Here is a 72,089-nt window from a genome sequence, read left to right as displayed (position 1 = left end):
CAAAATCTCTCAGCATTTGCTTGTCTGTAAAGTATTTTATTTCTCCTTCACTTATGAAGCTTAGTTTGGCAGGATATGAAATTCTGGGTTGAAAATTCTTTTCTTTAAGAATGTTGAATATTGGCCCCCACTCTCTTCTGGCTTGTAGGGTTTCTGCCGAGAGATCCGCTGTTAGTCTGATGGGCTTCCTTTTGATGGTAACCTGACCTTTCTCTCTGGCTGCCCTTAACATTTTTTCCTTCATTTCAACTTTGGTGAATCTGACAATTATGTGTCTTGGAGTTGCTCTTCTCGAGGAGTATCTTTGTGGCATTCTCTGTATTTCCTGAATCTGAATGTTGGCCTGCCTTGCTAGATTGGGGAAGTTCTCCTGGATAATATCCTGCAGAGTGTTTTCCAACTTGGTTCCATTCTCCCCGTCACTTTCAGGTACACCAATCAGACGTAGATTTGGTCTTTTCACATAGTCCCACATTTCTTGGAGGCTTTGCTCGTTTCTTTTTATTCTTTTTTCTCTAAACTTCCCTTCTCGCTTCATTTCATTCATTTCATCTTCCAGGGCTGATACCCTTTCTTCCATTTGATCGCATCGGCTCCTGAGGCCTCTGCATTCTTCACGTAGTTCTCGAGCCTTGGTTTTCAGCTCCATCAGCTCCTTTAAGCACTTCTCTGTATTGGTTATTCTGGTTATACATTCTTCTAAATTTTTTTCAAAGTTTTCAACTTCTTTGCCTTTCGTTTGAATATCCTCCCGTAGCTTGGAGTAATTTGATCGTCTGAAGCCTTCTTCTCTCAGCTCGTCAAAGTCATTCTCCATCCAGCTTTGTTCCGTTGCTGGTGAGGAACTGCGTTCCTTTGGAGGAGGAGAGGTACTCTGGTTTTTAGAGTTTCCAGTTTTTCTGCTCTGTTTTTTCCCCATCTTTGTGGTTTTATCTACTTTTGGTCTTTGATGATGGTGATGTACAGATGGGTTTTTGGTGTGTATGTCCTTTCTGTTAGTTTTCCTTCTAACAGACAGAACCCTCAGCTGCAGGTCTGTTGGAGCACCTGGCCGGCCGTGTGAGGTGTCAGTCTGCCCCTGCTGGGGGGTGCCTCCCAGTTAGGCTGCTCGGGGGTCAGGGGTCAGGGACCCACTTGAGGAGGCAGTCAGCCCGTTCTCAGATCTCCAGCTGCGTGCTGGGAGAACCACTGCTCTCCTCAAAGCTGTCAGACAGGGACATTTAAGTCTGCAGAGGTTACTGCTGTCTTTTTGTTTGTCTGTGCCCTGCCCCCAGAGGTGGAGCCTACAGAGGCAGTCAGGCCTCCTTGAGCTGTGGTGGGCTCCACCCAGTTCAAGCTTCCTGGCTGCTTTGTTTACCTAATCGAGCCTGGGCAATGGCGGGCGCCCCTCCCCCAGCCTCGCTGCGGACTTGCTGTTTGATCTCAGACTGCTGTGCTAGCAATCAGCGAGGCTCCGTGGGCGTAGGACCCTCTGAGCCAGGTGCGGGCTATACTCTCCTGGGGCACCGTTTCCTAAGCCCATCGGAAAAGCACAGTATTCGGGTGGGAGTGGCACCCCTGGAAAGGGTACTCCCTGACCCCTTGCGCTTCCCGAGTGAGGCAATGCCTCGCCCCTGCTTCGGCTGGCGCACGGTGCGCTCACCCACTGACCTGCACCCACTGTCTGGCACTCCCTAGTGAGATGAACCCGGTACCTCAGATGGAAATGCAGAAATCACCCGTCTTCTGCGTCGCTCGCGCTGGGAGCTGTAGACCGGAGCTGTTCCTATTCGGCCATCTTGGCTCCTCCCCCGAATGTTTCACATTTTTATAAATTAATGCAAAATAACTCACTAATTGTTTGTTAACATTAAGTAGGAGATATTACCAGCATATGATGGACCTTTTAAAATCTGTTGTAAATCTCCTTTTGAAACTCTCGTTAGTTTTGTTGAAATTATGTGCATTTAAATATGAAGTCCTAAATATTGCAAGGAAACACAACAATGTAGATGCAAAAAATAAAACTGGCAGCCAGGCACAGTGTCTCATGCCTGTAATCATATCACTTTGGGAGGCCAGCCTGGCCAACATGGTGAAACCCCATCTCTTTTAAAAACACAAAAATTAGCTGGGAGTGGTGGCGGGTGTCTGTAATCTCAGCTACTTGGGAGGCTGAGGCAGAAGAATTGCTTGAACTGAGGAGGCAGAGGCTGCAGTGAGCTGAGATCGCACCATTGCACTCCAGCCTGGGTGACGGATCAAGACTCAGTCTCAAAAAAAAAAAAAAAAAAAAAAAAGAACTGGCTTCTAAAGCATGGAGACCTTGGTTTGAATCTAACTCATATTTGCTAATAATATAACTGAATGATATGTTTTAGGTATGCAAACTAGTCTTTACCTACTTCATTGAAAAGTAAATCATAGGAGAAATACCTAATGTAAATGACGAGTTGATGGGTGCAGCACACCAACATGGCACATGTATACCTATGTAACAAACCTGCATGTTGTGCACATGTACCCTAGAACTTAAAGTATAGTAAAAAAGAAAAGCAAATAATATATATTATGATATTATAACATTTTTCATTTTACTTACTCTGTAAGATATTTTGCATTTTCTAAAAGCACAAAAAAGAGACAAAATAAGTAGTCTGCAATTGAAATAGTACTGCTAGTAAGCAGTAATGCGACTTACATCTGGGCAGACTGTCTCCAGAACTCACCCTACGTCACAGGGCCTTGATCACTCTGCCATAGCACTCATGCAAAAGGAAGATTGGACGCCACGGACTTTAATGGACACATCCCTGTGCTGAAATAACATTGGGACTGCTATTTACAAATTAGTTTTCTGTATTCTAAAACCTCATTAAGTGAATACCTCTCTGTCAATGGAATGCTCATACCACTATGTGGTGACGAGAAATTGGTTTCCTCATATGCTGTTGGTAGAAGTATGAATCGTTGTAATATTTCTAAGTGCAATGTGATAAGAGGCATTAGAGTCTTAAAAATATGGATACTTTCATCGGGCTAAATTTCTCAAGAATTTATCTCCAGGTAATAATTAAGCATAGCTGGGAAATTTCTGCATTAGTGATGTCCAGGAAGCAATGTTCCTAATAGCAAAAACGTCTATGGAATCTGAATGTGCATAATGGAAGACCCATTGTAGTCCACAGTAGTAATTCTTTTTAATATCCATGAAATAGAATATTATGTAGCTATTAAAATGATAATGTAGTCATGTATTATTCTGGCATCGAATGGGTTTATATTTTCATTGTAAACATATGTTGTAAATTAGTCACTAGACTATAATCACTTTAAAAAATAAATAAATATTCATTTATACATACATATATATGTAATGTTACCAGCATATTACTGACTGTTAAAAGTCTGTTTTAAATATTCTTTATCCTATATGAGTGATCTGGAATATATTACATCAAAATGTTCTTTGTGAATGAAACATGTATTTTTAAATTTTAAATGTGTTACATTTTATTTTTATTAATGAACGATTTGTATAAGAATAATTGTATACAAATTAAAGAAAAAATATAGTGAATTATGATCTTATTGAATAAAAGTTTCATCTAATTTTTCAGGAAGCTTGACCACAATACATCTGATTGTTTGAACTGAAGGATACTTACCTTAGACTGTGTAAAAGCAAAAGCAAAAAAAAGTAACAATGATAATAAACAAAATCTGTTTGGGCAGAATTCCCAAACTCAGGTCTCTACTGGGACCTTGTTGTTTGTTTAAATAGGAAAAAGAAAAAAAAACTCAAAAGGCTGAGTTGAAGTTTGTAAGCATTCACTATGTGACCAGAGAATATGGTGAGCACTGCTAACTAAAGTAATCACTGTCATTCAACTGCAGCTAAGTGTTGCCCGGTTAAAATTAGGGTCTATTACCACCAGCATTTCTGATTTTTTTTCAAGAGAAGCCTCATTTTAACATGTTTATGTGAAATCTTCCAACTTTTGAATGTTAGTGGCACTATTTTTAACACTGTAAAATCAAACTAAACATGTCTGTAGAAAAGATATGTTTCTTGGACTGACAGTTACATCCATTTTATTAAGAATCTAACCCAAAAACATATGCCATAAAGTGTCAATAAACAAGCAAATGCCTCTTACAGCCACCGGAGAAGAATCTATTGAACTAGCACTGAAGTGATTCTGCTTTATTTCATAGTATTTGTGTTTTTATAACTGGAGAAAATTTGCTTCAAAGAAAATTATAGATTAGTATTTATTTATAAATATTCAAAATATAAAATGTAACTCATATAATTTACATGTAGAAGAACTAAGTGTGTGAAATTATAGAAATAAATCATAGTACAATTAGAGCAAAGTAATACAGGAAAAAAAAAATATAAAATGACCGTATTGTTCAATGGAATCATACTCTGAGATAGGCTTCTATTTCACTCCAATGAAACTTAATTTGTAGTACAATGTTTCATTATAAATATTTCATTGTCACTTTTGTATATTTTTGTAGATATTAGAAGAATAGCAAGAATAGTGTGTTCAAAGAATATCACTTCTATAAAGGATAAAAAGGCATAGCTTCTCAATATGACCTCTGAAAGAAAACAATTATCAGAGAACTATATAAGATGACGAAAATGTTTCTCAGTATAATGAAGGAAAAACCAAATGTTAGATAATGCCAAACTGCACGAATAAAAAAAAAACACACACACACACACAAATGCTTTAGGGGAAATCATTGTGTTTGGGCAAAGAATGGGCTTATTCATCTAAATTAGATTTCTCACTTTGCTGTTTGTGATTCTTCAATAAACAGGCTTTTGATCTATTTACACTTTGTGTAAATGGAGAAAAACAAAATTACCATGGGGAGGGAGAAAAGGAAATCCTGAGCAGATTTGTGCTAGCAAATGTTTTAGTACTCTACAACTAGAATTCTCCTCTCCCATCTCACGGCGCCAGATGCCGCCTTGTCTGTGATGCCACAGGCTGCAGTGGATCCCCACGGCACTATAAACAAAATCAAAAGCTGGCAGTGTTATAACAGTTATAGAAACACCTATGCTAAATAGCTGCATGTTGTGAAACTGGGAAAACTATATGCAGAACCTTCACTATGTTCTTTTATTTTAAAAACCTCTGATTAAATCACCCATTCAAGAATGAGCAGTAATAACATGATGAAAGGAACCAGCCTCAAAGCAATAGAGTATACCACGAACACATTCCACACATAGTCTATTTATTGCATTCTCTTGATAGAAGGGACATGATCAAATCAGCTTTTAAAACTATATGTATACATATGGCCAGGCACGGTGGGTCACACCTGTAATCCCAGCACTTTGGGAGGCTAAGGTGGGTGGATCACTTGGGGTCAGGAGTTTGAGACCAGCCTGGCCAACATGGTGAAATCCCATCTTTACTAAAAATACGAAAATTAGCCAGGCATGGTGGCATGCGCCTGTAATCCCAGCTACTCGGGAGGCTGAGGCAGGAGAATTGCTTGAACCCGGAAGGTGGAGGTTGCAGTGAGTTGAGATTGCACCACTTCACTCCAGCCTGGGCAACAGAGCGAGACTCTGTCTCAAAAACAAAACAAAACAAACAAACAAAAACCATATTTATGCATATATATATATTTGTACATGCATGTGTTGTGTATATAAATTTAAGTGAAATATGAACTTTATTGTTGATTCATGCTTAAAATAGTCTATACTTTCCCCAGAAGAACTTGTATGTAAACAGCAAAAAATTATTATTCTACTGTTAGTTACTTTTCATAATGTATTGTCTATAAATATTTTGTCTAAATTGAGCATTTACATATATTACCTGTATTGAATATTGATGTATATTTTTCATTATATTAAGATGAATATATACTTTCTGAGTTGTTAGTAAAGGTTTGAATACATGCAGTTATTACATAATCAGTTTCTTTGGAAGACGATTGTCATATATGTAAGGCATATAGATTATTGTGTAAGATTAAGGAAGAATATTTAATAAAATGCTGTCATGACTTTATCTCCAACTTAAGGGGCAGGTAATATCAGAGTGTATTTCAAATTTAACTCGATTTGCATTCCTCTTTCTTTTTTTTCCTCTGCAGTCCATTGGCATTGCCTTTTGCCTTGCAAGGTATTTACTATCTTCGGTGATCAAGGTACATTTAGATAACTAAGGCTGGCCTTGTTCATTTTTCCCCTAGTTCTATGGAGAAATTACAGCATGATTTGTTTGTTTGACATTTACATGATATTATATGATGCAGGATAAAGGGAAAGTCATGAATGAATGTAAAAAAAAACATCATTTGAAACAAGATTCTGGGAATGCTTGGTTTAGTCCATCTGGGGATTTTAGTAGTGGCAAATTATTGCTTCTATAAATTCAAAGATGCAACTGCTCACTAGAGTAATTACGATCTTTAAGGAAAATAACTCTGAAGACTTTCTCAACTTAATTTAATGCTCACTGCTTCTGTTCTTCCTTGTAGCCAATATTGATGATGTTCCACCCAGATTTTTTTTTTAACCAGGCTACTACTCTCACCATTAGCTGCTGCAGGTGTTAGAAACTAGCAACTCATACTTGCATTCTTCATCAAAAATTGCCCATAGTCAATAGGAATCTTCTTGGGTAATGCCTGGGATGCCATATCCTCCTCTAGTTCTTAGGGCAGCTTCTAGACAATTACTGAGCTCAGTTCCCTAACATTTGGGAAAAATTTGGTATTGGAGTTTATGCTCCAGAGCTACTCATGTGCTCATATGAGACTACCCTTCACCTGAGCCTTAGCTTAGCATCTTTCCCTTCCCTGTTTATGTATCTCTCACTGCCCTGTAGGTTTCCCCTGCCAGTACCCCCTGAAGATCACTTATGTAAGTATCTTTCCCACAGAGTCTGCTTCTGAGGAGACTGCCTTTTAGACATACCTGTTTGTATGGCAGCTGAAGGATGAAAGTTGTTAAAGTAATTTCATGAGACTAAATCAGGAAATGGTTATAAGCACAAACAATCATAAACTGGATCAAGCTTAAACAATATAATTACTGCTAAGCAAAAGTCTTCGATATTTACTTCAAGTGGAACATGTAAGTGAAAGACTTTTCTTAAGGTTCTGAAACCCAACCAGCCAATTTTGATTTTCCTGGCACCCAGGAAAGTAACAATCACTCGAATTTATAAAAAGGCACAACTTAGCTGTTATTTTAAAATAATTTTTAAGACCAGGCGTGGTGGCTCACACCTGTAATCCCAGAACTTTGGGAGGCCGAGGTGGGCGGATCACATGAGGTCTGGAGTTCGAGACCAGCCTGCCCAACATGGCAAAACCCCGTCTCTCTACTAAAATACAAAAAAATTAGCCAGGCATGGTGGTGGGTGTCTGTAATCCCAGCTACTCAGGAGGCTGAGGCAGGAGAATTGCTTGAACCCGGGAGGCAGAGGTTGCAGTGAGCTGAGATCGCACCGCTGCACTCCAGCCTCGGCAACAAGAGCGAAACTCCATCTCAAAAAAAAGCCATAAATAAAATAATTTTTAAAGGCATTATGAAGGAGATAGGATGTGCCGCCTACGCTAAATATCAGTTACATCAACTTATTGTACAGAGTTTCTAAAAAGATTGAAGTTTAGCATTCATATCGTTTGAACTTTGCTGATACTCAATACCATTCTCAAGTCTAGAACAAGCTTGTCCATCCCCATTGCCCATGGACCGCATGTGGCCCAACACAAATTCATAAACTTTCTTAAAACTTTATGCGGTTTTTTTGGTAATTTTTTTTAGGTCATTAGCGGTCGTTAGTGTTAGTGTATTTAATGTGCGGCCCAAAACAATTCTTCCTCTTCCAATGTGCTCCAGAGAAGCCAAAAGACTGGACACCCCTGCTAGCATCTAGTCTATGTAAGAAATGGGATTTAGGCAAAACGGAGAGATTTGGAAACATTAAGGTTTTAATCATCTTTGCTTCATTCTCCTTAAGAATTCCATTTGGCAAAAAGTTAAATTTTAATTCCTACTTCATCTATTCTTCCTTCATTGCTTTTTTTTTTTTTTTGTCCTACCTTTTCTTGTTGCCTTCTAAATAGAATAGCAGCAGCTACCCTTATTTATAGATTCTAATTCAGCCTTCATCCAGTTACTCTTCCTTCCATTATGCTGTGTGATGATTCTGCAGTCCCTATAAGTTAACCTTCATGATATAAACATCCTCCATCAAACACAGAAAAGTCTGCTTTCAAAACCAGAAGCACAGTTGTTTCCGAAAGCAGTCATGACAGCCTAACAGAGTCTAGCCTGGAAGGAGAATATCTATTCACTTTGGAAAATTGATGGTGGGATTTGTGGAAATGAGAAGAGAAAGCTATGACCTGGGAAGAGACGCTGCTGCAAATCTAAAAATTCCAAAGATACATTCACAGAGAAGAATGATATGGTTTGGCTGTGACCCCACCAAAAATCTCATTTTGAAATATAATCTCAGTAATCCTCATGTATCAAGGGCAGGACCAGGTGGAGGTAATTAGAGCATGAGGGCAGTTTCTCCCACGCTGTTCTCTTGATACTGAGTCTCATCAGATCTTACGGTTTTGTAACTGTCTGGCATTTCCTCTGCTTGCACTCACTCTGTGTCCGAAATTGGTGGGTTCTTGGGCTCACTGACTTCAAGAATGAAGCCGTGGACCCTCGCGGTGAGTGTTACAGCTCTTAAGGCAGTGCATCTGGAGTTTGTTCCTTCTGATGTTCAGATGTGTTCAGAGTTTCTTCCTTCTGGTGGGTTCATGACCTCGCTGGCTCAGGAGTGAAGCTACAGACCTTCGCGGTGAGTGTTACAGCTCATAAAGGCAGTGTGGACCCAAAGAGTGAGCAGCAGCAAGATTTATTGCAAAGAGCGAAAGAACAATGCTTCCACACCGTGGAAGAGGACCCCAGCGGGTTGCCACCGGGAGCTCCGGCCGCCTGCTTTTATTCCCTTATCTGGCCCCACCCACATCCTGCTGATTGGTAGAGCCCAGTGGTCTGTTTTGACAGGGCGCTGATTGGTGCGTTTACCATCCCTGAGCTAGACACAAAGGTTCTCCACTTCCCCACTAGATTAGCTAGATACAGAATGTCGATTGGTGCATTCACAAACGCCGAGCTAGACACAGGGTGCTGATTGGTGTGTTTACAAACCTTGAGCTAGATACAGAGTGCCTATTGGTGTATTTGCAATCCCTTAGCTAGACGTAAAGGTTCTCCACGTCCCCACCAGACTCAGAAGCCCTGCTGGCTTCACCCAGTGGATCCTGCAGGGGGGCTACAGGTGGAGTTGCCTGCCAGTCCCGCCCTGTGCGCCCGCACTCCTCAGCCCTTGGGTGGTCGATGGGACTGGGTGCCCTGGAGCAGGGGGCAGTGCTTGTCAGGGAGGCTCGGGCCGCACAGGAGCCCAGGGGCAGGGGGCAGGCTCAGGCATGGCGCGCTGCAGGTCCCGAGCCCTGCCCAGCGGGAAGGCAGCTAAGGCCCAGTGAGAAATTGAGCACAGCAGCTGCTGGCCCAGGTGCTAAGCCCCTCACTGCCCAGGGCCGGTGGGGCGGGCGGCTACTCCGAGTGCGGGGTCTGCCGAGCCCACGCCCACCCGGAGCTCGCGCTGGCCCTCAAGCACCTTGCAGCCCCGGTTCCCGCCTGTGCCTCTCCCTCCACACCTCCCCGCAAGCTGAGGGAGTCGGCTCTGGCCTTGGCCAGCCCAGAAGGGGGCTCCCACAGTGCAGTGGTGGGCTGAAGGGCTCCTCAAGTGCTGCCAAAGTGGGAGCCCAGGCAGAGGAGGTGCCGAGAGCCAAGTGAGGGCTGTGAGGACTGCCAGCACACTGTCACCTCTCAACTCCATCCTGCCACCCTGTGAAGAAAGTGCCTGCTTCTCCTTTGCCTTTCGCAATGATTGTAAGTTTTCTGAGGGCTCCCCAGCCATGCAAAACAGTGAGTCAATTAAACACCTTTCCTTTAGAAATTACCCAGTCTCGGACAGTTCTCTATAGCAGTGTGAGAATGGACTAATACAGTAAATTAGTACTGAGGTAGTGGAGCTCTGCTGTAAAAATACCCAAAAAATGGGGAAGTTACTTTGGAACTAGGTAACAGGCGGAAGTTGGAACAGTTTGGAGGGCTCAGAAGAAAATAGGAAGATGTGGAAAAGTTTGGAACTTCCTAGAGACTTGAAAGGTTTTGACTAAAATGCTGATAGTGATATGGGCAATGAAGTCTGGGCTGAAGTGGTCTCAGAAATGAGGAACTTGTTGGGAACTGGAGCAAAGATGATTCTTGCTATGCTTTAGCAAAGAGTCTGGCAGCATTTTGCCCCTGCTCTAGAGATTTGTGGAACTTTGAACTTGACAGAGACGATTTATGGTACCTGGTAAAAGAAAATGTTAAGCAGCAAAGTGTTCAAGAAGAAGCAGAGCATAAAAACTTAGAAAATTTGCAGCCTGATAATGTGACAGAAAAGAAAACCCCATTTCATTTTCTGGGGGAGAAATTCAAGCCAGCCACAAAAATTTGCATATGTAACAAGAAACCGAACATTAATCACCAAGACAGTGGGAAAAATGTCTCCAAGGCATGTCAAAGACCTTCATGGGAGCCCCTCCCATCACAAGCCCAGAGGCCTAGGAGATAAAAATGGTTTCATGGGCCTGGCCTAGGGCCTCCCTGCTGTATGCAGCCTGGGGACATGGTGCCCTGCATCCCAGCTGCTTCAGCTCCATCCGTGGCTAAAAGGGGACAGCATACAGCTTGGGCTGTTGCTTCAGAGGTTGCAAGCCTCAAGCCTTGGCAGCTTCCACATGGTGTTGAGCCTGCAGGTGCAGAGGAGTCAAGAATTGAGGTTTGAGAACCTCTGCCTAGATTTAAGAGGACCTATGGAAATGCCTGGGTGTCCAGGTAGAAGTTTGCTGCAGGGGCAGAGGCCCCATGGAGAACCTCTGCCAGGGCAGTGTGGAAGAGAAATCTGGAGTCAGAGCCTCCACACAGAGTCCCCACTGCGGTCTAGGGGAGCTATGAGAAGAGGGCCACCATCCTCCAGACCCCAGAATGGTAGATCCACCGATGGCTTGCACTGTGCACCTGGAAGAGCCACAGGCACTAAACGCCAGCCCATGAAAGCAGCCAGGAGGGGGACTGTACCCTGCTAAACCACAGGGCAGAGCTGCCCAAAGCTGCGGGAGCCCACCTCTTGCATCAGCATAACCTGGATGTGAGACATGTAGTCAAAAGAGATTATTTTGGAACTTTAAGGTTTAATGACTGCCCTATTGGATTTCGGACTTGTATGGGGCCTGTAGACCCTTTGTTTTGGCTGATTTCTTCTATTTGGAATGGTTACATTTACATACCCAAGGTGAGTAACCACATATTATCTAGAAAGTAACTAACTTGCTTTTGATTTTACAGATTGACAGTCAAAAGGAATTGTCTTGTCTCAAATAAGACATTGGACTTGGACATTTGGGTTAATGTTGGAATGAGGTAAGACTTTGGGAGACTGTTGGAAGGGCATGATTGTGTTTTGAAATGTGAGGCCATGAGATTTGGAAGGGGCCAGGTGCAGACTTACATGGTTTGGCTGTGTCCCCACCCAAAATCTCATCTTGAATTATAATCCCCATAATCCCCACATGTTAAGGGCAAGACCATGTGGTGGTACTCAGATCATGGGAACAGTTTACCCCATGCTGTTCTTGTGATAGTGAGGGAGTCTCACAAGATCCGATGGATTTATAAGCATCTGGCATTTCCCCTACTTGCACTCACTCCGTCCTGCCAACCGTGAAGAAGGTACCTGCTTCTCTTTTGCCTTCCACTATGATTGTAAGTTTCCTGAGGCCTTCCCAGCAATGTGGAACTGTCAGGCAATTAATCCTCTTACCTTTGTAAATTACCCAGTCTTGGGCAGTTCTTTATAACACCATGAGAATGGGCTAACACAAAGTGTAGATTCCTTTCTGGATTTCTGATTGGTATATGACTATATAATTATAAAAATTTAAATAATAGTTTAAAAATCAGTTTGAATGTTGTAGTGTGATGAAAAGAACCAGAGTTCTTTAAGAAATATTCAATATAAGTAATTCAGACCAAATTTTCAATCTGTCAAACCTTTGCTCTAATGACCGTCAGGGAAGAGTGAAAGAGCCACACTTTTTAATTGGTCTTTCCTAATGGGGTGATACTTTAAGGCTCATAGTTTTTATATGGTACATGCGATTTTAACTACTGCTGCATTGTTTTATGTATTCAAATTGAACACTTTACATGTTTCACTTGGATCTTTAAACTGATCTAACCATGAAGGGCACAATGTTATAAACTGAAGATTGACTTAGAGGAGGGTATAATAATTTGAAAGAGAAGCAGAGAATATGTGTAGTCAGGAAGGTTGAAGCCCAGAATTAAAGAAAACTTCTGAGGAAAGTGAAGGACAAAGGAAAGCAGCTGGTCTGGCCTCATCGAAAGCCTGAAAAATGTACTGCTGTGGTGTCAGTTGTATTTTTAATAAAGGACAGATATAGAACATTATTTGACTATGTTTGATTTACAGCTTTTTAATTCAAAATATTATGTTAAAATTAAAAATGGTAAAATAAATACAGTTAACAGAAAAAATGAAATGTGATGAAGTTAAGGAGAGTAGTAAAACAGGATTATTGTCTCTAACTGAATTCGAATCTCTCAAATCAGGTAAATGCCATTTAAAATAATTACAGATGAAATCATAGCACTACATCATAAATCTCTGGGACTTCATGGAGGGAAAGGGAGTAAAGGTAGCATAGAGATAAGTATATATTCCAGTATTTAGAATTGGACAGTCCCTCCATTTGGTACCATCTAACTTGGAATGGGCAAATACTTTGTTGTTTCTAAAAATGTACCTCTAACATTGTCAGTTGAAAATCAGCAGACCGAGGTTTTTTTAAGTGAAACTTGAGGTTGAAAATAAAAAATTACAGAAACAACCAAAGTGCTAACAATATTAGTTTTCAACAATATTCTAGAAAGTGTAATAAAATAAAATGACATTACAAAAAATATTTAAAGGAACTATTACTTTCTAGGAGCTCCCTTGAAATCATACTGTAAGTAATATTCCTAATACTAAATATGACCAATGGATGGATAGTTCCCCTTTATTTTAGCAATAAATTTGAGACAATTCCTCATGATGGCTGAAAAACAAAACAAAACAAAAACAAACAAACAAAAGCAGAGGTTCTGGTTCAAGATGGCTGACTAGAAGCAGCTAGTCCATCAGGCTCTCAAAGAGAGGAAGCAAAGTGGTGAATAAATGCCAGCTTTTAAAGTGGATTTTCTAGGCGATCATGTTGGTATTCACCAGGAAAGCGACAGGACTTATGGAGAATAGAGCACAATGAAGCCAGGCAGCCACCTTCCTGGGACTGGTGTGGAGCCAGGGGAAGCTCTGTAACATGGGGAATGCATGAGTGCGTGAAAGTCCTTGGGGCCCACACTTCCACCACAAACGTTTGCAACACTGGGCTCGGGAGAACACCCCTGACACCCCCAGGCCTCTAGAGTGACACAAAGAACCACCTGGAGTCTGTGCAGAGGCACTGCTCAAGCCCACGCGAAGCTCCACAGGCCCTGGATCCCTGAGCAGCCCAGTACCAGCTGCCGTATACCTGCCAACAAGAGAGGACAAGTTCTTTCACACACCTGTAGGTCAGAGGCTGCAGCTGGGTGCTGAGGAGCAGACGGACAACAGACTGTGTGACCCCTGACCTTGCTACTCCTCACCAGGCAGAGCCCACTGGCTTGGACTCCCAGCGCACCCACCCCACCTCTGCCTGAACACTTTGGGGCAGTGCAGCTGTGACTGTGGAAGGCCCTGCCACCATTGCCCTCAGGCTACGGAGGGAACAGAGAAGCTGACAGCTTTCACACACCTCCAACACACTTCCCTGACATGAGCATTTCAGCTGAAGTCTAAGCCCTTCTGAAAACCCTACCCTACAGGTCTGTGACCTTCTTTTAGGCTCCTACCACATAAGCTTTCTGCCTGCCTGAGATTTCAGCTGTTGACTCAGGGACAAGCCTGCCCCTCCCCATCACAGCCAGCACCTGAACTCTGGGCTAGCCCAAACCTGGTCCAGCCCCTTCAGGACTCATACACACTGTCCAGTGGGCAATCGAGGGGCCTGGAGACTGGAAAACCACCTACCCTATTCCCACTCTGCTGGCACTTGACCACTTCCAACAGCCTGAGGTCAGGCTGACCCAAGCAGCTGACACCACAACCGACACCTACCTCCCTCACTTTTACATGAAGCAGCAGCCTTCCACATCAGAGAACAAGAGAGCTATAACGGTATCTGCATTAGACTGATTGACAAGGTTCTGCCTTAAAACCACTCCCATGGATAGTCACACAACAGCATTTTCTGTGGATCTCATCCACATTGGGGTCCAGAGGTAAACTACAATGTGCATCTGAATGAGGAGTCATACGGAACTGGGGCGTGACAGGAAAATAGATTATGCTACTTCCTATCTAGGATGGGGAGTCAGTGCAATGACTTCATGCTCTGTCAGAGACCTCAGTGCATTTCACCAGAAGCTCCTCCCAGCCACCCTTGTCAGGACTGGTGCCTGTGCTCACCATTGGTATGTTCGTGGGCAAGCCTGGGGCTCCATCTCAGGCCAGAGGTGTTCCCCCATCGCCAGGGAACAGGAGCTCAGGGCACTGGCCACTCCACTGTCCAGCCCAACACCTGAGACAACAGAGAGAACCTCATAGTAAGCAAAGATCAGGTATGGATCCGTCTGCTTGTGCCACAACTGGCTCTTGTGAGTAAGTGCCATCCACTAGCCTATAGGTGGAATCCCACAGCCCAATATAAAACCTGTAGATAGAAGTGGACAGGGCTGTAGCAGCAAAGCCAAAGAATCCTCCCCAACATACTCTACAGTCACACCTCCTAGAGAGTGGAGATAAAGGTAAAGAAAAAATATATACAGGGAAAGAAAAGGAAATCATATCTGCATGCAAATAATTATAAAAGTTAGAAGGGCCAGACTCTCCAGATGAGAGGAAACCAGCATAATAATTCTGCCATCATGAAAAATCTGAATCTTATGACACCACCAAAAAAATCACACTAGTACTCTGGCAATGGAACCTAACCAAAATAGAAACTCAGAAATGACAGATAAAGAATTAAAAACGTTAATTGCAAGGAAGCTGAATAAAATCCAAGATAGGGTTAAAAATCAGCACAAAGAAACTACTAAAGCAACCTAGGAAATCAAGGAGGAGATAAACATCTTTTAAAAAAATCAACAGAGCTTCTGAAATTGAAAAGTCCCTTAAGAAATTTCAAAATACAAATGAAAGCTCTATCAATAGACAAAACCAAGAAGAAAAGAATTTCAGAGCTTGAAGATTTCTCTTTTGAACTAGCCTAGTCAGACAAAATTAAAGAAAAAAGAATTTTAAAAAATGAACAAAATCTTTGAGTAATATGGGATTATGTTAAACAACAAAACCTACAAATTATTGGCATTTCTGAGAGAGAAGGAGAAAAAGTAATCCACCTAAAAAACATCTGAGAGAATAATGCAAGAAAATTTCCTTAATCTCGCTAGAGTTGGACATTCAGATACAAACAATCCAGAGAACATCTGTAAGATACTATAGAAGATGAACATCACCAAGGCACATAGTCACTAGACTGCCCAAGTTCAGTGCCATGAAAAGATCTTAAAGGCAGCTATAGAAAAGGGTCAGATCACTTTCAAAAAGAAGTCCATCAGGCTAACAGCAGACTTCTCAGCAGAAATTTTACAGGCTAGAAAAGAGTGCAGGTCTATTTTCAGCACTCTGTATTTTCTTTTACAGACAGGATCTTGCTCTGTCACCTAGGCTGGAGTGCAGTGGCACATCATGGCTCAATGCAGCCTTGACTTCTTAGTCTAAAGCAAACCTCCCACCTCAGCCTCCTGCTAGGGTCATAGATGAGTACCACCATGCATGGCTAATTTTTAAAATTTTATGGAGAGATAGGGTTTCACCATATTACCCAGGTTGGTCCTAAACTCCTGGCCTTGAGAGACCCTCTCACCTCAGCCTCCCAAAGTGTTAGGATTACAGGTGTAAGCCACTGTGAATGGCCTCAACATTCTTAAAGAAAGGAAAGTCCAACCAATAATTTCATAACCCACCGAACTAACTTTCATATGTGAAAGAGAAATAAAATGTTTTCCCAACAAGCAATCACTAAGGGAATTTGCTACCACTAGACTAGCCTGATAAGAGATCATTATGAGAGTTCTAAACAGAAATGAAAGAGCAATACCTGCTACCACAAAAACACACTTAAGTACATAGCAAAAATAATTTATAAAGCAACTATAAAATTAAGACCACAAAGCAACAAGCTAAAAACATCACAACAGGACCGAAACCTCACACATCAATATTAACCTTGAGTGTGAGTGGTCTAAATTCCCCACTTAAAAGGCACAGAATAGCGAATTGGGTTAAAACAACAACAACAAGATTCAATTGTCTGCTGTCTTCAAAAGACCATCTGACATGTAACAACATCTACAGCCTCAAAATAAAGGGTTAGAGGAAGATTTATGATGCAAATGGAAAACACAAAAGAGCAAGGGTCACTATTATTATATCAGATAAAACAGACCTTAAACCAAAAACAGCAAAACAGGACAAAGAAGGACATTACATAATGATAAATGGTTTAATTCAACTAGAAGACCTAACTATCCTAAATATATATGCACCCAACATTAGAGCACCTAGATTCATAAAACAAGTATTTCTAGACCTATGGAAAAACATTGTCCCACAATAATAGTGGGGGGATTTCAACCACACCCTTACAGTGTTAGACAAATCACTGAGGCAGAACACTAACACAGAAATTCTAAATGTCCATTATAACTTGACCAATTGGACCTAATAGACAACAACAGAAAACTCCACCCAACAACCGCAGAATGTACATTTTTCTCATTTGCACCTGGAACATACTCTGAGATTGACCACATGCCTGGCCATAAAGTTTCAATAAGTTAAAAAAAAATCAAACTCTATACCAAGCATACTCTCAGACCACAGAGAAATAAAAGTACAAATAAATATTAAGAAGCTCTTTAAAAACCACACAATCACATGGAAATTGAACAACTTACTTCCAAACAACTTTTGAGTAAACAACAAAATTATGGCAGAAATAAAAAAATTCTCAGAAATAAAAGAAAACAGAGACAGTGTATTAGCTCATTTTTACGCTGCTCTAAAGAACTATTTGAGACTGGATAATTTATGAAGAAAAAAAGTTTAATTTACTCACAGCTCCACAGGCTTAACAGGAAGCTTGACTGGGCGGTCTCAGGAAACTTACAATCATGGTGGAAGGTGAAGGGGAAGCAAGCACATTTCACCACGGCAGAGCAGGTGAGAATTTAAAGGAAGTACTACACTTTCAAAAAACAAGGTATCATGAGAACTCACTATCATGAGAATAGCAAGAGGGAAGTCTGTCTCCATGTTACAATCACCTCCCACCAGACTCCTTTGCTGACATATGGCGATTACAATTCAAGATTAGGTTTGGGTGGGGACATAGAACCACATTATATCACACAACATACCAAAATCTATGGGATGTAGCAAAAGCAGTGTTAAAAGGAAATGTTATAGTGCTAAATGCTCATGTCAATAAGATGGAAAAATCTCAAATTAGCAATCTAAGATTGCACCTAGACTTCTAGAAAAACAAGAAAAAACTAACCCTAAAACTAGGAGAAGAAAAGAAATAACTTAGAGTAGAACTGAATGAAATTGAGACCCCAAAATTATACAAAGGATCAATGAAACCAAAAATTTGATTTTTGAAAGAATAAACAAGATTAATAAGCTGCTAGCTAGATTAACAATGAAAAAATAGATGCAAATAAGCATGATCAGGAATGACAAAAGTGATATTACAACCAATTCCCCAGAAATTCAAAAGATCCTCAGAGACTATTATGAACACCACTATGCACACAAACTAGACAATCTAGAGAAAATAGATAAATTCATAGAAAAACACAACTGCCTAAGATTGTATCAAGAAGAAATTGAAATCCAAAACAAACAAAAAAGGCAATAACAAGTTCTAAAATTGAATAAGTAATGAAAAACCCATTACGCAAAAAAAAAAAAAAAAAAAGAAAGAAAGAAAAAACACCCTCCTGGACCAAATGCAGTCACAGCCAAATTCTGTAAGCATATAAAAAAGAGCTGGTCACAATCATATTAAAACTACTCTTCAAAATCAAGGAGGAGAGACGCATATGGTTTGGCTGTGTCTCCACCCAAATCTCAACTTGAATTGTATCTCCCAGAATTCCAACGTCTTGTAGGAGGGACCCAGGTGGAGGTAATTGAGTCATGGGGGCTGGTCTTTCTCATGCTAGTCTCATGATACTGAATAAGTCTCATGAGATGTGATAGGTTTATCAGGGGTTTCCACTTTTGCTTCTTCCTCATTTTCTCTTGCCATGATTCTGAAGTCTCCCCAGCCATGTGGAACTGTAAGTCCAATTGCACAACTTTTTCTTCCCAGTCTCGGGTATGTCTTTATCAGCATCATGAAAACAGACGAATACAGTAAATTGGTACCAGGAGTGGAATGTTGCTGAAAAGATACCTGAAAATTTGGAAGCGACTTTGGAACTGGGCAATGGGCAAGGTTGGAACAGTTTAGAGGGCTCAGAGGAAGACAAGAAAATGTGGGAAAGTTTGGAACTTCCTAGATACTTGTCGAATGGCTTTGACAAAAATGCTGATAGTGATCTAAACAATAAGGTCCTGAGGTAGCCTCAGATGGAGATGAGGAACGTCCTGGGAACTGGAGCAAAGGTGACTCTTGTTACGTTTTAGCAAAGAGACTGGTGGCATTTTGCCCCAGACCTAGAGATTTGTGAAGCTTTGAACTTGAGAGAGATGATTTAGCATGTCTGACAGAAGAAATTTCTAAGCAGCAAGGCGTTCAGTTTTATAAGGGAGGCAGAACATAAAAGTTTGGAAAATTTGCAACTTGATGCTGTGATACAAAAGAAAATCCCATTTTTCTGAGGAGAAATTCAAGCCAGCTGCAGAAATTTGCATAAGTAGCAAGAAGCCTAATGTCAATCCCCAAGATCATGGAGAAATTGTCTCTGAGCCATGTCAGAGACCTTCACAGCAGCTCCTCCCATCACAGGCCCAGAAGCTCAGGAGGAAAAAGTGGTCTAGTGAGCCGAGCCTAGTATCCCTGTGCTGTATGCAGCCTAGGGACTTGGTGCCCTGTTTCCTAGCCACTCCATCCATGGCTGAAAGGGGCCAACATACATCTTGGGATGTGGCTCCAGAGGGTGGAAGCCCCAAGCCTTGGCAACTTCCATGTGGTGTTGAGCCTGCACATTCACAGAAGTCAAGAATTGAGGTCTGGGAACCACCTAGATTTCAGAGGTTGTATAGAAACACCTGGAGGTCCAGGCAAAAATTTGTTGCAGGGGTGAAGCCTTCATGGAGAACCTCTGCTAGGGCAATGCAGAAGGGGATTGTGGGGTCAGAGCCCCCACACTGGGTCCCTACTGGGGCACTGACTAGTGGAGCTGTGAAAACAGGACCACCATCCTCCAGACCCCAGAATGGTAGATCAGCTAACAGCTTGCACTGTGAGCCTGGAAAAGCTGCAAGCACTCAATGCCAGCCCATGAAAGCAACTGGGAGGGAGGCTGTACCCTGCAAAGCCACAGGGGTGGAGTTCTCCAAGACCATGGGAACCCACCTCTTGCATCAGCATGACCCAGATGTAAGACATGGCATCAAAGGAAATCATTTTGGAGCTTTAAGATTTGACAGCCCTGCTGGATTTCAGACTTGCATGGGGCCGGTAGCCCCTTCATCTTGGCCAATTTCTCCTATTTAGAATGGCTGTATTTACCCAATGCATGTACCCTTATTGAATTTAGAAAGTAACTAACTTGCTTTTGATTTTACATGCTCGTAGGCAGAAGAGACTTGCTTTGTCTCAGATGAGGCTTTGGACTGTGGACTTTTGAGTTAATGCTCAAGTGAGTTAAAACTTTGGTGGACTTTTGGGAAAGCATGATTTGTTTTGAAATGTGAGGACACGAGATTCTGAGAGGCCACTGGCAGAATGACATGGTTGGCTGTGTCCCTATACAAATCTCAACTAGAAATGTATCTCCCAGAATTCCCATACATTGTGGGAGGGACCCAGGGGGAGGCAATTGAATCATGGTGGCTGGTCTTTTCCATGCTATTCTCGTTATAGTGAATAAGTCTCACAAGATCTGATGGGTTTATCGGGGGTTCTGCTTTTGCTTCTTCCTCATTTTCTCTTGCTGCTGCTATGTAAGAAGTGCTTTTCACCTCCCGCCATGATTCTGAGGCCTCCCCAGCCATGTGGAAGTAGAAATCCAATTAAACCTCTTTTTCTTCCCAGTCTCGGGTATGTCTTTATTAGAATCATGAAAACGGACTAATACAGGGACTCCTACCTAACTCACTCTACAAAGCAAGCATCAGCCTGATGCCAAAACCTGGCAAAGACACAACAATAAAAGAAAACGACAGGCTAATCTTTCTGATGCAAATTTCTCAACAAAATACTAGCAAGCTGAATGCAGCAGCACATCAACATTTAATTCACCACAATCAAGGTTTTATTCCTGGAATTCAAGGTTGGTTCAACATTCACACACACACACACACACACACACACCACATAAACAGTGTTAAAAAACAAAAACCATATAATCTTCTTAATAGATGCAGAAAAAGATTTCAGTGAAGTTCAACATCCCTTCATAATAAAAACTCTCAACCAGTTAGGCATTGAAGGAACATACCTCAAAATATAAGAGCTGTAGGATAAAATGTCCAGCCAACATCATATTGAATGGGCAAAATCTGAAAGCATTCCCATTAAGAACTGGAACAAGATAAGGATGTCCATTCTTGCCACTCCTATTCAACATAGTACTGGAATTTCTAGCTAGAGCAATCAAACAAGAAAAAAAGGCATCAAAATGAAAAAGAAGTCAAATTATCTCACTTCACTGATGATATCATTCTATACTCAGAACACCCTAAAGACTCTACTAAAAGACTACCTGAACTGATAAATAACTTCAGTGAAGTGTCAGGATACAGAATCAATGTTAAAAATCAGTAGCATTTCTATACACAAATAATGTTCAAGCTTAGAGCCAAATCAAGAACTTAGTATTATTTACTATGGTTATACAGAAAAAGAAAACCTAACCAAGGAGCTGAAATATCTCTACGAAGAGATCTACAAAACACTTCTAAAAGGAATCAGAGATGACACAAACAAATGGAAAAATATTCCATCCTCACGGATTGGAAAAACCAATATTGTTAAAATGGCCATACTGCCCAAAGGAATGTACAAATTTAATGTTATTCTCATCAAACTACTAATATCATTTTTCACAGAATTGGAAAAAACTATTCTAAAATTCATATGGAATCAAAAAAGAGCCCAAATAGTCAAAATAATTCTAAGCAAATAGAACCTACCTGGAGACATCTTATTACCCAACTTCAAACTATGTTACAAGGCCACAATAACCCAAACAGCAAGGTCCTGATGCAAAAACAGAAATGTAGACCAAAGGAAAAGAGTAGAGTACCCTGAAATAAGCCCACATGGCTACAGCCATCTGATCTTTGACAAAGTTGACAAGAATAAGCAATGTGGAAAGGACTTTCTATTCAGTAAGTAGGGCTGGAATAACTGGCTAGTCACATGCAGAATGAAATTAGACCTGTATATTTATATTTTAAAATTATATTTAAAAATTAATGCATGATGGATTCAAGACTTAAATGTAAGACCCAAAGCAATCAAAATCCTAAAAGAAAACTTAAGAAATACCCTCCTGGACATTGGCCTTTGCAAATAATTTATGGCTAAGTCCTTAAAAGCAATTGCAGCCAAAACAAAATTTGACAAGCGGTATCTAATAAAACTAGAGTTTTTGACCAGCAAAAGAAACTATCAACAAACAGACAACCTACAGAATGGGAGAAAAGATTCACAAACTACGTATCTAACAAAAGTCTGATATGGTTTGACTGTGTCGCCACCCAAATCTCAACGTGAATTGTATCTCCCAGAGTTCCCACATGTTGTGAAAGGAACCCAGGGGGAGGTAATTAAATCATGGTGGCCAGTTTTTCCAGACTTTTCTGTGCTACTCTTGTGATAGTGAATAAGTCTCATGAGATCTGATGGATTTGTCAGGGATTTCTGCTTTTGCTTCTTCCTCATTTTCTCTTGCTGCCACCATGTTAGTAGTGCGTTTCGCCTCCTGCTGTGATTCTGAGGTTTCCCTAGCCATGTGGAACTGTAAGTCCAATTAAACCTCTTTTTCTTCTCACTCCCAGGTATGTGTTTATCAGCAGTGTGAAAATGGACTAATACAGTAGATTGGTACCAGTAGAGTGGGGCATTGCTGAAAAGATACCCAAAAATGTGAAGCAACTTTGGAACTGGGCAACAGGCAGAGGCTGGAACAGTTTGGAGGGCTCAGAAGATGACAGGAAAATATGGGAAAATTTGCAACTTCCTAGAGACTTGTTGAGTGGCTTTGCCAAAAATGCTGATAGTGATATGGACAGTAAGGTCCAGGCTGAGGTGGGCTCAGATGGAGATGAAGAACTTCTTGGAAACTGGAGTAAAGATGACTCTTGTTATGTTTTAGCAAAGAGACTGGTGGCATTTTGTCCCTGCTCTAGAGATTTGTTGAACTTTGAACTTGAGAAAGATGATTTAGAGTATCTGGCAGAAGAAATTTCTAAGCAGCAAAGCATTCAAGACGTGTCTTGGGTACTGTTAAAGGCATTTAGTTTTATAAGAGAAGCAGAGAATAAGAGTTTGGAAAATATGCAGCCTGAATATGTGATGGAAAAGAAAAATCCATATTCTGGGGAGAAATTCAAGGCAGCTGCAGAAATTTTCATAAGTAACCCCTTTGTTTTGGCCAATTTCTCCCATCTGGAACTGCTGCATTTACCCAACACCTGTACCCGCATTGTATCTAGAAAGTAACTAGCTTTGTTTTTGATTTTACAGGCTCATAGGTAGAAGGGACTTACCTTGTTTCAGATGAGACTCTGGACTGTGGACTTTTGGGTTAATGCTGAAATGTTAAGACTTTGGGGGACAGTTGGAGAGGCATGTTTGGTTTTGAAATATGAGGACATGAGATTTGGAGGGGCCAGGGGCAGAATGATATGGTTTGGCTGTGTCCCCACCCAAATCTCAACTTGAATTTTATCTCCCAGAATTCCCACATGTTGTGGGAGGGACCCAGGGGGAGGTACTTGAGTCATAGGGGCCAGTCTTTCCCATGCTGCTCTCATGATAGTGAATAAGTCTCACAAGATATGATGGGTTTATCAGGGTTACTGCTTTTGCTTCTCCCTCATTTTCTCTTCCTGCCACCATGTAAGAAGTGTTTTTTGCCTCCCACCATGATTCTGAGGTCTCCCCAGCCATGTGGAACTGTAAGTGCATTTAAACCTGTTTTTCTTCCCAGTCTCAGTTATGTCTTTATCAGCAGCATGAAAACTGACTAATACAAGGTCTAATGCTCAAGATCTATAAGAAATGTAAACAGCTCAATAAGCAAAAAACAAATAACCCCATTAAAAAGTATGCAAAGGACATGAACAGATATTTCTCAAAAGAATTCATACAAGTGGCCAAAAAATATATGAAAAAACGCTCGTATCACTAATGCTCAAAATCACAATGAGATACCATCTCTCCACATCTCAAAATGGTTATTTCTCAACAAAATACTAGCAAACTGAATCCAGCAGCACATCAAAAAGTTAATTCACCACAATCAAGCAGGCTTGATTCCTGGTATGCAAGGTTGTTTCATCATGCACACACACATAAAATCAATAAATGTGATTTACTATGTAAACAGTGTTAAAAAACATAAACCATATGATCATCTCAATAGATGCAGAAAAAGTTTTCAAGAAAATTCAACACCAAAGATCCCAGAGTGCTTCTTTGCTCCCTTCACCATGTGAGGACACAGTGAGAAGACAGCTATTTATTAGGAAGCATGCACTCACTAGATACCAAATGTGCTGGCACCTTAATCTTGGACTTACCAGTCATTTAAACTGTGAAAAACACATTTCTGTTGTTTATAATCCAGACAGCTTATGGTATTTGGTTATAGCAGCCCAAATGAAGTAAAATATCGACTATGTAGTAAGTTCCTATTGGTTTTGATCTGTAATTTCCATAACTTAAACTTAAAACTTACTAAAATTTGATGAGAATAATTTGTGCTGCAGAGGATGCTCCCTATTTTGTTGCTAACAAAATAGGCTATTTTCTCATTAACAAATTTCATGTCACTTCACCTATCATCTACCCTACAATTTCACCAAATACTTAAATATTCTGTTTTGTTCTCATTAGAATGCCTTATAATGTGCTGTTGTTGTTGTTATGTGTGTGTGTGTGTGATTGTATGTGTGTGCATAATGTTGTTCTTCTCCATCTTAAGTATTAGTGGACATTTCAGGAGTAACGTGTTCAAGTTACACTATTTATTTATTGTCCTTTTATCTTTTTTGCTTGTTTCCTCAATCACTTGTGATAAACTTTACTTTCCCCAGTGCATTCTGATAAATAAATCATCAATCTGAGAACAAGACTGGGGTACTTATCTTCAGTGCCTCATGTCATTTGGCTCATCTGTCTCAGCTCAGGTAATTCTTCTCTAATTTCAGATTTTCATCAAAAGCTGTCAAACTCAAGAGAAGACCCCTTGCAGAGTGACAAATCACTTCTAAAATCAATGATACAGTGGATAGACGGATACATTTGTCTAATGCCCACCTCTAATATGGGAGTACCAAAGAAAGACTTGGTATTGTTTTCTGAATCACATGCCTCAAAATGTTGAAGGTTTTTTATTCTTAAATGAGATTGTATTTCCTTTCTTTAAATATCATGTGAGAGTCTTAGATCCTCTAAGACTACAGACCTTAAATATTTGAATTCTATTTCTAAAAATATAAACAATATGCTTTTTTAACTTAGAGGCAATAAACTTATTGTTTCTGTATGCTTGATGACACAGCCATCATTTTATACTTAGATAGTATTTGCTATTTTATACTTCAAATTACAAACTAATGAATGAGTGAGAACAATCATTATGTTAATGAAATGTCAATGATGCATGTTTGTTTTTCCCACTTGTCATGAAAATAGTCTTACTTCATCTATTTTATTTAATCAGAAGTCATAGAAAATAGTCAATGTTATGCAAATTATTTGAACTACCATATCATAAACAGCCTATGTGCCTAAAGAACTAGTTACCTAAACTCTACACCATTTATGGAAGTTACATTATAAAATTTTGTCCAAGAATTTTTCTAATGCCTCATATACACCATGGAATACTATGCAGCCATAAAAAATGATGAGTTCATGTCCTTTGTAGGGACATGGATGAAACTGGAAACCATCATTCTCAGCAAACTATCGCAAGGACAGAAAACCAAACACCACATGTTCTCACTCATAGGTGGGAATTGAACAATGAGAACACTTGGACACAGGAAGGGGAACATCACACACCAGGGCCTGTTGTGGGGTGGGGGGAGGGGGGAGGGATAGAATTAGGAGATATACCTAATGTAAATGACAAGTTAATAGGTGCAGCACATCAACATGGCACATGGATACATATGTAACAAATCTGCACATTGTGCACATGTACCCTAGAACTTAAAGTATTATAAGAAAATTTTTTTTTCTAGTGCTTAATTTATCTAATTGCATCTGTTTTGAAAAATATACTAGCATTCAAAATAGCATGACTCATGGGGAGCATAATGCCCACTGAATTCAGGATCATCTCTGTTGTAATCACTATTACCAGACAGAACACATGGGAAGATGGTAGCTTGAGTTGGGCAGTGACATGGTTTGGTTATGTCTCCACCTAAATCTCATCTAGAATTGTAGTTCCCATAATCCTTAAGTGTCATGGAAGGCACTTAGTGGGAGATAATTAAATTACTGGGTGGTTATAACCATGCTGTTCTCATGATAGTGAGTGAGTTCTCATGAGATCTGGTGGTTTTACAAGGAGCATTTCCCTGTTTGCTTGACACTTCTTCTTCCTGCCACCATGTGGAAAAGGACATATTTGCTTCCCCTTCTGCCGTGATTGTAAGTTTCCTGAGGCCCCCCAGCCATGTTGAACTGTGAGTCAATTAAACCTCTTTTCTTTAGAAATTACCCAGTCTTGGGTGTATCTTTAATGGCAGCATGAGAATGGATTAATACAGGCAGAGTTCCTTTTTCTTCCAACTCTAACACATATACCTACTTCTCTACAAATAAGCAAAAGTTGCAACAGGTAAATTTTGGGGTTCAGGTGAGATATGAGATTCTATTAGAATTCTAATAAGCTAGAATCCATTACAGAATTTTATATTTTAGGATAAGATCCCATAAGAGTGTAGCTAGTCCATTTTTTCAAGGAAAAATTCGACAAGCACTTAACTAGCCTGGCTAAATCTTTCTTGTCCTTAATACTAAAGATTATGGCCATCATGAACTATTGTGTCTTCCTTCTGCAGTTTCATCAAGATGTTAAATATGATCACTGAACCCTTATGCTTCCACAGGCAGAGTTTATACTCCCATTTCCAGGAATGGAAACACGGAAGATGCACTGTGATATGGTTTGGCTGTGTCCCCACCCAAATCTCATCTTGTAGTTCCCATAATACCCATGTGTCATGGGAGAGACCTGGTAAGAGGTAATTGCATCATGAAGGTGGTTATCCCCATGCTGCTGTTCTTATGATAATGAGTTCTCATGAGATCAGATGGTTTAATAAGGGGTTTTTCCCTCTTTTGCTTTGCATTTCTCCTTGCTGCTACCATGTTTGCTTTCCCTTCTGCTGTGATTGTAAGTTTCCTGGGCCTCCACAGCCATGCTGAACTGTGAGTCAATTAAATTCCTTTCCTTTAAAATTACCCAGTCTCGGGTACGTCTTTGTTATCAGCGTGAGAACAAACAAATACATACTGCATCTAGTTGTTGTCAACATGGAACAGACAAAAAAGAGGAATTGTCTATCACAAGTATTGAGAAAAGGAAGATATTAACTTCTGAAAGAAGCTACAGGAAAAATTTCTGACAGACTTTGAAATGGGTTCAATCATCAGTGCTTTTGCCTTTCCTTTATGCATCTTTATATACCTGCAAGTTTTACATAAGTTATATCAATGGCAATAATAATGGTTCACAAATATGTAATTATATCTGACTTAATTACTGTTGAGAAATATCAAGGTGGCTCAAAATCCAATGAAATAAAAATCTGTTTTTTGGAAAATAAATAAAATTAACACACCACTAGCAATACTGATATAAATAAAAAGAAGACACAAATCACCAATGTCAGAAATGAAAGAGATGAAATAGGAGATATTACTACAGATCCTGCAGACATTGAAATAATAATAAGATAGCGCTACATGCAACTTTGTGCTCATAAATTTGACAAACTAGAAGAAAGGCACTAATTCCTCAAAAGCATTTGAGGAATGCTTTTGGTAGTTCTACCAAAATTCAACAACGATTAAACAGAAAAGCGAAATAATTTTATAACCATTAAAAAATTAAATTTGCAATTAAAAAGATAATCAAAAGAAATCTTTAGGAACAGATTGTTTCACTAGAGAATTCTACTAGATATGTAAAGGAAAATTAACACAAATTTTACATAGCTGTTTCATAAAATTATTTTACCCTTACACAAAAACCAAAGAAAATACACACAAAAAAATGCAGACTAGTATTACTTAAAAACTTGACACAAAGGTCCTCACCAAACTTCTGGCAAGTAAATTCTAGAATTGTATTCAAATATATTCATCATGACTAAATTTGATTTCTTTCTTTTTTTTTTTTGAGACCGAGTCTTGCCCTGTCGCCCAGGATGGAGTGCAGTGGCGTGATCTCGGCTCGCTCCAACCTTCGCCTCCCAGGTTCAAGCGATTCTCCTGCCTCAGCCTCCCTAGTAGCTGGGACTACAGGCATGCGCCACCATGCCAGGCTAATTTTTGTATTTTTAATAGAGATGGGGTTTCACCATGCTGGCCAGGCTCGTTTCGAACTCCTGACCTCATGATCCACCTGCCTCAGCCTCCCAAAGTGCTGGGATTACAGGCGTGAGCCACCGCACCCAGGCCAAATTTGATTTCTTCTATGTTTGCAAGATTGGTTGGTTCATCATTCTCAAGTAAAGCAATGTAATCTGCAATATTAAGGATGCAAAAAAGTAATATAATCATACCACTGATGTATAAAAGTGTATGAAAAATTGATGCTTTATTCATGACAAAAATTCTTAGCAAATTAGGCATAGAGGAGAATTGTCTCAGCTTGACAAAAAGCACCTATTAACACCCACAGCTAATATTATACCTAATGGGGAAAGCCTCATTGCTTGACCAGTAAGATCAAGGGTGTCCAGTCTCATCATTGTTATTCGATATAGCATAGAAGCTCTAGCCCTTGCAATAAGGCAAGGATTAAAGCATGACAATAGGAAAATAAGAACCAAACAATTTGCATATAACCTGATTATCTATGTGGAACATGAAAGAAAAATCTACCAAAAACTTACTAAAGCTAACAACTGAGTTCAGTAAGGTGGGAGAATACAAAAGCAATTCAGAAAACAAATCACATTCTGATGATACATTTACAGTAAACATGTGGAAAACCAAAATTAGAACTCAAAACCATTTGAAATTGCTTCAGAGAAACTGAAATCCTTCCACTGACTAGAAGGAACAGAAAAAAAAAGAGAAAATGAAATTCTTACTTTTGTACTTAGCAAAATACATACAAAATTGTATACTGAAAATTATAAAATGCTGAGTAAATAAATAAATAAAGACATAAGTGAATGCAGAGGCATTCTATGTTTATCTTTGGTGGGGATATCAGTTTTTCCAAATTAATCTATACATGGAATGCAATTGTTATCCCTTTTTTTGTAGACATAGACAACCTTATTTTAAAATTTATATGGAAGGGTGCAGGCCCAAGAGATCCTAAAACAATCCTGAGGAAGAAGAATGAAGTAGGATAGATTACTGTATCTGCTAGTAAGACTTACTATGTATCTATAGGACTCAAAACGCTGTGGTATCAGGAGAAGAACAGGCATGCAGATCAATGAAACAGAATGGAGAACTCAGAAATAGACTCACATACATATGCCCAATTAATTTTTGAAAATAGTTTAAATGCAATTTAATTAGAAAAGATAGACTTTTCAACAAACGGTCGAGATAAATCACCATACTTTAAAAAAAAAACAAAAACCCAATATGAGTCCAACACCTAATAAAAAAATGTACTCAAAATCCATCACAGACCTAATAGTAAAACAAACATTTTAGAAAAAAAACATAGGAGAAAAACTTCAGAGTCTGAGTGAGGCAAAGATTTTTTCTGATTTGATCTTAAAGCATAATCCAAAAAAAAAAAAAAGAATGCTAAATTAGATCGCATGAAAAACCAAACCAAAACAAGAATCTCCACCGTGAAACTGTGAAAATCACGTGAAAGGATGGAAAGATATGCTACAGCCTGAGAAAAAATATTTTCAAACAATGTATGCACCTAAAAGTTAGTATCTAAAATATGTAAGTTAATCTAAAAACTCAACAATATAAAATAAAAACAAAAACAATGAAAAAACAATTCTAATTGAATTGCAATTCAATTAGAAAATAGACACAAGATATGAACAGACCTCTCAACCAAAGCGTACATACAGATGGCAAATAAACTCTTGAAAAATGTTCATCATTAGCTTTTAAAGAAATTCAGACTAAAACCACAACGAAAGATCACTACACGCTTTCTAGAATGGAGAACAGAAAATATAGTGACAAAACCAGATGTTGTCAAGGCTGAAGAGAAGCTGGGTAAGTTATACATTGAAGGAGGGATAGTGACTGTTGTCTTGGATATACAAATCTATGCATGTGATAGAATTTCCACTAAACTAAATACGCACAAATGCACACACACACACAAACATACATATGCATATAAATACATGTAAAACCAGGAAATCCGAATAAAATCAGTGTAATTTATTAATATTATCATCCTGGTTGGGATATAATACTATAATGTGTAAAATGTTTTTACCATTGGAGGAAAAGTGTACCCGAGATCTCTGCATGATTTCTTACAACTTCGTGTGGATTTACAGTTATCTAAAAAAGAAAGTTTATTTTAAAATACATTATATGCGAAAAATTTTCAAAAAAACCCTCAAGAAACAAAGCTTGGAAGAAATTGAAATCAGGAGGAAAACAATAAGGGTGTTCAGTAATACGACTATAATCCCTAATACGCAGGAAGTGTAAGGGCCAGGGGGAAAGAAAGCTCCTTAAACTGGACAAAACCCAACAAGTAACAGAAAAAGCAAGCCCTGGTAAATTCCCAAACTGCAAAGATAAAGAGAAAACACATAAGCTTTCATACAGAAAAATAAGGAATGGGAATAATAAAGATGTACTCAGATTTACATTAAATATTCAATTGCATATTTGAAAGCCAGATTATGCTAAAATAGTATTAATAGTTTACGTGCAAAGAAGTACAACTCAAGAATCTCTTAAAAACTAATAAATTAGTCATCTTTCAAGTAAGAGAAACAGGCCGGGCATGGTGGCTCATGCCTGTAATAATCCGTAGCACTTTGGGAGGCCGTGGCAGGCAGATCACCTGAGGTCAGAAGCTCCAGACCAGCCTGGCCAAGATGGCGAAACCCCATTTCTACTAAAAATACAAAAATTATCTGGGCGTGGTGGCGGGCGCCTGTTATCCCAGATACTCGGGAGGCTGAGGCAGGAGAGTGCCTGGAACCCGGGAGTCAGAGGTTGCAGTGAGCTGAGATTGCGCCATTGCGCTCCAGTCTGGACTACAGAGTGGGACTCCGTCTCAAAATAAAATAAATAAAATAAAATAAAATAAAAGACTTCCACAAGGACTACTTGCAGCCTCCGAATTAGGGAATGCTTAAGAAAAAAGCCATAGTAAATGGCAAGTGAATCGGAACTGCAGATTCAAAACAGGAAAAATTAAGAGGGAAGAAAACAATGAACACAGGCCTTGCTGTATATGTATAATAGATCTATATACAAAATAACAGACTTCCAAAAATTAGCATGAATCCTTTAAAAAGATGCAACAAGAGACCCGTTTCAAAGTAAATCTTTGTAATAAACAAGGACTCAAAATACTAATTATTACAATGTGACAATATTAAAGATTGAGAAGAGGCATAATAATCTCGTGAGGGTGGGAGAGTTGTGTGGAAGTGAAATTATTTTAAAGAAATCATTGGAAGAAGAGAGTGCCTTGGAGGGGGAAATAATTAACTTGTCTTCACATAATAGTTGAGAAAATAGATTTGAATATGAATACCAGGAAAGGAAAAGTAAACTTTAACAGAATAATAATTAAAGAAAATCTCCATAAATATGCATAAAAAAAGAAGAAAAGAGATTTAATAGCACCCTGATGCTTCCAGAAAATAATTGGAAAAACAAAAATGAAAAAAACAGAAAAAAATTGAAAAATAAATCATGTATCAGTTATTACAATAAATGTGGACAGACTGAATTCTACAAAATTACAGATGCATTATTTCATGCTAAATACAAAAACTGCTTATAATATTTCAGTTACCATTCTTATTAAGACATAAAATGGGTGAAAATAGATGGTGTTACCAATCAAAAAAGAAGCAGGAAGAGCAAAATGAAAAATTATAACAAAAAAATACAACCACCAACATAGTAACTAATCATATAAAATTATTCTAATCAAGGTGCTTATTTTGATAAATAAAAAATGTTCAGAATGTAAAAACAAATAATAGGCTGGGCGCGGTGGCTCACGCCTATAATACCAGCAGTTTGGGAGGCCGAGGTGGGTGGATCACCTGAGGTCAGGAATTCGAGACCAGACTGGCCAAAACAGTGAAACTCGGTCTCTATTAAAAACACAAAAAATTAGCCGGGCATGGTGGCGGACGTTTGTAATCCCTCAGGAGGCTGAGGCAGGAGAATCACTTGAACCCGGGAGGCAGAAATTGCAGTGAGCCGAGATCGTGCCACTGCACTCCAGCCTGGGCAACAAGAGCAAAACTTCGCCTCAAAAACAATAACAACAACAACAGCAACCAAATAATAAAAACGATTTTTAAAGGTCTTTTCATTTGTCACTTTTGGATAAAACACTTAATATTCCATAGTGAATGAAGGATGAAATTGTTATTAGAGCTAAATTTGTGTCCTTTGGATTTCATCACGTGTGTCATACATTATATATATATATCCAGTTGTGCTTAATCTCTTTGGTCATCTGTAACTGTATACATGCATGTGTGTATGCATTTGTGTCAGTTTAATAAGTGCAGTGAAAAATAAACTGTATAAGTATAGTTGTAAGCATGTATTTTAGTAGATAGATTTTAAATCATTTCAGAAAAAAAGTCTTTAAAGAGTCTTATTTCTGGCCGGGCGCTGTGGCTCACGCCTGTAATCCCAGCACTTTGGGAGGCCGAGGCAGGCGGATCATGAGGTCAGGAGATCGAGACCATCCTGGCTAACATGGTGAAACCCCGTCTCTACTAAAAGTACAAAAAATTAGCCGGTCGTGGTGGCGGGCACCTGTAGTACCAGCTACTCGGGAGGCTGAGGCAGGAGAATGGCGTGAACCCGGGAGGGGAGCTTGCAGTGAGCCTAGATCGCGCCACTGCACTCCAGCCTGGGCGACAGAGCGAGACTCCATCTCAAAAAAAAAAAAAAGTCTTATTTCTGTTTGGTGTTTCAAATGATACATGTAGCAAATGTACATGTAGCAAATATGCTCTATATAAAATCTGATGTAGCTTTGGGTTTTTTTTTTTTTTTAACTTTTAACATCTTTAGGCTGTTTAAAGTTTTATCCTCTGCTATTTTAGAAATCTTTGAGATTAGGTCATTTATCTATTGCAATAATAACATCCAAGAAGATAACATTCCTCATTGTATTGGACTGTCAATTAAACCAAGTAGTGTAATGTCAATTCAATCTCGTAATTGGGAAAAGATTATTTTATTGTTGGCTTCTCTTGGCATATTGCCTATGGGCCATGTGCCATCTTAATAAAAATATTCAGTGTTTGGTGTCCCAGATATTTTATATCTTTGCTGTTCCTGAACCAGGGCCAGTATGTTCTCTTTGAGTTTTGCAATTCATTTTCTCTCCTGAGTCAAACCTCAAATTGATTTCCCTTGAATACAATTAATAAATTGTTCAGGTTGACATTCATCAACTAGATTGTCTTTGGCATATTCATAAAATATTTATGATATTTATAAAATGAGACAGACTCTCTTTAATTTTATTTTTGGTTAAAAAAAGAATTTTTAGTTGTTACTTTATGACAGGATTGAAGGAACTGCAACTCATGGGCTGATTCCAGCCTGCTGCTTGTTTTTGGATATGATGCTTGTTTTAGAGACACAGCTACGCCCATTCTTTTATATATTATTTTTGAGTGTTTAGAAGCTACAAGAGCGAAGTCGAATAATTGTGACAAAGCCCATATGGCCAGCAAAATCAACATTTATTTATGGTTTGGCCTTTTAGAGGAAAAGTTTGCTGACTTTTGCTATGAGAATAAATCATTTTGAATTTTAGTTTTTTGCCTAGCAACTTTTCTTATAATAGTAAAAATAATAACAGCTAAAAATTGTCCTATCTGATAGACTCTTTTCTGATCACTATACCTATATTAAACTATTTAATATTCATAACAACTATATTTAAGAGTTAGAGTTTATCCCCAAATTAGAGATGACAAGACTGAAGCATCTAGAGGTTAATTAGCTTGTCTAGGGTCACACAGCTAGCTAGCAAGTGGCAGCACAACGTTTGGAACCACCAGATCTAACACCACTTCCTAACTTTTACCCATTATGCTATTTTCATGACTGTCAGATAAGATCATTGCTTAAACTTTTTTTTCCTTGTGTTCATTGACATCTTGATGTCAATCAGTAACTCTGTTACTACATTCTACTTTTTAACCTAGAAAAATCACACAATGTAGAGTGGTATTCTTCTGATATCATATTGTCATACTTAATAGTAAAGGACCCAAAACATATGCCAATATAATTGTGTGTATTTTTGTTTTTGTTTTTGTTTTTTTGAGATGGAGTCTTGCTATGTTGCCCAAGCTGGTCTCAAACTTCTGGGCTCACACAATCATCCCACCTCAGCCTCCAGAGTAGCTGGGACTACAGGTGCTTGCCACTGTGCCCGTCTTTTGCTGGGTTATGCTGATACAGTTAAGATTCATCTGATTTTTCAGTTTTAAATATAAGAAAACTATTTTCTTGCACTATTTATAGCAACATTATATTAAATATAATAGTGCAGTGGCACTTCCCAGTATTTTATAGTGCCAGTTTATTTTAAGACCTTTGAAATATTAAAAACTAACCAGAACATTTGATTATCTAGAATGTTTATTTTGCAACTATCCCAAAAAGATTTTCCCCTTTATTTGTAAATGGGACCACTTGATAGGTACAAAGAGTATATCAGTTATATCAGGCCCTGGCGCTGACACTACTATAAGTCACTCAAATCCCCCTTCAGATCTCTTTTTTTTTGAGACCGAGTCTCTCTCTGTCCCCCAGGCTGGGGTGCAAGGGCGCAATTTTGGCTCACCACCACCTCCACCTTCCGGGTTCAAGCGATTCTCCTGCCTCAGCCTCCCGAGTAGCTGGGATTACAGGCACGTGCCACCACACCCAGCTAATTCAGACCTCTTTACCGACTCTCTGTACTCATCCCCCAGGTCTTGTTCGTTTTGCTGCTCAGAGGTGGCACCTATGACTATTAGAGATTTGGCCCTATCCAACTCCTTTGACTCAAGGAGAGACAATTGGGTATAATTTGGACTCTAGATCGTCCAGCAAGATCAGAGTGAATGTGCGATCCTTCCTAGAAAATTCCCACTCTAGCTTGTTCTTACTATTTTCCATTTTGTTTTGTTTTTTTTTTTTTGATACATTTAATGCTTTCTTCAGGGTATACTTCCTTAATCTGTAACTTTCACTGGAATCTATGTCTCAGGTCTGCTACTGGTAAAACCCTCCTGGACATCATTGAGGACCCAGGACTAGGTCACTGAATCCATTAGGGAAGATATAATCAAGAAAATTAGAATGTTTCCCAAATAAACAAATGTTTAAAGAAAAAAGAAAAAGAAAACCATAAAATAACAATAGTAACAGTAAAAAGTATAAGCAAAATGCTGACATCTTTATTTCTATGATTCCCACATACATAGTACTGAGTGAAGGAAGGAGCAGAGAAGACATAAGTCTCTCTGGTAGAAATACCTCCTCAGTCTAGGTGACTTTTCTTCCTCACTCCTTTCTACGTTAACATTCCTTTGGAGCTAATTAAATTGACTTTAGTCATATGTAAATTTGTGTTTGTGTTCTTCTTTGTGGGTTTGTAAGTAGACAAATATATATGTATAAATGTGCCTTTGTGCGTATGTGTGAATGTATATATCATTCTCATATATTTATTTTCTTCATTTGGTAAAAAAGAGAGAAGTAAGGAAGGAAAGACAAAAATATGTTTTCATTGTTCTTATTCTTTTTTATACTCAAATTAAAGTTACAATGGTAGAAGTAATGCTGCATTTAATATTAATTGGTTCTTGGCAAATTGAAGTAGATTTTTTTTCTTTTTGGCATTAATTGTAATATGTTGTTAAAGGTATGATTTTGTAATTATCTTGATTTCATAATTCGTTTTTAATTATAAACTCGAGTGTCCTAAAGGACTAAAGACATTTAAGAGCTTCAGCAGATGTGTGACTGATGAATGGGTCCTCTCAGGATATTTTATAATCAGGGGAAATCAAAGCATTATATGCTGAGTAGATACAGTGTTTTCCCTCTACTCTACTTTAGAACAATAGTCTTAAACTGGGACATTTAAATGTCCAATTTTCTAAAGTTGATGTGCATCAGAAAAGTTCGATAGCCTAGTGGCTATGCCAGTATCCCTTACTCAGGTATCCTTTACAAAGGACCACTTTTGTTCTGATTTTCAAGGGAATGACATATTTTACCCATATTTATAATGTTATTCTGCCCTACAGTGTAAAATTCTAAAAACCGTGATAATTCTTGTCAATGATATATTTACAAGGAAGAATTGAACTAATCAAATCCCTTTTCAATTTAGGCTATTTCTAAATCATAATTTTAGTAAAATTGAAAAAAAATCTATTTACTAATAAACTTTTTATATTAAATTACAGTAAGTTCTGGATATAATTTAGGAAAACATAGAATAAACATGTTGTATTGTTATGAGAAGTCTGTTCCATTTCTTTCTACTTATTTATGAAAGCAACTTATTAAGTGCTTAGAGTTGTTTTTAAAAAGGGTGGGGAGAAGCAGAATACTGAAATTTTGTCTCATTCTGAAAATAAATAACATTCATCCATAGATAGACGTAATGAAAAGACTAGAGATATTCCTGTCTCATTAGAAGCTGTGTTTTCAATTAAATATGTTATTTTAAGACTTAATACAATGAAAACCTACAGAATATTTGTTTAGTTTTGATCAACTGTGTACTATTTCGCAATAATTTATTTTAGTGCTAAAAGGACTCTGTACCCTCTTACCAAGGGCTTAAATATGTGGGTCTATTTCTGTACTCTGTTCTGTTTCATTGTCCTTTCGTCTATACCATGCTATCTTGATTTTCATAGTTTTACGTGTGAGTATTGATATCAGGTACTGTGGATGCTTTAACTTTCTTCTTCTTTTTCAGAGAAATTGATTGGAATATTGAGCTATTCCAGTTCACCTTGTCTTCTATATTTTAGAATTCAGGTAGTAGTTTCCAATAAACATTTTTCCCTAGAGATTTTATTGGTTTGTGCTTAATCTATATGTACATCAAAACAAACAAACAAACAAAAAAAAAACGCTGACATCTTTATTTGTTGATTCTTCTAATCTGTGAGCATAATACATGCTGTAAATACAAATGAGATGTTTTCCATTTTCCTCTCCAGTTCCATTCTTTCCCCTCTCTACTACTGACCTCTATGGACTGCCTCAAGGATTTCCTTACCCTCTGGATTTTAGTTGTCTTTGCCCAGTGGGTTTAACAACAGACAATTAGAGAGCAGAAGAAAAGAAAGCATGAAGCATTTTGGCCATTCTTCTTTAGGCTGTAGTTTTGGCAGTGGCTGTTTCAGTCCCAGAGACACAGCCCCTATTGGACAGCCTTCTTCCACTATTATAACTTTTACTGGGGTATTATCTTTCAGGGTTAAAACTGGCAACAATATTCACTATACTTTATTGATAGTCATTAAGTCTTTGTCAAAGCCTTTGCAACTGTTTCTCTGCTAGATCTTTTAAAATTATGCCTTTGGAATATGCCATCACTTTGCCACCATGACCACGTTGTTGTGTAAGTATTTTTGGGTATAATGTTATTGTAAGACAATATAAATTTGATTACACCCACAAGCAATCAGGCACACCACACACGCGCACACACAGTCTTTACTGTTGGTAAGTATACTTACGTGTTTATGGCTTAAATCAAATGACCTGGCCTTTTAAAATGTATCCTCATTGTGTAAGCCATAGCTATATTTGTATATAGAGGGATAGTTACTTGCTTGGATAGATATCCGTGTCCCATGAGCTATCTAACACACAGACTAGTGTATGTTGTGAACTTTGAAATTATATATCACATATGATAGAATAGTAAAGGTGAAATGATTTATTCTCCCTAGATGTAGAAATGTCAAATTGGTAGATCAATAATTCTAAAATTTAACATATATTTTTGAAAGAGTAACTGTTATAGATGCTACCTAAAGTGTAGCATTATAGTTGTAGTTCAAAAAGTGGTCTGCAAGATTTAGCTTATTAAGGTGTATATTATGAAGTTACATTAGAAAAGGGGGAAACTCTTTATGTGTTCCTTTAAAGGAGAATGTCTATTGCATGAAATAGAAAGTATTAACTATAAACTGTCTTCATTTTTATCAGAATTTTGAGAAGGCCTAGTACAAAATAAGTTAACTCAAGAAGACAAAGACCTAATGTCATCATTTTTCCACATATCTGAATTACCACTGATGAGAAACTCTTAATTAGCATTTTGACCTTTAAGCAGATAATTCAGTGAAACTTTCATTAGTAGTAGATCAAGAAGAAACTGCAAATTAAAATGCAATTTTCTGATTTGTTACAAAGCCTGCTTACTGAATTCAAGGGTATCCATATATAATCATATAATTTTCATTGCCAATGAAACATACTTGAGCAGAACCATTCAAAAAGGTTTTCAAAAGGATATATAAATTACAAAGTTTAAGAATTGATTTTACCTTTTCCACGCTACTCAAAGAATTCATTTAGAGTATAGTTATTTAAAAGGAGCTAAAGAAATAATGATGTACTATTTTTTCCTATTTCATTAAATTTAAAGTGCTGTTTTCCTTTTTCTGTTCATATACTCTTACTGAGGTTGGCAGTGAAATATTTTTAATACCAAAATGAAAAAATTTTCCTTTATTATAAAAATTTTCACCACTTTCTAGGGCGTGAAAAGTGAAGAAAATAAGTTTATTGTTTTCAAACATTTTCGGAGGTAGCATGAAAATAACCAATTCCATATCCAGCCATTTCTTTTGTCTTAGTTCTTTTGTATAATTGCATAAACTAGTCTTCGTGATGGTTTAGGAAAGATCATAATTTTCTTTAACCTGTAGATTTCTATTCACTTTAATGTCTACATAATAATATTCCACATTATGGTGTATATTTATTTTTGGCATTTTATTGTTACAAATAATGTTTTTACTTATATCTCTGTAGTTATATACTTGTATAATTGTGTAAGCATTTTTACAGTATAAATTTCTTAACATGAAAATATTGGATTATAACTTTATATTGCTTAAGATTTCATTAATTAGGTACCAAAAACATATCACATACTGTGTGAGGTGATGGTAATAGAATGGCTCCTATAGACCTTACCTTCTTGTATTTCTCTTCATTTATCATTTTGCTGGTGTTTTTTGACTCCCTAATTAACTGCCCTCAGATTGATCTTTTACAAAACAACCTCACTCTGTGCCTAATCATCAGCTATCTCTGAGCTTTTCTGAAGAAGAAACATGCTAAGGGAATTTTTTTTTGTTTGTTTAAATAATGAATTACTGCGCTCCTATGGTCACCAAGTGTAATAGTTCCTAAAACCTGCTGTCAAATTCTTTCTGTTTTCATTTTGTTTTGCTCTACTTCCTGGGAATTACTTTTCACCTTTTTCACAGCAATTACTCAAATAGAATCTATTATCCATAAATATTTAAACCTATTCACTCTTAGTAGATCATCTTGCCTTATCCATTACATGGAAGAAACCATGTGATAAGACCGGCTTTAAAATCCTGGTATTGAACTATAGCCTTTTTTTCTTATAAAAATGAGAGTATTATTATTTCCTTAATCTAAAGTTTTACAAAATAAAAAAGAGCAAGACCTGATGTTTCCCAAAGAACACAGGTGTTGGTTGGTAGGCAAAAAGAGAAGAGAAACATCAGCGTGGTACAATTTTGTATTTTATAGGTTCAGAATCTCAATTGTTTCACTATTCCTGAGATGAGCAGCTATTGAATGCTTCCTACACACACACACACACACACACACACACACACAGAGAGAGAGAGAGAGAGAGAGATAACAAAATGTACCTAAAGCAACAATATATGTAATAATAAATCAAAAATACATATTTCTATAATGAGAACTTCAGTAGCTCTGATGACTGGTGACTATCAGGGCCACCAATCAATGACTGTTGTCATTTGTATGAAAAACTGTATTAAATCACAAGTTAGATTAGCGCAGAAGCAGAATGAATGGAGTTAGTCCCATGCTTAAAATGTTTGATGTACCTCCTTACACAGGAGAAACATACAGATATCTGGTGCGAAAAGGAGAAGGATACTGTCTTCCTTTATAATTGTTTACTTTTACTTTAATTTCTGTTTTTATTCTCATGTTGAGCAATTATCAGCAAAAATTATTATTACTTGATTGACAAATCTCGTCTAATGTAAAGCTCGGAGTTGGCTGCTCAGTGGTACCTTATGCTATCGGCATAAGACCTCACAAGTATAAATACCTACTATGCACCAGATATTCTTCCAACTATTAGAACAATGATTGGCATTATATGTTTATTTCACAACATATACTACGAGTATAAAGGCCCTTTGAAAGGTGGAATGTGTAAAATAGAGACACATTCCGTTATGGTTTCTAAAATTGTCTGTACTTTCTTTTGACCATTGAACTCTACTGATTTTGGCATATAATAAATCTCAAAATATTGTTTCCTTTGTTGGATAAAATCACCGAAGAAAAGACAGACCACTGGGAAACTTACTACAATGAATTAATATTTTTTATCTCTGTGAGATTATATAAGTATGAAATCTTTTGTTATTGTGACAAAAACTGAGAGGGACAGAGCTGAAAAGACTTTTGCTAGACAAAGATTTTTAAGATATTATTGTTTAAAAAATAAAATCCTTATTATGCTTAAGCTAAACCAAAAAATAAAAAAAACCTAAGGTGAGAGAGTTTGTGCTAAAAACAGTCTGTTTCTACAGAGATTCTTGTTTCCAGTGGGCAGCAGAATCACCTAATGGCTAAGCTACCCAATGAAAGAACAGTCAATGTGTAAAAGAAATCAACCTATTGATTACAAACACTGCATAATTAGGTGAGTGAGGAATAAAATTTTGTTTTTAAAATTCTGCTAAGAAAACAACATGAGACCTACTCTCTTACATTTTTAAGTGTACGGTGCTGTGAGAGTGGGTGAAGAAAATGCAATATGCACACAAAACAGAGTATTATTCAGTTTTTAAAAAGAAGAAAATCTGCTGTATGTAACCACTGGAAGAGCCTTGAGAATATTATGCTAAGTGAAATAAGCCAGTCACAGAAAGAATAAACACTTAAGCCATTGAAATTTGGGGGGTTCTTTTTTACAGAATCTAATTTTGTCTTCACTAATACAGATAGTATGTGGAAGTGTTCATTTAACGTGGATTTCTCATAAGTGGCCTTCCTGGAGTATTTCAAGAGGAAAAACAAAACAAGACAAAAACAGGACTCCTGACTGACCTCATGGCGCCTTCATGCCCTGTTTCTAAGGAAGTTAGGCCGTGTGAGCTGAGAGTGAGTGGGGATGTCATAGTTCTGTACTGTATAGAGGTTGCAGCAATGCCTCTGTGAGGAGATGATCAAATGTTAGGAGTAACACAGAGAGAACAGCACGCCAAGAAAAGAAAGTGTTCAAACACCCGGGGCTTGAATGTGCTTGAGTTAAATTAACAATAATATAAGTATTTCTGGACTCTAATAATAAAATAATAAAATGAGGAGATGCTACAAACTGATGCTTGAGTTGTAACAGGTGATGACTCATGAAGTATGTTCTAAAAAAGTGGTTTGGAATTTCATCTAAGGACAAAAAGAAACCATTGAAATGTCCAAGCAAGGATGTGAGCTGTTTTAATGTATTTTGTCTGGACAGTACTTGTCTTTAAGCTACCAATGGTTGATAATGGACTAAAGTGGAACCTCAGATTAAAAAAGGATTTTGCAGTTTTCCAGGCAGGAGATGAGGATGGCTCCAGCCAGGTGGCCACAGGGCAGATAGAGAGCAGTTGTTGGATTCATCAGAGTAATTTACATGAAAAGCATGTTCTTAGTGGAATTTGCAGTTCTATTCCTCAAATATTACTCAGAAAAAAAGTTCTACATATTTGGAGATGAAAAAAAAATTGTTAACCAACCAATGACCTTGTCCAAAAATGTTTTGGAACAGATACAGGAGTTAGGGATATTGGTATTCATTCTATATTTTAAAACTAATAATAAAAGTGAACAGAAAAGTTTTGATATGGTTAGCAATTCTTGAACAAAAGGCAAATACAATGTAAATAGTTAATGGAATATTGTAATTTTTGTTGGTCATATTTAATTACATACAGTGGACTAGTATAGCTTTAAAAATAATTTTGTCTGCCCTTGTTCAATTTCATTTACTATGAATTGCCAGTAGAAAATGACAGATAGACATGGAAACTTCACAGACAAGAAGCTTCAAGTTATAAATTTTTTCTAACTGGATTTTCTAACTAGATCGTTTTCTGGATTTTTATCTCTACATGAAATAGGGCATTAATACTTTGGTAGTCTATTAAATGTAGTGTCACTTTGATGAATTAGGTAATGAGCTGACATCACTACATCAAAACAATTACTTTCAGGGGATATTCAAAGGGCTTTATGAGCTTAAATTCAAAGATATTGAAAATTGAATGCTAAGTAGCAATTAGCAACAGAATATGGAATTTAGGAATGTTAAGGTGTTCATATGAATTAAATCTAAAATGGCAGAACTCTTGTCTCCAAGGCTATATTTAGAGGACACTATTCTCTATATTAAATAATGTTAAGTAAAAATATTCAAAATAATTATATATACAAATAGTGAAAGTTCTAACAAAAATGTGTATTACTTAATATGCTGTTTTTATCAGTTTGGTTTAAAGAGCATCATGTACAAATATGCAACCATGCAGCAAACTCCAAAATAAAAAATAAAGTAAACCTATAGAATATTTATTTGCATAATACAAATGCTGAATTTGGAAGGCCATTTTTCTTGATGAACCATAGTGATTCATAATCCTGCTTCACTGGTAAATAACAAGATTAAATTATATGGTTGGGAATTACAGACATACATTGGAGATATTGCCAGTTTGGTTCTAGATCAACATAATAAAACTAATATCTCAATAAAGCAAGTCACACAATTTTTTTGGTTTTCCAGTGCATACAAAAGCTATGTTTACACTATACTGTACTCTATTAAGGGTGTAATAGCATTGTGTCTAAAAAAATGTACAATCCTTAATTGTTAAAAATGCTAACAATTATCTGAGCCTTCAGCCAGTCACAATCTGTATGCTTATGGAGGATGATGCCTCGATGTTGATGGCAGCTGAATGATCAGGGTGGTTGTTGGTGAAGTTTAGGGTGGCTGAGACAGTGTCTTAAAATAAGACAATGAAGTTTGGAACATCGATTGTTTCCTTCATGCAAGATTTCTTTGTAGCATGCCACACTATTTGACAGCATTTTACTCACAATAGAACCTCTTTTAAAATCAGAGTCCATCCTCTCAAACCCTGCCACTGTGTTATCAATTAAGCCATATTCTAAACCCTTTGCTGTCATTTTGGCAACATTCACGGCATCTTCACCAGGAGTAGATTCCATCTCAAGAAACCACTTTCTTTGCTCATCCATATAAACCAATTCCTTGCGCATTCCAGTTTAATCATGAAATAGTAGCAATTAAGTCACATCTTAAGGCTCCACTTCTTATTCTATTTATCTTGCTATTTCCACCACATCTGCAATTACTTCTTCCTCTGTTGAAGTCTTGAGCCCCTCAAGTCTTCCTTGAGGGTTGTAATCAACTGTTTTCAGACTTCTGTTAAAGTAGGTATTTTGACCTTCTACTGTGATACACAAATGTCCTTAATGACATTTAGAATGATGAACCCTTTTCAGGGTTCAATTTACTTTGCTCATCTATCTAAGAAATGATTACCTATGCTAGCTAAAGTCTTACAAAATGTATTTCTTAGATAATAAAACTTGAAAGTTGTAATTACTCCTTGATCCATAATATACAATATGGATGATGTTTTTGCAGTTTGAACAACATTAATCTTTTGTACTTCTTCATCAGAGCTCTTGGGTGACCAGGGGCATTGCTAAAGAGAAGGAATATTTTGAAACATTTTTTTTTTTCTGAGTTGTAGGTCTCAACAATGGACTTAAATTATTCAGTAAGCCATTCTGTGGCCAGATGTGCTGTTCTCCAGACTTTGTTCTTTCATTTCTAGAGCAAAGGCAAAGTAGATTTAGCATAATTTGTAAGGGCTCTAGTATTTTCAGATAGTAAATGAAGATTCACTTCAACTTACATTTGTCATCTGCATTAGTCTTATCAAGAGAGTCAGCCTATCCTTTGAAGATTTGAAGCCAGGCATTGACTTCTCTTCTCTGGCTATGAAGTCCTAGGTTGCACTTCTTCCAATAGAAGGATGTTTTGGCTACACTGAAAATCTATTTTTTAGTGAGCTTTCTTCATCAATTATCTCAGCCAGATCTTCTGAAAAACTTGCTGTACCTTCTACATCAGCACTTGCTGCCACACTTTTATGTTATAGAGATGGCTTCTTTCCTTACATTTCATGGACCAACCTCTGCTACCTTCCACCTTTTCTTCTTCAGCTTCCTTACCTCTTGCAGCCTACCATCATAGAATTGAAAAGAGGTAAGGCATTGATCTGGATAGGCTTTGGCTTAAGGGAATGTTGTGGCTAGTTTGATCTTCCGTCTAGACCACTCAAACTTTCTTCATATCAATAATAAGGCCATTTCATCTTCTTATCATTCATGTGATCGCTCGAATAGCACTTTTAATTTTCTTCAATAATTTTTTATTTACATTCACAACTTGGCCAACTCTTTATCACAGGAGGCCTAGCTTTCAGCTTATCTCTGCTTTTGACACACCTTTCTCACTAAGTTTAATTATTTCTAGTGTTTGACTTAATGTGAGATAGGCACAGCTCTTCCTTTCACTTGAAAATTTAGAAGCTATTGTAGGATTATTAATTTGTCTAAATTCAATATTTTTATGTTTTGGGGAGTGGAGAAGGCCACAGAGAGAGAGAGACTGGAAGATGAACAGCAGCTGGAGCAGTGAGAACATACACATTTATTGATTAAGTTTGCCATCTTATATGGGTGTAGTTTGTTGTGCTCCAAAACAATTACAATAGTAACTTCAAATATTAGGTACAGTAATAATAATAAAGATTGAAATATTGTAAGAATTACAAAAACGTGACACAGGGATATGAAGTGAGCACATACTGTTGGAAAAATGGTGCTGATAGACTTACTAGACAGATGTTGCCGCAAATCTTCAATTTGTAGAAAACAAAAAAAGGAACATCTGAAAAGTGCAATAAAACAAGGTATACTTGTACGCCATTTTTATGTTATTAGCTTTCTCTAAGATCTCATAGTTTAGTTCATTGGGAGCCTCAATAGCTCTCTACAGTAAGAATGATGGAACAATTCACTATAGTCTACCTTTTCTCTCTAGTGTTAGTAATTTGGAATTGATTACATGTGGTACCTAAAATGCTGTAGCATAGCTATGACAAAGATAATAACTTTACCAGAAGAAATAATTATGTAGCTATTAATCTTCTTGTTCTTCTTCTTTCTTTTTTGAGACATGATTTCCCTCTGTCTCTGTTGCCCAGGTTAGAGAGCAGTGGCATGATCATAGCTCACTGCAGCCTTGAAGTCCTGGGCTCAAGTGATCCTCCCACCTCAGCCTGCTGAGTAGTTGGTACTACAGGTATGTATCACCACACCTGGCTAATTAAAAAACACAACATTGTTGCTTAAGCTGGTCTTGAACTCCTGGCTTCAAGCCATTCTCTTGCCTTGGCCTCCTCAAGTGCTAGGATTACATGCATGAGCCACTGTGCCAGACTGTTAATCCTCTTATAGTGAATATAATACACAGTTGAGGTAAAAATACAGAATAAATTCATATTCTTGCAGTAAGTATATGCGAATGCATTTATGTTTGTGTGTGAGTGTGTGTAGGTGAGGTGAGAGCTCAGTTATTACAAACAAGTCACAAGATGAAGTAAAGTGATATGCAGTCACTTTTTTTTTTTTTTTGAGATGGAGTCTCGCTCTGTCGCCCAGGCTGGAGTGTAGTGGCACGATCTCGACTCACTGCAAGCTCTGACTCCCGAGTTCACACCATTCTCCTGCCTCAGCCTCCCGAGTAGCTGGGACTACAGGTGCCCGCCACCATGCCTAGCTGATTTTTTTGTATTTTTAGTAGAGACGGGGTTTCACCGTGTTAGCTGGGATGGTCTCGATCTCCTGACCTCGGCCTCCCAAAGTGCTGGGATTACGGGTGTGAGCCACCGCGCCTGGCCATATCTTATTGTTTGTGGTAGTTATGCTCTATAAAGTCACCACGAACACTGAATTAGTGAATACCGAATCATTGTTCCCAAGGAAAATACAAGTTTGGGGTCCTGGGAGCCTCTGGTCACATTTCATCAACTGATCAGTATGCAACCTCTTTTACAAATTTCTTTGTAAAGTTATCTTACTTAATATATATTGTTGATTAATTAACTTTGAACTCACAGCCAATACCTTAACTCATGCTTGAATGAGGCTTCACTAAACACATAATTTCTCTGTAAGGCACATCACAATCTTCTTGCCCATACAAAAACTTCATAGCACTCCAATGTTGTTTAGGGGTCTCTTGAAACAGCTGGAATCACCCCCCAAAGAAGTGAAAACTGTAGCACTAAATATCTCACAAAAAGGCACATTTACATTATGAGTTATGAAACAAGAAGCTAGAAGATTGCCTTGTTGTACCTCAGCTGGTGAGGAGAGTGACAAATGAATCAAACTTTTCACTATTTCGTGTATATTTGCAAATGACCACAACAGGCTGTGACTATTGATTTTAGGGTTACAAATAAATTTTAGTGAGTAGGTATATTTGCAAATATGTATTTGCTTATAATGAGGATTGACTGTGCTGAAGACCAGACATGTTTGTGACAGAAAAGTACCACAATATTGCAAGTTCCTCTCTTTACTGAGAAAATTTTTTTGAGATAAGTTTCATCCTAGCTCTCAAATTCTTTAAAAATTGTGACTATATGAGACTTGATTTTCTAATGCTATGGTTTGGAAGAGTAAGAGAACATTGCCTTGCCTTTCTGTTATGTAAATGAAGAACACTGGACTATGAATTTTAAAAAACATTCTTCTCTTAAGACTTATTTGTTTTCAAATAATTCACTAAGTAGCTTTGAGAGTTTTTTTCCCTTATAAGTAATTTGGGGTTTGTAAATACTTGCCATGTTTATGTTTAATCTCCTAATTATTCAAGAAAAAAATAACTGAGATCTTATTATATGTAAGCACACATGGATTGGAGTTATGGTTCCATGACTCCACCTATGTTGACCCAAGTCATTCATAAATTCTACTATTAGACAAATTGGGAGAAGTATCTTACACATCAACTCAAAAATAGTGCTTGAGCATCTATGTTATATTAGGCACTATATATTGCAGGCATAGAGCAGTGAGCAAATTATCCATGGTCTAATGTCCTTGGTGAGTAACAGATTATGATACTTCATCAATTACAGAGTGCAAACAGCTGCTTGTTTTGGTATATACCTTTATCGGTCTACTCAGATTCCTCTAGTGACCCCTAGAAAAATTCTTATGTTTAAACAAAATAATCCATGATTTGAAATATTTTGTGGTTAAAAATATGGCTGTCACTCCACAATCAGTTGAGGAAAGGAGATTCCAGGGCAACTTGATTATATCGTTGAAATAATCTATGAATATTACTAATATTGGAAATAATGAATGAATTCATGCTGACACTTCTTTTTGTTAAAAAGTGTTTGAAAACAGGACAGACTACTGTAGATGGAATAAAGGAAAGAGCATGTCTTTATAGTCTCCATGGAAGGTAAAAGAACTCAGTCTGCTTGTATTTTCCATTTAAAATGCAAAGAGAGTAAACTCATTTGGAAAGGGAAACTAAACGTTCTGTAAATTGCACACACCCACATGCGTGAAAACAATAGATACAAATACAAATGTGTGCATAACAATTTATAGTGAGTCATTACGTTTATTGAGTATTGTGGTGATTTAAAGTATGTCAGTTCAGTTTTTGTGTTTTATTGGTGGACCATTTACTTAGATTACTGAAAACAGAAACCTCTGCCTGACTTTTATAGCCAAGTTATATTGGCCAAACTTTACTTCTTATCTGTCCATGTATTTTGCTAAACCATGAAACGTGGAACATGGTGATTATATGTGAACACTATTCCATTGTTATTATTGAAAAAGGTAAAACTTAAAATGTAAGTAGCTCTGAGGGTGATTCAACACTATCATAATCACGTATAACCATCAGAGTTTCAATGAGAAGTCATGGGCTTGAGATACTATCCAACCAAACATTGTAGCTATTTTTGATGATATGCATTGAGGAAATGTTTGGGAATATTTGGAACATTTAAGAATTTTTTTCAAAGGGAGTCTTCAACTTAACTGACAAATTCAGAAATCTAAAGGACATCTTATTAAAATTTACAATGTTCTATTATGTGCTCCAGGATTAGCATTGTTTTAGAAATAAAATAAATTATTAAAATGCTTTTAAAAATATACTTTTACCTTAAACAATTAGAGAAAGTTTAATGAAGATAAATGTACTTATTTATCCACCTATCTATCCATCCAAACTTTACATTGGTCTTACATTGAAACTTCTTCATTTACATAATATGAAGGAAGATACGTTATTGACTGAGAACAGAACCATTTTTATTTCTAAAGACCTTTAAAGTATTTCTAATATAAGGTTCATCTCCCAATTTATCTAAAAAATACTGAATTCCAGAGAAGTCAAATATGATATTTCAAAGATAAGATTAAATATTAATGCTTTTGTATATCTGAAATATTTATGAATGAGCTTCTATTTTATTTGTTAAAAGTTAAATAAAATGATTACAACTGGTATTTTTAAATAAATTGTATTATCTAACTTAGAACAAATCACTTCCTTCCTGTTTTCTATCAACCTCACCCGCTGTCTCTGTGGTAGTTACTAAATTCACGTTATAAATATAGTGGTGACAACAACGACTTAAAAGTTAAACATAGTATGTTGTTACTATTGATGTGTTTATGTTACACCTGCATAGCAACTGGGACAAACATTTTTGTCTTGAAAATGAAGCCAGGTAAGCTTGAAGTACTTGTTTGTTTTAACCATTGAGCCATTAAATTTTTAATGTCTTTAAAAAGAGGACCGATGTGAAAAAGAAAAACATACAAAGAAGAAAACAGGAAAATAAGATAGCCCTATTTTGGTTGTTTGTATTGACATTTTCAAAGAGCACCAGGTAATATTAAAATCATAAGTTAAGCTGTGCAGAGGCTTTAATGGAGAGATTGGCAAAACAAAAAAGAAAAATTCTTCTTTTTTTAAAAAACAACAACAACAACAACAACAATAAAAACAACTTTGGTCCAGTTAATGGTCCAGTTCAACTTTGAGATCATTCTCATGGTGACAACTTAATATATGAAGTTGCTTATGACACTGCTCATTCAAAAGCATATAAAGAGATGAAAAATACTTTTAAATCTATTTTTTTCAAAGCTGTCTTAATTTTCTGCTTGCCAGAGTACAACTAGGTACCCAAATGCAAGCCATGTAATTCAATAGAGAGAATTTAATATGGAAAATAAATTCCTAATTTTTATAAGAAGAAAATGCAAAAATGAAGAAACATCAATTCCAACAAATACAGGAGGTTACTACCACTCATAGGACTGAATAAACATAGGAAAATGTGGTGATAACAACTTCAGGGGGTTCCTAGAACATGTGGGGTTGTAGCAAATCAGCCTGAAGGGAGCTGGGACAATGGAAACATGTTGTGGTTGTATGGGAGCTGGAGATGTAGAGAAGATGCAGCTTCTGCCAGAGACCGTCAGAGAGAGAAATGTGTGAGAAACACCCAACCTTCAAATGTCCTTCTATCTCTGAATCTTCTTCTAGTGCCTTCTATTGGTTGACCCTCCCCAGAAGGCAATGAATAGGCAAGGGAACCTGGGAAATGTGCGCCACTCCAGATGTTATGCCAAGCAGGACTGGGCTGGGGCAGTGAGTGGATCTGAGAGCTCATAAGCAACTGACTACTATAGTGCCCTTCCAAAAGCTTCGATATATTTATGTCTCTTGCAATTTTTAGTCTCTAATGCTCCCCACTGCCAGCAGTAAAAGACTTAATTAACCCCCTCAGCATGACCTTCAAGTACTTCCACAATCTAGCACTGGCATAATTTTCCAGGTTCGTCTTCGGCCATGCGCCTAACTTTTAGCTATAAAGTTGCATATATTCAATATCAGTTTTTAACACATGGAGTAACTTCAGGTCACTAAACCTTGTTCATGTTATTGCGTTTGCCTGAATGTTCTTGCTCACCCTCTCTCCCCTAATAATTCTACGTCTGAGAATTCTTAACATCTTAGGAAGCCAATACTAATGTATAATTTTGGGGGAAAATTTTTTTGATATGCAGATAGACTGAATTGCTTTACAGTGAGTAACCATAATATTAGTAAAATACTTACATAATATGTTTTCTGTTTCTTTTAAGAAATTGAACTCCTTCAAGGCAAGGACCAAGTCAATGAGCACAATGAATGGGTTATTGTCAGTTCTTAATACATTTTAAATACATGAAAGAATTATTTTTTTTAGAATCTAATAAATTACATTTGTCCAAAAAATTTTAATGCATTAACATTGTGATGACTTTTCTTTTTGCACCTGCAAGATTAATGCTTTGCAATACTTAATGTTTACATTGAAATATAAAATATTTGTTTAATTTCCTCATAAATTTCTTTATTTTGTCATACTTTCTCTTTAAAAATGAGACTTTTTCCCAATAACATTTGCAATCCTATATGATGGATAAAATATGTTTATCATTTGTAAATTAATAAGCTATCAACAGTATTCACAGAGATCAAAGAAATGTGATCACAGACTGAGCCTTATTAGTATTACTCATCATTTCTTCTCTACTCATAACGTTTCCTTTTCTGACCAGCATTTAGTTAAGACGTCATATGTAGTATGTCAGCCTAAACCATAGTCATAAATGACTGCATTATGGAGAACTCGACTCAAACGGACAGAATGTATGTCTTAGAAATATCTTCAGTTGCTCTTCCTCTGTCATTTTGTTTGCATTTCAGGCAAGACAAAGAAAAATTAGGAAGTAATGATATTGTATTAAGTTCTCCACAGAAACAGAACCAAAAGGACCTATAAATATGTCTCATTCTGTTAATTCATACATATGATTTACTATAGTAATTGACTTACATAACCTTGGAGGCTGAGAAGTATGTAAGCTGGGGAACCAGGAAAGCCAGTGTTGTAATTCAGTCCAAAGGCCTGAGAACCAGAAGAGCTTGTGGTATAATTCCAGTCTGAAGGCCTGAAAGCTGGAAATTGGGTGGCAGACACTGGTGTAAATCTGAGTATCTAAACGGCCAAGAACCAGGAGCTTCAATGTCTGAGGGCAGAAGATGATGTTCCAATACAGCAAGTGAGAGTGAATTCAGCCTTCCTCTGCCTTTTTGCTCTATTCCAGCCCTCAACCAATTGGATAATGCCCATCCACACTAGGAAGAGTGATCTTTTTTATTCAGTCTGCCAACCCAAATGTCCATCACTTCTAGAAACACCTTCACAGAGACACTCAGAAGTAATGTTTTAGCAGCTGTCTGGGTGTCCCTCAGCCCCGTGAAGTTGACTCATAAAATTCAATATAGACGCCTTTTTCAAACAACAAGTTTTTCTCAAAAAACCTTGTTAGATTTTACCCTGTGTTTCATTTGGCAGAAATACGTGACATGGAGACCCTTATTAAAAGAAAGAAATTATGTTTTTCACTTCTAAACCTCTATGATAGAGAAAAGATACTGAGAAAGGAATTGAAAGTGCATTCTTAATGAGCCAACTCATAGTATCTGACCAAACAACATGGGGAATTGGAGTTAACAGTGTGAGATGGTGGAGCACCCCTAAGGCAATATGATATCTACCCTAAGCCACACACAAGCCATATTAACCTCAACAGAAAGGAAGGGTTTTGTACAGAAAGTGTTCTGTAGAGATTAGATTGAAAGGAAAGCAAAAAGGAGAAAGACCATGTGGCCTCAGAATACAGAGATTTAAAAAAAAGTCTATTGATGATCTGCTAAGTAGTACAGCTATATTTTGAATGATAAGATTTCCAAGATTCATTAGTATTCTAAAAAAAATTGGCATGATTTCAGATGGTTCAAGAGGATTTTTTGTTTCTTTACAATCTTTCTTATTTATATAGGAGTAAAGACAGAGAGTAATATAAGTGGAAATTCTGCCAAGATTTATTTTATTTCTTTAGTATGCTCCCATTCTCACACACGAAAATCATTTCAATTAATGTATGTGTTACGTTCTCTACTATTTTGTCCTTTTGAAATGATCAGCAATCTTGTGCAGAATGTTTTTAAGTGATATCTTCCTTCAACTATCTAAATATTTTGTTAATCATCTAGCATTTAATGTGAATCAGTCAGGAGCAAAATTAAGAAGAATAAAATGAAATGAAACAGCTGTACTTATTTTAGTCACCTCATGATCCACTACTTTAATTCTTAGTAATGTCTACTCATATAATTTCATCTGTAAATGTTAGAAACTTTGAAAATACAACTAAAGATTAGCACTCATCATTAACCTAATATGATTTTCTTCTCCTTACTTGATATGCTTCATTTCTGTTTGCTATTGAATTCATGTATATAGTATATTAGAGATGCTACTAGAAGTGTCCAATAACACAAATGTTACCCAAAAGATTTTGTCAGGTCTCCCTGAAGAGATCTTTTTGCTTCCTTCTACTTTTTTGAGCATCCTTCCTAAAGAACAAACTTCCCTATGGGATCAATACATCTTTTTGAAAAGAGGTATCAGATTACCAGGAATAAAGTACAAAAAGTAAAGTTTAAAAATATATATGTTAAAATTCTGCAATGGCCGAGAATGGATACAAGAAGAGCCTGCTTTTATTAGCCCTTAACACGATTCAATATTTTGTGGTAGATACATATTTTGTGATAGAGAAGAGCAACTTGATCTTTCTAAGAGTTCTGCTTATTCTGAATCACTTTTAATGATACTAGACATCCCACATGCAAGTTTTGTTTAAATTTGAGTCATTAATTATGCATCATTTGGATAAATTGTTTATAAGTCTGCATATGTACATATTGAATGCTATATATACACACATATATATAATATATTACATTATATAATTATATAATAATTATTTATATATAATTATTTATATATAATGTATTATATATATATAATTATATATGTAATTATTATATAATTATAAAATATAATAGATATTTTATATACTATATTATTATATATTATGTAATTATATATTATATATTATTATATATTTATATATAATGTAATACATAATTATATAATATAATATATATTATATATTTTATATATATACACACACACACATACTTGTTTGAATGAAAACAGCTGAAGCAAAGTAGGGTCACTGTAAATTCATTTTTCTTTCAACGTATATGCATGAAACAATTCTGGGCATGAAAACATATAGATTCCATTTTTATTGAGACTGTAGTGTAACAGTCAACACTAACAGACTATCAGAAATTCAGAGCAACCCTATAGTTTAAATTGTGTTCAACACTTTGACAGAGATGGCAAGTTATTTTGCATTTTTAGCCCGTTCTTCTATGGCAATAGAGTTGCTAGCTGGGACTGGACACATGAATATTCACGTAAAGACTGCCCTGACAGTAGATTATGGATATGGCTAGCGGGACGAGGTGGAGGTAGTATAGGCAATTGTGTTTTCTGACCTTTTTTTAAAAAAAAAAAAATGTTATTTTTTCTCTTTATTCCGTTCCTGTTGGCAGGAATGCACACAGGTGAAGAGTCTTCATGAACATAATTTTAAAAAAGACAAAACCCACGGATACCAAAGATAAACAGAAAAAGGACTCTGGATCCTTAATGCCACAGAGCTGTGATTCTGGCTCTTAGTTGCTAATACACAGAATGTTATTTGATACAACAATGGACTCAATGCTATTTAAGATACTTTTTTAGTAGAATTTTTTTAAGCAACCTAAATGTTTCAGACACAGCTGTCACATCAATAAATGGATGGTCATGTATCATATGTTAAAAAATGTAACAAAGACACTTGTATACATATTTAAATCGTATTGGAAATCTAAGTGTTAGGGCTTTAGGCCAGCATTAAGAAAGCAAAGGGCTTTTCATTCCATTTCACTTTTGTTGAGTACATGAGATATGGTGATGAGGATAACAGAATAAATTAAGGGTAAAAATACCATTAACATGAGTACTGTAATGCTTTCTTTTCCTAAATGGAAATGTATAACCATGCATCCTTTGGTGATACTATGTAATCTAATCATTGTTTCCTACATTATGGACAAGACCATGGTTTATGGCTTTGACCTGTGTAAGAATTAGCATATAGGTCTCATAATCACAGAAGGAAACCATTTTTATTTAACTAAAGAAAACGCTTTAAAAATATATACATATTATTTGCATTTTCCAGGACTTTCTGAAATGTGCAACAAATTATATGGGATCAAAATCAAAATTCTCTTTACTTATTCTCAGTCTCTGATTAGATAGTTAGGAGAAGTCTTAATATATTTTCAATGTTTTCAGCATCTGTCTGGAAAAACTAAGTCAAATTCCTCACATATCAAAATCTGAAAAATACTTTGCAGCTCTTCTTTGTTTTGAAGATTTTCAAATGGCTTTAAACAAAAACAATAATATTCTGACATTTTGTTGAATTTTGCACACAAGTAAGTTTCTAAACTGTCACTAATTTAGTGAGTATATATGCATATATCTATAACATATAAGTGTGTTCATACATGCACATATGTGTGTATAATTTCAATTTTTATAGTTCTTTTCAATGTATAAACTATATTTACAGAGAGTATTTCATTAAACCTTTACAATAACTGTGTTTTTTTTGTATTTTACGTCAGTGGAATGGAGGCTTACAAAGATGCATCAGTTTATCTTGATCACTAAACTATTACGAGGAAGAAGATAGAGAAAAAATGCCTCATTGTTTTTCTCTGTGACATCATATGACAGTTTTAATAAGAACACTGTAACATCTGAAATACTTCTAAGGGTTTCAGCATTTAAAAACATAAATTCACATAATATCTGAGAGTTTCCCATCCTAGAGTAATAACAGCTACATAATTTTGTAAATATGCATTATACACATTAAATGCATATTAAATATGCCATTAAAAACTTTTTTTTATAAAAGAGAATGATGAAGTTCAGAATCTTTGGAACCGTACTGTATGATGTTCTTGCTGAGAAGAAATTATTAGACCACAAAAATTACAACATTCTCAAAATTTCAAAAAAGTCTCAAAATTTTAATTGTATTGAATTTTTAAAAATCATATTTAAGAAAAAAAAGAAAATGTAATGCAAGATTTACAGCTCTCAACTATGTATTTTTGTTGTTGTTCACTAAGAATGGGAAGATTTGTCAAATCCACAAAGTAGTATAAATAGCAAAATCCCACATTATGTCAATGAATAGTTATAGAAAATCCTAAAATATAAACACTATAATTAAAAAAATTTCAAGTTTAGGAAATGAGACAAAAAGCAAATGCTGCATTTTGAAAAGTGTGCACCTTGGTATTGCTTTTTGAAAACACACATGGAAACGGAGTAATTTTAAATAAAAAGGGTACTGACACACGGACTTTCGGGGGCATTCCCATGGTCATTTCAGCATCATTCATAACAGCCAACATATGGAATAAGTGTCCATCAGCAGATGAAAGGACAAAAGAAATGTGGCATATATACACGACACAATAGTGTTCAGTCTAAAAGAAGAAAATCCTCTCATTTGTGACAATATGAATGAACCTAGAGGACATGATGCTAAGGGAGATAAGCCAAGCACAGAAAGATAAATATTGCATGATCTCACTTTTTTGTGGAATTGGAAATATTCAAACTCAGAGAAGTAAAAAGTAGAATGGTGGTTATCAGGAGCTGGGGGTTGAGGCTGGAAATATGAGGAGATGATGCTGTGAAAGGGTGCAAAGTTTAAGTTAGGAGGCATAAGTATGGGAAATTTATTCAACAGCATGATGACTACAGTTAACAATAATGTATTGTATACTTGAAAATTGCTGAGAGTAGATTTTTAAATCATTTTACCTTTCTCCCAAATTATCAATATGTGAGGTGATGAATATGTTAACCAGCTTGACAATTATTCTACAACACATATTTATATCAAAGTTTTACATTGCCCACCATAAATATATACAATATTAGTCAATTAATTAACAAACAAAAAAAAATGCACGTAGAAAAAAAAATCCCAGTGTGAATGGGGTGCGCTAAATAAAGTTAGGGTGTTTCTAGAAACATACAAATAAAAATTTAAATTTAAGTTTAATTTAGAAATTTAAATTTAAAAATTTTTTTTCCTAATCTTTTAGCCAGGATGTTATTTAGAATAGAATAACATAATCAGAATATACACCACTCTTAGCTTCAGCAGGATCCTATAAGCACCCTATTGAGCTATGAATTGATCCCTTTGTAGCTTCATTATGGAAAAGTCTATGAGTTCTTAGGTTAAATAGAGGTGTTCAGATCCAAGGCACATAATTGGGAAGCTCTGGGAAGTGGCTCTTTCCCAGTGGGTTCAGAATATGGCGATCTTTTAAAACTGGTAAAGTACTAGTTATATTCTTATGCAATTTCAGTTTTTTTCTATGGGTCCAGGAGCTGAAAATTCAAATGTAATCAAGGGCAGAATCAAGTCTTCAATTTCAATGTAAATATAAAATATGAAAATAAAGGAAATTTCATATGTGGTTTGCATTCTATTAGTTTTAAAAGTACATATGATATTGTACTTGTACATGAGTAGCCCATATGGAATCTCATATAAATTAAAATACATACCACTTCTTGCAGGTGCAAACAGACCCATCCCTCTTTTCATTACTTAGTGAAGAACACAAGTTGGATTTAAGCTCTTATGTGTCACTCAGTGTATTTGGCCAGTGCACAGCTTGAAACAGTGTATACATCAGACTTAATGCTATAATTTCTTAAAGATGATGTATGTGTATAGAGTTGTGAAAAGTAGAGAATAAAAGAGTAATTGTCTTGCAGTAACAGTGAGTTTCATATATATATGAATACATATATAAAATATTCATTCTTCTTTGAAATGCATTAGTGAACTGCCTTAGTGCATTTCAAAGAAGAAAGTTCGAATATTTCAAAATACTAACATCCACTTCTGCAAACTCTTGTTAGTGGAAAGACAAGAAATAGTCATCACTAATACTACGCTGTGAGAAAAGGTATTGGAGAGAAAAATAACATTTTAAAAATTTTATATTCTCTTTATTTGTAGGTTTATGGAGAAATTATCTCCAATCCAAGAAAAGAACTGTTTGCATATTTGCTTTAAAATGTCACTAGAAAATCCTTCATTGCATTTTTATTCATAGTTGATGGACACACGGCAATGACAAAGCTATGTGTCTGAGCCAAGTCACCAGCTGAAATGAACTTTTATTTCCTTATAAGAATACGACAGAAAATAACTTAAAATTTCACTTTCTTTGTTACTTTAGTTTTTAATGAAAACACTAATTATCCTCAATAGGAGCTCAGGTAATACATTATTTAATCTTTCTTTGTTCAAATAACCCAAATGCTGTCAAACTATTCAAAGTAGTTTTGTCAGTTTTTAAAACACAGTCTTTTCGTCAAATGTGAGTAGAAAGGTTGATGAAATAACCTGACAGAATTCATTGGTAAATAATAATTCAGTTTGCATTATTAAAGCATTCTTCATTTTACAGTTGTGATTAAAATTCTGAGCTTTTCCTTTTTCATTTTGTGATGGCTTGAAAGTATATCAGTAAACCTACAGAGATATTATTTTCCTTATTAAAATATTGTACATAAACACATCTGAAGTAAAAGGGATAATTTGTTTTTATGGCTGATTTTTCACAGTGACTCACAAGGACAGAATTTTAACTAAAATTGTATAGCATATTTAAATTGAGAAACTCTTCTTATCTCAGAATTGGTTTTCTGCTTTCCACAGTACATTTTATGAATCCTCTAGCTGTTTGTATTTTAATACAAATGTTTATGACCAAAGAAATGTGTGGATTAAAACAAGCACTGTAAGTGATTTGAAGGATCTAAATAAATGCCGAAGAGTAAAACTGTGTGCCCAAACTGTGTTGATAACTTGAGTTTTAGTTAAAAAAAAATGCTGACTTATCTTAAAAGCCACCTTTATAAATCTGTTTTGCCTAAGATTTTGAAGAGCTTCTGGGAACAGCATTGTAATGATAACTATGCTGAGAATATTTTATTACTTAGCAAAACAATCTAATAGATGAGATTTCTTTTTAATAGAGTAGAAAACATAAGCTTTTTTCCTTTTAATGTGATGTCTCTACCTATACTTGCAAAGAATTTACATTCAAAATAAACTGATTCAGCATGTATTACTTACGTCAAAGTACTTCTAACGCTGAATATTTTCATTGATAAATAAAAGGTTGAATATAGGTAAATTTTATTTAATATGAAAATGTTACTTAAACTACATCTGACAAAATGTATAATGGATCTTAAAGATATTTCAAAATCAATTCCTTGATATTGGCTGAATTACTCTTTATGTATTTCAACCTTAAACAACTTCACAAAAATGTTAATAATACACCTAATATTATAAGAATATGATTGGTAAGTGTATCAAATATTAAAAAAGGTGAAAATAGATGTATTTGGTATTTTACAGTTCTATGGATTTTATAGAATAATGATGTTTTCTGATTTTATTTAGATATAACTGACAAAAAGGTATAATTAAAGTATAAAATGTGATGATTTGAGATATATACATACATAGTATATAATATACACTTTATATGTATATAAACATACATTTTAAAATGAAGACTATAATCAAGCTAATTAACACATTCATCACTTCACATAATTATCATTTATATGTGTGAGTGATGAGAACACTTAAGATATATGAGACTCAAAATTCAAGTATATAATACAGTGTTACTAATTATAGTCACCATGATGTAAGTTAGACTGCCAGAACTTACCTTATAACCGAAAGTTTATAATTTTTGACCAATATCTCCCCATCCACCCCACTCACAAACCCAGCCCCTGGCAACCATCGTTCTGTTCTCTATTTCCATGAGTTTGACTTCTTTTTTTTAAATTAATTAATTAATTTATTTATTATACTTTAAGTTCCAGGGTACATGTGCACAACGTGCAGGTTTGTTACATATGTATACATGTGCCATGTTGGTTTGTTGCACCCATTAACTTGTCATTTACATTAGGTATTTCTCAGAATGCTATCCCTCCCGCCTCGCCCCACCCCACAACAGGCCCTGGTGTGTGATGTTCCCTGCCCTGTGTCCAGGTGTTCTCATTTTTCAATTCCCACCTATGAATGAGAACATGCGGTGTTTTGTTTTCTGTCCTTGCGATAGTTTTCTTTCTGAGTTTGACTTCTTTAGATTCCATTGATAAGTGTAGTATGCAATATTGGTCTTTGTCTTATTTAACTTAGCACAATCTAGGTTCATCCGTGTTATTGAGAATGACATGATTTACTTCCTTTAAAGTCTGAATTATATTCCACTGCATGTATATATACACACAGACAATCTTTATTACATTTTCTTTATCTATTTATCTGTTGATGGATGTTTGTGTTATTTCCATAGCTTGGGTATTGTGAATACTGCTACAATGAACATGAGAGTACAAATAATTCCTCGTGATTCTATTTTCAGTTGTTTTGGTTATATACCCAGAAATGGAATACTGGATCATATGACAGATCTATTTTGAATTTTTTTTGTGGAATTTCCACACTGTTTTCCATAATGGCTGTACCAATATGCAATTCCCACCAACAGTGTACAGGAGTTCTCTTTTCTCCTTACCCTAATCAACTTTTGTTATCCTGTCTTTGTGATAACCACCATTCTAACAGATGTGAGGTAGTAGCTTATAGTTTTAGTGTATATTTCTCCGGTGATGGTTGATTTGAAGCACCTTCCCCTATACCTGTTGACCATTTGTATGTCTTCTTTCGGGAAATATTGATTCAGGTCCTTTACCCATTCTTAATTAGGTTATTTATTTATTTTTTTGCTATTGAATTTAGTTCTTTATATATTTTGGATATTATCCCTTATTGTATATGTGGTTTGCATATATTTTTCCCAGTCTGAGATTGCCTTTTCATTTTGTTGATTGTTTTCTTTGCTCTGCAGTAAGTTTTTAGATTGATGAAGTCCCACTTGTTTATTTTTGTTTTGTTTTGTTTAACCAGTGCTTTTGATGCCATATCCAAAAAATTATTTCCAAGACCAATGTCAAGGAGTTTTTCTCTACGTTTTCTTCTAGGAGTTTTACCATTTCAGATCTTAATTTTAAGTCTGTAATCCATTTGGGTTAACTTATATATGATAAAAGGATCCAGTTTCATCATTTGTATGTGGGTATGTAGTTTTCCAAACACCATTTATTGAAGAGATGAAACTTTCCTACTTGGGTACTTTCAGAGCTCTTCTCAAAGATCATTGTAGACTCTCAAAAATTGGTTGTGTATGCATGAGCTTATTTCTGAGTCTGTATTTTTTTCCATTGTTCTGTGTATCTGTTTTTATGCCAGTACCATACTGTTTGGATTACTAAAGGCTTGTAATGTAGTTTGAAATCAGTAAGTGTGATGACTCCAGCTTTGTTCTTCTTACTCAAGATTGCTTTGGCTCTTCAGGGTCCTTTGTAGTTCCATACTAATTTTAGGTCTAGTATATTTCTTCACTTTTCTTATGCTCCAACTGGCTAATTTCAAATGACCTGACTTCAAGTTTGATGATTCTTTCTTCTGAGTGACAGTCTGCTATTGCAACTGTCTATTAAAATTTTCAGTCCTGTCACTGTACTCTTTAGCTCAGGATTCTGCCTGGTCCTTTTTTATTTTTTCTATTTGTTTTTAAACTTCTAATTTTGTTATGCATTTAAAAATTGTTTAGCTTTTTTATCTGTGCTCTGTTGCATCTCATTGCACTTCCTTAAGATAATTATTTTGAATTATTTTCCAGGAAAGCCAAAATCTCTTCTCTCTCTCTGTGTGTGTGTGTGTGTGTGTGTATGTGTGTGTGTGTGTGTATGTGTGTATCCATTATTAGAGCTTTATTGGTTTCCTTGGTAATGTCATGTTTGCTTGATTCTTCATTATTTGTGTACTATTGCATTGGTGTCTGTTTATTTGAAGGATCAAACACCTCTTCCAGTCTTTACAGATTTCTTTTGGCAGTTAAAGACCTACTGCTCTCAGGTCTCTGAGATTATGTGCTTGCTTCTGGGATTGTGGGGGTGGAGCTTAGTGACATTGAGGCTGCTATATCCACAGGCCTATTACCAGGGGTTCAGGCAGGCAGGGATCCCGCCTGATCTCTAGGCAGACTAGACTGTCTGCAGGACCTTGATCAGTAGGGCTGGCAATAGGGCCAAGGTCAGTGGGCCTGCCTCCTGGGGCATGGCCAGGCGTGTCTCTTGTTGGGTCCCTAGGTAGACAGGACAACTCTCAGACCATAGATGGGAGGGGCAGTTACTTAAATGTAAGACCTGGAAACATACAATTTCCAGAAGAAAACATAGGGAAAAAGCTCCTGGACATTAACCGTGGCAATGATTTGTTTCAGCGATGACATCAAAAGTGAGTCACAGGGCCCCGTTAAGATCTGTGGTTAGATCAAAGTAAGCAGGCCTGCCTCTGGGGGCAAGGATTGGTATCTCTTTCCCCTGGGCCCTGGGTAGGTGGGACTATAAAATAGAGTGTCTGGCTATGGTCTACAAGGCTGCTTCAGGATCCACAGTTCTACTAAGTTTGGCAGCCTCAACTTTGAGGCATACATGGGTGTGTCTCCTGCTGCGTCCCTGTTTGAACAGGATTGTTCCCAGATTGAGGCTGAGAGGAGCTGAGGGTGGGTCACAAGACGCTTCAGGGTCCACAGCTAGGACCAAGGTCAGTAGTCTTTATACCTAAGGAGCTGGCAGGATTGGCTTCTCCAGGGTCTCTTGGAGGATGATGCTCATAGCAGGGGATGTAGTTAAGCCCACAATGGGATGGACTCTTTCCAGGTCTGTATCCTGGACTCTGATCAGTGAGCCTGTAACGAGTGAGGATCCGTCTTCTCAAAATGGCCCTCGTTGGTCTTGGGCTCTACTTTGGATTCACGCCTTTTTCCTACCTGGATCCCAAAGATCCCACGAAGACACTTTTATCCATGGATGGCTGCCAGATTATTGTTGCTGTGGGGAGATATGAATGTGGTACCTCCTGTTTCACCATTTTGCTCACATCTTAATGAAATTTTTAAAATAGTGAAAATAAGGGAAAAGTATAAAATGTTCTTCATTATTTAAAACAGTAATTGAAAATATTTTATAATGAGATAACACATTTAACGAATGTATTTTCAAAGATTTCTATTTAAATACCACACACAATATTGGTTTCAAAAAATCAAGAAATTAAAATTATTCCATTTAAATTTAGGGAAATTTTTAAAATTTTATTTACAAATATGTAATTTGTTACAATAAATTTTATATAAAGATTATAAGAATGTATTTATGCAATGTCAACAGAATGTTCAATAAGGATTAAAATGATAAAGCAGAAGATACAAAGTTACCTTTAATTCAACATTTATTATAGAACACTTTCTTTTCCATTAAGAAATAGAACTGCATGATTCTAAAAAATGAGTTTCAATAAATTTAAGGTAAAACAAAATGTGACAAGAAGATTCCAATTGTTTTATAGAAGGCATTTCAACTTCGCTCACTCATCCTTGTTTTGATTATCCAATATTAAATCAACATTATCAAAAGGAATTTGAAATGCGGAAGAAAATATGTAGGGAAAATGTAAAGTCATGGAATTGGAAAGAGAATGGGCATTATAAAAGAAAGTGCTTGGAATTTAATGGAAAGGATGCCTAAATTCTTTTAGTTTAAAAATCACAATCACAATCTTACCTAGTTTGTAAACTATCTTGCCATTCCAATCTACATTTGATATGTAAGAGCTTGGGCAAATTACTTACCATAAATCATCATCATGATTTTTTTGTGTGGCAGCTGCTCTCCTTGGCCCATATATAGCCTGAAGATCTTCCAGGATACAATTTCAATGGCCTGAAGGCTTTTATTGCTATAACTGTTGCATGCAGAACTGCCAGTCTAAAGTGCTGGCACCATCAGAACCCCAAAACAATGACTTCGTATTTTGTGTAAACATATTCTAGCTATCTTTGCCCTCAAATAGGATAATTTCGAGATGTGTTCATTTGCTATGTTTTCACTTTTTCTGTGGAATTAAGATTCCTATTCTTAACTATTATACATCAACTGAAGCCAATGATACCTGGTAGTCACAAGAAACATATTCATGTAATATATTACCCATCTATATACTATGTTAATTATTTAATTTAGAATATTTCATCAAGTTCACAAACCTATTCGTTTTAAATTTACTCACTTTAATTAAACAAGGTTACCAGCACTAACAGGAGCTCAGTGTTGTGCCAATTATGGGGATAGACCTCAAGACCTTCTTAGATACTCTTCATGATTTACAACATTGTTCTTAGGCACTCTTCATGAGTTGTAATAGTATTCAAAAAGAGTTACAATTTCATATGACACTTTCATAACACTAGACCACAGTCAGGGCCATAAATACATTTTTAACAAACTTAAAAGAATAGATGTCATACACAGTATGCTCTTAGACCACTAGGAAATTAAACTAGAAATTGATATCAGACATATAGCTGAAACAGCACACTTTTAAATAAAACCGGGTCAAGTTAAAAGTTCCAAGAGAAATTAAAATATATTTCAAACTAAATGAAAATGAAAAAGAACCTACAAAAGTTTGTTAGATGCAGCAAAATCTGTTAATGAAAGAAAAATTATAGCACTGAATGCATATATTAGAAAACAAAAAGATGTAAAATCAGTATTTGTATCACTACCCTTAGGAAAATAGACAAAGAAGAGGAAATTAAATACAATGTAAGTAGAAGGTAGAATAAAAAGCAGAGTGTACATAAATAACATTGAAAGCAGGAAAACCTTAGAGAGAATTAAAGGAAGCAAAAATTGATTTTTTGAAAATATTAATACAATGGATCAACTCCTAGCCCAACTAAGAAAAGCAGAGAACAGACACATTACCAGCTTAAGACATAAAAGGGCCACACTACCAATCCCATGAACACTAAAAAATAAAAATAAAAGAATATTATAAACAACTCAAGTTTGATCACTTGTATGAAATGGACTAGTTCCTTGAAAAATTACAATCTGTCAAAACTTACACACCTGTCATCTATCCGTCTATCTATCTACATAGCTGCCTACCTATAATTTAATCAGTAATAAATGACTTTCAAAACTATTAAGCACCAGACCCAGATGATTTCACTGGTAAATTCTCCAGACATTTAGAAAATAAATTATAGTACGTCGATTATTTACAATCTCTTTGTAAAAAACAGAAGCACAGAAAACATTTTCTAGCTCATTCTATGAAGCCATCACTATCTTAACTCCAAAAGCAGACAAATACATTACAAGAAAGGAAAACTACAGATCAATATTTATAATGAACAAAGATGCAACACTCCTTTAAGAAAGTAGCAGCAAATTAAATCCAAAAGTGTATAAAATAATTATACACCACAACAAATGTGGATTTATTCCAAGAATGCAAGACTGATTCTACATTCAAAAATCAATTTTTATAATCCATAACATCAGTAGGCTGAAAAAGAAAATTTATAAATCATCTCAATAGATGATGAAGAAGCATTTGACAAAATCCAACACCTATCCGTGAAAACCACACTGGGTAAAATAGGAATAGAAGGCAACTTTTTCAACACGATAAAGAACATATGCAAAAATCCTACATTCATATCATAGTGGTGAGAAACTAGAATCTTTCCTACAAAGATCAGGAACAAGGAAAAATGTTCCTGCCATTGCCTCTATTCATCATTGTACTAGAAGTCCTTGCTAACGCAGTAAGTCAATTAAAACAAGAAATACAATTTGGGAGGAAGACATAAACATATTATTTTTCACAAATAACGTAATTGCCAAAGTAGAAATTTCCAAAAGAAACAACAACAACAAAAAACTCCTAGAACTTAGGCTGCAGGATATGAAGTTAATATATAAGAGTCAATTGTGTTCCTATATGCTAGCAATAAGCAATTGGAATTTGAAATAAACATGACACCCTTTAGCAACATAAAAGTCAGATACTTAGTTATAAATATAGCAAAATATATACAATGTCTATATGAGAAAATGTATAATACTCTGATGAATAAAATAAAATAATATCTAAATAAATGGGGAAATAGTCCATGTTCATGAATAGAAAAACATGTTATAGTTAAGATGTCAGTTATTCTCAACTTGATCTATAGGTTTAGTGCAATCTCAAACAAAATCACAGAAAGCTATTTTGTGATATCAACAAACCAATTCTAAAGTTTCTATGGAAAGGAAAAATACCCAGAATAGCTATCACAATATTGAAGAAGGACAAAGTCAGAGGACTGCCATGCCCCAACTTCAAGTCTCACTACTCAAGGAGTGTAATACTGGCAAAATAATGGACAAATAGATCAATGAACAACAGAATAGTGAAATAGAAGTAGTCTCAAATGAATACAGTCAACTGACCTTTGAAAAAGCAGCAAATAATGATTAAAAACATTTTAACAAATGGTATTAAAATATCTGGATATCTACAAGTTAAGCCACAGATTAGGAGCTAATATTTGCAAAACATATATCAGTAAAAGACTTGTATCCTCAATAACCACCTCCTCAAAAAAAGCTCTCTTAAAACCTAAAACTCAACAGTTCAGAAAACAAATGTCCTAATTGAACAAATTGAAAAGTTGAAAAGTTAAAAAGTAGGCAACAATCTGAACAGACACCTAACAAAAGAAGGTATACAAATGACAAATAAGCATATGAAAAGGTGTTCCACATTATATGTCATTAGGGAATTGTAAATCAAAACAATGCCAAGATACCACTACACATCTATTCAAATGGCTAACATCCTAGAAACTGACAACCCAAATGCTAGTGAGGATAGGGAGCAGTAGAAATTCTCATTCATTGTTTCTGGTACTGTAAAATGCAGTAGAAATTCTTATTCATTGTTTCTGGGACTGTGAAATGCAGTAGAAATTCTCATTCATTGTTTCTGGGACTGTACAATGCAGTAGAAATTCTCATTCATTGTTTCTGGGACTGTAAAATGCAGTAGAAATTCTCATTCATTGTTTCTGGGACTGTAAAATGCAGTAGAAATTCTCATTCATTGTTTCTGGGACTGTAAAATGCAGTAGAAATTCTCATTCATTTTTTCTGGTACTCTAAAATGGTACAGCCACTCTGGAAGACACTTTGGCAGTTTCTTACAAAATTGAACATAGCTTAGGTATGAGCCCATAGTCCACTCTTTTCTGTATTTACTACAATGAGATGAAAACTTAAGTCTGTACAAAAAACATGCACACAACTGTTTATAAGCAGTTTATATCATAATTGCCCCAAATTGAAAGTAACTAAGATGTTCTTTCATAGGAGAATGGATAAACAAACTGGTTATAGCCATATAGTAGAAAATTATCTCATGATAAAAAGAAAGGAGTGGCTGGGCATGGTGGCTCCCAGCACTCTGGGAGGCCGAGGTGGGTGGATCACTTGAGGTCAGGAGTTTGAGACCAGCCTGGCCAGCATGGCAAAATCCCATCTCTACTAAAAATACAAAATTAGCCAGGTGTGGTGGCTCATGCCTGCAATCCTAGCTACTTGGGAGGCTAAGGCAGGAGAATGGCTTGAACCTGGGAGGCGGAGTTTGCACTGAGCTGAAATCGTGCCACAGCACTCCAGCCTGGGCAACAGAGCAAAAACTCTGTCTTTAAAAAAAAAGAAAAAAAAAGAAAAGAGCTATCTAGCCTCAAAAGGACATGGATATCTTAAGTAAGTGTTGCTAAGTGAGACAAGCCACATCTGAAAATCTGCATGATTCTAACCATATTATGTATGGAAAAGACAGAATGAAAAGGAGAGTAAAAAGATCAGTGGTTGCCATCCCAATCAGTGGTTGGGATGAGGGGAAGGGATGAGTAGGCGGAGTACAGGGATTTTTAAGACAGTATAGTAGAGTATAGTAGCATTCTATTCTGTATGACACTATAATGGTGAACAAATGACTATGTATAGAACTATACAACAAAAGAGTGGAACACTAATGTAAACCATAGAATTCAGTCAATGATGATGTATCAGTACTGGTTCTTCAGTTATAACAAATGTATCATACCACGGCAAGATGTTCATAGGGGAACCTGGAGAGGATGGAGGGAGAGAATATAGGGAAACTCTGTACTTTCTGTTCAATTTTTCTCTTAAAAGTGCTCTGAAAAATAAAGTATAATAACCAAAAATAAAAATAACCAATCTACTCCCCAAAAAAGGACTACAAGTACAAGTCATCTGCTTATGGTCAATTTTGAAAATCTATGCCTGCTGGATCAATGGATTATATTTAAATTTAATTTATGCAGTAGCTAAGAGAAAATATATTTTAAAAGTTAAATACTACAGTGAATTGTACACAGACTAAACAATATGGTCTTTATGAAGTCTTCCCTGATCACCCAATTTACATCTCCCCAAACCTGAAACTCCTCGTTCACTGTTTCTAATTATACTTTACCACAGCACAAACTACCATTTCACCTACTAATAAAGTTACCATCGGTCTTCCCTTGTATGATGTAATTTCCTTCGGAGCAATTATTTTTGACTGGTTAACTAACTGCTGTATCTCCAGGGAACTGTACAGTGCCTAGAACATGGTAAGTGCATTGTATGTGACTGAATACACGAATAAATGGGAAAAATTAAAGTGGACATAGTTACAAATACTCTTTGATAATAGAGGAAGGTGAATTAGAACTGATCTTCAAATTATTTGTGTCTTGGAGTTCAGCAGAAGAGAATGAGTGAGACCACACATGGTGGTAATAACTATGATGAAACTCACAGGAGTAAACATTGGCTCATATGGGACTAAAATAAATTTGGCTCAGGTCAACCAGAGGATGGGAGTAGATGTGTTACAGTACCACAAAAGCAATCCCTGTCAGCTGCAAGGGGTGCAGTTACCAGGTTGCATGATAGGAATCATGTATCTGCTCTAGGTTAAAAGACCTTATTCCCAGATTCTAATGCATTGCAAAGTCTACCAAAATTCTTTACCCACAAAATCAACTAAATATTTTGGGTTATTTGTACCCACATTTTGTTGCAAAGAACCCCCTGATGTGTTCCATACATGACAGAGTAAAATAGTGTTTTCAGTATCATGTAAATGTAAGAAAAAACAAAGAAATGCACACACAATAATACAACTAGATAATTACACATTCATTTATTTCTTCATCAGATATATTTTGAAGACACAAATATGAGCTAGAAAATGTACATAATATAAGGAATGGGATACATGTTTTGTAACCACAATTAAATAACTGTAATGTCTTTTGTTCATACATGACATAGACAGCAAGGCTTAAAAGAAGCAAAACAACACTGTCCGTTAAAACCATGCCAAAAACAAGATAAAACAGTGGGAGAAATCATGTATATTACACAAGATCATAGGAGTAAACAACATTGCATGTTTCTCAAGCAGCAGATATATTTCATAGTCAGCAGATTTTAAGCCAGTGCTGAAGGATGAAAGAAAACAAGGTACAGAAAGATAGGAAGTCATTTCTGAGTGGGATTAGATTTGCTACTTAACTTAAAATTCATTTTGTGCTTCCACAATTCTTCCCACTTTTACCTGATCTGTTACACTTCACTTTACTGCAGAACTTCTCAGCACATGTCTTTGAACTTCACAAAGTAAAAATTGCCTTACTCAACTTGGAATAATCAGTTCTTAGCACTGTAGTTTTAAAATTTCTTAATTTAGTTTTAATGAACACATGCATTGAGGAAATGCAAATACATTTTAAATAAATTAAAACATTTTGGGGCAAAATATATCTTGTGTTGAATTTGAAAGCCATTTGTAACCTTTGAAATATTCACTGCTTTAAGTTACACTCTAACTTGTTCTAACTCTATTTCACATGGAGCAAAATTATATTTTCCTTTATTTCAAGAAAGCCAAGAAATGCATTTTAAAGGAACAGGGTAGGATATTCTTGAAGATTTATAATGTGTATTAAAACGTTGGCAACAAATTCCTAAGGTAGTTTTTATTTTCTTCTTGTTAGCTTTAAGAAAACAGTGGCCCTGGGTGTCTCAGTTACTTGCCCAAGGTCACCGAGTAAGTAAATGGCAAGCAATTTCTCCTTTTCTCCAAAGATTCTTCTTTTAATATATCATGTTAAGTGGTAGAGAACAGCAGAGGGGGAGAAATGACTTTTTCTAAGCCATGGGATTTTGTGTCAATGTCTATGAAAAATTTTCAGTCATGTATTTCCAACCCAGAGTCATAAGGAATAAAGATAAGCCTCTAAAATAGCACCAAATAGCAGAAGAACATGAAATTTCTTGTGCACAATTCCCAACTCTATCAATCATGAGTTGTGTAGCCTTATGTAGGTCACGTTAACCTCTCTAAGCTACCAAACTCTCATCCATAAAACAGATTTAAAAAATCACATTCATAGCGTTGTTACGAAGATTAACTAAAACAATATTTTAGCATGCTTGTTAGTGGCCAGCTCACAAAAACATCCAAGGGCATGTTGGGTGCTGCTTTTTTAAACTTTTTGCCTATTTCTCTAACCTCCAAACACATATTAAGTCAATCATTCAGCAAAAGGTAACACAGTAGTTATTATGTTCCAGACACCATATCTAGATACTTGATCAAATTATGATCTACAAGACAAGATATTAGCTTTAATCCTCTAGAAAACAGAGATGGAAGAAAATAAAGATGCTCATAATTTATTTAGGGGGTGTATTAGGGTTCTCTAGAATGACAGAACTAATAGGATAGATGTAGGTATAAAGATATAAAGAGGAATTTATTAAGGAGGAGTATTAACTCACACAATCACAAGGTGAGGTCCCATAATAGGCTGTCTGCAAGCTGAGGAGTAAGGAAGCCAGTCTGAGTCCCAAAGCTGAAGGACCTGGAGTCTGATGTTCGAGTGCAGGAAGCATCCGGCATGAGAGAAAGATGTAGGCTGGAAGGCTAAGCCAGTCTAGTCTTTCCAAGTTCTTCTGCCTGCTTTTGTTCTGGCTGCACTGGCAGCTCAACCCAGATTGAGGGTGGGTCTGCCTTTCCCAGTTCACTGATGCAAATGTTAATCTCCTTTGGCAACAACCTCACAGACACACCCAGGATCAATACTTTGCATCCTTCAATCCAATCAGGTTGACACTCAATATTAACCATCACAGTGGGTGAGAATTCAGGGCATTCGTGTGACAAACAAAAAGTGAGATAAAGGAAAATGCAAACAATTGTATCATGATGCATGAGTTTGCTGCCTGCTATTTGACAGATGACCCAGAACTGACTCACTTCTACAGGTGGCTCACAGGTGTGCTGTTTGGCCCATAGGGAAAACATCTCTGCTCAGACTGCAAGGTGCACTCAGGCCTCGTAGCGGTAAATAGGAGAAAAGTTAGAGAGAAATCAGGTGTCAATCTCCTTCCTATCTCCTGCTTCTCATTGGTTACAGTTTACCCCATAGGGAAATACCTTGCCCTCACTGCTGGAATACAATACATAGTGCTTTGGACTCTTTGTGATGTGTTGCTTCAGCCACATCTATTAACAGGTGAAAAGTCTAAAATTCCGTGATATTGCTGGTTGGGCCAGCTCTACAGAAATGGCCAAGAGGAAAGGCCCAGGAGTTTTTTTTATTTTTGAGACAGGATCTCACTTTGCCGCCCAAGCTGGAGTGCAGTGGCGCGATCTCAGCTCACTGCAGCCCTGACTGCTTGGGCTCAGGCAGTCCTCCCACCTGAGTCCCCAAGGTGGCTGGGACTACAGGCATGCACCACCAGGCCCTGCTAATTTTTTCTTTCTCTTTTTCTGTAGGGATGGGGTTTCACCATGTTGCAAAGTCTAGTCTCAAACTCCTGAGCTCAAGTGATCCACCCCCCCCCCAGCCTCCCTAAGTGCTAGAATTTCAAGGCATGAACTACAACACCTGCCGGCCCAGGACTGTGATGGCAAGTGAGTTGCTGGCCCTCAGACGTGGTGGCATATTCCAGGAGGTCAAAGTAAATTATCAAAATGTTGAGCCACTGGAACCAAGACAGAAACATGTTTAAAAAAGAAAAAAAACACAGTTAAAAAATGTCCATGGCTGCCAAGACAGTTTTTGCCAGGAAAGCTTCTATTGGATTGAATAGCATGGACAACCTAGTTGATATATGAAAGAGCACATTTTTTGGTGGTGGAGTCCAAAAGATAGATTTGAGTGAAAAGGAAGCACAGGCTCTGACTGCCTATCTAACATTCAATGCCAGGAAAAAATGCAGGAAACTGTATCACAAACTGAGGGGCTCCAGGGCCAGAATCAGAAAACAGAGTGCTTTGATGTATGAGAGATATTGAGGCATTCCCCAAGGGACTGAAAATAAACTGACTTTGGTCAGGTAAAAGAATAGTAATGAAGG

The sequence above is a fragment of the Pongo abelii genome, chromosome 22 (assembly GCF_028885655.2).
Source record: "Pongo abelii isolate AG06213 chromosome 22, NHGRI_mPonAbe1-v2.0_pri, whole genome shotgun sequence".
NCBI classification, from domain to species: Eukaryota; Metazoa; Chordata; class Mammalia; order Primates; family Hominidae; genus Pongo; species Pongo abelii.
This window is presented reverse-complemented; position numbering follows the sequence as displayed.